At 38.9% G+C, this 62,109-nt stretch overlaps 1 protein-coding gene across 3 annotated transcripts; it reads left to right on the top strand.

The window, feature by feature from the left end:
* The first annotated feature begins 8,437 nt into the window (after window positions 1-8,437).
* Window positions 8,438-52,329, top strand: cetp (cholesteryl ester transfer protein, plasma). 3 transcript variants are annotated; one of them, XR_009063119.1, is made up of 20 exons: window positions 8,438-8,576; window positions 12,819-13,028; window positions 15,197-15,311; window positions 15,388-15,519; window positions 19,582-19,652; window positions 19,748-19,835; window positions 20,251-20,320; window positions 20,415-20,475; window positions 22,790-22,881; window positions 29,367-29,466; window positions 34,204-34,283; window positions 34,380-34,430; window positions 37,160-37,306; window positions 40,210-40,277; window positions 44,434-44,473; window positions 46,876-46,945; window positions 47,253-47,338; window positions 47,429-48,438; window positions 48,504-48,554; window positions 48,945-52,329. XR_009063119.1 is itself a non-coding variant. In XM_057835688.1 (18 exons), the coding sequence occupies exons 2-18, from the start codon at window positions 12,884-12,886 to the stop codon at window positions 47,525-47,527; spliced, it is 1,515 nt and encodes a 504-aa protein (XP_057691671.1). In that variant the 5' UTR covers window positions 8,438-8,576; window positions 12,819-12,883; the 3' UTR covers window positions 47,528-52,329. The 3 variants fall into 3 exon arrangements, 1 of the variants encoding a protein (XP_057691671.1); XR_009063120.1 differs by having other exon boundaries at window positions 8,439-8,566; XM_057835688.1 differs by having other exon boundaries at window positions 47,429-52,329.
* The last annotated feature ends 9,780 nt before the right edge of the window (window positions 52,330-62,109 follow it).

Here is a 62,109-nt window from a genome sequence, read left to right as displayed (position 1 = left end):
ACTGTTAGACGTACATTTTCCTCCAAAAGTTATTTGAGTAAATTAACGCGTCACTCCACTGAATGCATTGGCTTCTTCGGAAGTCATTGTTGTTGATTTACCTTTGTGTTTACGATTATTATCCTGTTGCAACAACTTAATTAAATGCCAGCCTCGAGTTCTGTACAATACCTTGATAAACTTTTGAAAATATTTTTCCATTGTTAATAGGCAGTGTTGTTTTCGTCAACAATGACAATAACGAAAATATTTCGTCGACGAACATAACAAGATATGACACTTTTCTCCTGACAAGAGGACCAGTGTTGTTAATCTTACTTTTAAAAAGTAAGTAGTTTCAAATTCTCCCAAAAAAGTAATTGAGTAAACTCAGTTTCCTCATTGTAAGAGTAAATAGTTACTTAGTAAAGTACCTGTTATTTTCATGTAACATTATTACATTATACATTCTATAACATCTTTCACATAAAAGATGTTTATATTGACTGAATTTAAAAATTTCAAATATTTAACAGTGTAACAGTATACAAACTTTAACTTTCAAATGCTATAACGGAGAAAAAAACAAACTTTTTGTTTTTCCAGTTGTACTGAACCCGCACCAAACCGTAACCCCCCGTACCAAGGTATGCACTGAACTGTTAATACAATATGCTGTAATTTTCGGACTATAAGCCGCGACCCACCAAAATTGACACGAAAACGGCATTTGTTCAAAGTTAAGCTGCACTGGACTATAAGCAGCAGCTGTCCTGACCGTAATATAGCATATTTACACTAGATATTAACCCATAACACTATATTTGATAGCGGCAACATAAGATTGTAATAAGTTCAAACGAACTACCAAATGAACCATCATTGCTTCAAGAAGCTTCATTTGGACATCACTGCTCCCGTTGGGGAGATATTCAATCTCTGCTGCCACCTGCTGTCAACACTTGTCGTCTAACATGCCTCCTAACATGCATTGCAGAGCTACAGATGTAAATGACAAAATGTATGTTCTTTGCTAATTATTTATTCGGTTACTGTTCCAGTTGTTTCATTAATTGCTATGGTATTGGTAACACTTGATTTGACAGTGGAACCATAAGACCATCATAATTGTGACATGACACTGCCATGAGCATTAATGAATGCTTATGACAGATATCATTTTGTGTCATCCGGCAAATTATCTCATTTTTGAATGGATGTTAAGATCCGAGCTGGACATAAATGGAGTTCGTGATATAATTCATAATGTCATTAATGCCCATCCGCTGTCAATGAAAATGTTACCTATTAACCCAAATAAATCAACTAATAAGCCCAACTGGACTATAAGCCGCAGGATTCAAAATGAGGGAATAACGTAGCGGCATATAGTCCGAAAATTACTGTAGATATATTTTTCAATATGCAGGTGGGACTCTGAGTCTCGTGACTCCTATTTTTGCTCTAGTTGTTTTGGTTGAAGCTTCATGGATATGTCATTCAAGAAAAGTTTAGGGCAAGTGATTGTTTTTGGTAATTTAAAAAATATATTGTAGGCTCGACAAGGACAACACCAACTCTGGGATGATAATGCACACTCAGCAGGAAAAGAGTAGATTATTTTCAATTAATTGTACCCACCTGGACGGTACGAACTATATGAAAAAAAAAAAAAAAAAACAGTTGCCCGAGAGTTTAAAGTGACGCTCGCCACGCTAAATACTAATGCTAATGAGAACGCGAATGCTATGCTAACGCTCCAAGCCACCAAGCCAATCTTCATCGCATATGCATTGGTGTCACTACCCCCTTCCTTCCTCCCTCCTCCCGCTATGATATCTCCCAGGCAGCTGGGATCAAATCTGACAACTTGCTCCTCAGTCAACCAAATTGTAATAAGGCCCCTCTTCACATCCTCAGTAATGGTAGGAGTTGCAAAGATGGGAAAAGTAATTCATTAGATTACTCACTTGTGAAAAAACGCCGTTATTAACAACACTAGGCACGAAATAGTTTCTGTCATATGTTCACGATGCGTAACATTTTCATATTGTACGTCAGCTTGCTTTGTCGCAGTGTTTGGGTCGTGTCACTCATGAGATGTGCTGCGCCTCTCCCTCACTCTCCTCACCAGAGTTTAGCATTTTTCTAAAACTAGGCTGCACTCCATCTTGCTTGTTTGGAAACAAGATAAGATTTGTTTTCTTATCTTAGCAAGAGAGAATATGCAATGCTGCTTTAGCTTTTAAAGGGCTGTGCTGAGTGATCATCAGACGCTCATTGTAACTCCTAGCATTAGCGTAGCATTCGCGTGAGCATTAGTTCCAGAATGGCGAGCGTCCTCTTAAAAAACTCGCCTGAGCCACTTGGCTTCTCTGGTCAGTAAGTCTACTGGAGAGCCAGTTGGCTAAATGGCATTTAGCTAATCATTATTTAGCATTTAGCTAATAATTCAGCTGTTTTGTTTGGTAAATGAGCAATAACAGGGAAATACTGATTGTTGCAACTTATGGCTAGACTTTAAGAACAGCAACAATAAAAAAATCCCAGACTTCCCAGTGTTAAACACTTGTGCAACATTTTCAATGTTTTTGTTTTTTGTTTTAATCACGTTAAGCAAATTGGTCTGTGCTCTTGCAGTCATCTTGACAACACACTGTTGGTTCTCCTTGAAGGAGAACCAACAGAGATGCTAAACTTTCTGCATTCATAGATAATTTTTCTGACATGGGTCTATTAACATAGACTACGTTCACACTGCAGGTCGAAACCGATTTTTATGCCCATATGCTGACATTTTCATGCAGTATGAACAGTCCAATCCTGAAATTTCAAATCTGATCTGGGCTTTTTCTTATGTGGATTTTGCTTTGACCCTCTGCATACATCTGAACTATACGTCATCAACAAGCATTATAGGTCACAACTGTTTGACAAAAACGGGAACGAACAATGGTGGATAAAGGTGCAAAAATTACCTTTTGCTACTTGATACCGCACGTGGAGCTAGCATCCTCAGATAGCATGAAATCTTCAAAAATTGCCACAAAGTGTGATGCCTGAAACCTCTCGAAAGTACCAGATTTACTTCTGTAAACTGAACAACATGTCACAACGTGTCACAGTGTGCATGCATGTGACGTCATTGAAGCGTTCCTTTCCAACTATACATACGTTTATGCAATATCAACGGTGAAGGAATATATTTTCATATAATTACGTACGATCATACATATTTGTTCGTCGCCGTCGTCTCCCGCTTATACTAATCCGGGTCGCGGGGGCAGCAGCCTCAGCAAAGAGGCCCAGACAGCCCTCTCCCAGGCACTTCCTGGAAGAATCCCAAGGCGTTCCCGGGCTAGCCGAGAGATATAATTTCTCCAGCGTGTCCTGGGTCGGCCCCGGGATCTCCTCCCAGCTGGATATGCCTGAAACACCTCCCGAGGGAGGCGTCCAGGGGGCATTCTAACCAGATGTCCAAACTACCTCAACTGGCTCCTCTTAACATGGAGAAGTAGCGGCTCTACCCCGAGTCCCTCCCGGATGACCATGCTCCTCACCCTATCTCTAAGGCTGAGCCTGGCCACTCTGCGAAGAAAAGTCATTTCAGCCGCTTGTGTCTGGGACCTTGTTCTTTCGGTCATGACCCAAAGTTCCTGGCCATAGGTAAGGGTAGGAACATAGATTGACCGGTTAATCGAGAGCTTCGCCTTCCGGCTCAGCTCCCTCTTCACCACGACAGACCGGTTAAGAGCCTGCAACACTGCGGACTCCGCCCCAAACCGCCTGTCGATCGCACGCTCCGACCCACCCTCACTCGTGAACAAGATCCCGAGATACTTGAACTCCACCACCTGGGGCAGGCACTCACCCTGACCTGGAGTGAACAATCCACCCATTTCTGGTTGAGAACCACGGCCTCAGACTTGGAGGTGTTGATTCTCATTCCAGCCGCTTCACACTCGGCGCGAATCATCCCAGCGAGAGTTGGAGGTCACTGTGTGATTGAGCCAGGAGGACCACATCATCTCCAAAGAGCAGAGATGGGATCCTCCCACCACTGAACTCGACCCCCTCCACCACCCGGCGGCGCCTATAAGTTCTATCCATTAAAGTCATGAATAGCACCGATGTCAAAGAGTAGCCCTGGCAGAGTCCCACCCTCACCGGGAACAGGTCCGACGTGTTGCCGGCCACACGGACCAAACTCCTGTGGTACACAGACTGGATGGCTCCTAACAAAGGGCCATCCACCTCACACTCCCAGAGTACCCCCCACGGGGTGCCTCTGGGGACACGGTTATAAACCTTCTCCAAATCCACAAAACACATGTGGACTGAATTGGCAATCTCCCATGCCCCCTCGAGCATCCTCGCGAGGGTAAGAGCTGGTCCTTGGTTCCACAGCCAGGACAAAAACCACATTGTTCCTTCGCGATCTGAGGTTTAACTATCAACCGGACCCTCCTTTCCAGTACCCTGCTGTAGACTTTCCCGGGGAGGCTGAGGAGTGTGATCCCTGATAGTTGGAACACACCCTCTCATGTCTTTCTTAAAGATAGGGACCACCACCCCGGTTTGCCATTCCAAAGGCACTGCCCTTGGTTTGTATGTTGCACAGGCGCGTCAACCAAGACAGCCCTCCAACATCCAAAGCCTTGAGATACCCAGGGCGGACTTCATCAATCCCCGGAGCTCTACCGCCGCAGATTAATTTCACTACCTCAGCGACCTCTGCCCCAGTGATTGACCTTTCCAACCCCAGGCCCCTCAGCTCTGTTTCGTCCATGGAGTGCGTGTTGGTGGGATTAAGGTCCTCAAAGTATTCCTTATATTTTTTCATTTCTGTTCAATTGATTCAGTGTCTGCTCCCTTTGAAGTAAGCCATGATAAGATGACAGGAATTTACTGTTTACTCTTCATCGCCTCTTAGTATTTTTTCAGAGAGTACAGCCCATTGCTCGGCCCAGGAGGATGTTACCTTGTTCATTTGCATAAGGACGTTGTATGCTCTGGCCTGGGACCAGCCCCCGGGAAAGCCTATTTTCCTTTTCTCCTACTACTACCACGGCCCAGCAGAGAGTTTACGATGGACTTTTCCTTGTGTTTTCTTTGTATTTCTTTTGTACGTCATTTCTCGTTTTAATTATTTTTCACATTATCATTTATGTTTTGTCATGTAGTAATTTTTTAAATAAAATGTACACCTTCATCTGTTCTGCAGAATAAAAGATACCAGCTATAGCGTGTTTGATGGGGCTCGCACGTGGCTGGATGTGATTGGGTGCTCTCGGGTGGGGGGTCCCGGTGCCGGGATTGGTGATGGGGAGGCGTAGGGTCAGATGCCGACAGGCTTACACTCACAAGGGATTCACACGATTACTGGTTTCTAGATCACAGAGCTGATTTTTGTACACTCCACCCCTCCCAATCACTTAGCTTATAGACTCCCCCCATCCCCCTCCCCTTCTTTCCCTGGTCAACAGGCCCCCCACGGTGTCAACCGGAAATACATCTAGCTGACGATAGCACCAACATATTCAGTTAGTGTGGGCGTTCAATGTATTTCTTGTTGTTGTTTGTGTTTCTTTTCTTTCTTTTCTTGTGTTTCTTTTCTTCTGTTCCCCCATAACCCCTTCCTGTTCACTGCTTTGTCACAATAAACGAGGTATGTTGAATGATCACAATGGGAGTACGAAACATTAAAACTGTTCAGACCATCCGGACACTTAGACTTCCATTCTCCGTGTCAAACAGCTGAACAGGACAGGTTTAAAAAAATACATACTGCAAAAACGTGTGACCGGAATGTGACGTGCATGCGCAATGTAAGACGTCAGGTGTCACAGTGTTTAGGAAATAAATTTGGTCCCTACGAGAGGTCTCTGCGGTCACTCTTTGTGCCGATTTTGAGGATTTTATGCTATCAGAGCCAACATTTTATTTTTTAAACCTGATAGCTTCACATGGGGTAATTATAAGGAAAAGGTTGTGGTTGGTTAGTTGTTTCGAACTTTTCTGATGTATAGAACTCATTCATATGAATGACTATGAATGCAGAGGCATCATGTACTGTAGGTATCCGATTTTTATTCACATACAAATAAGCCTTGGCAGGTTTTGAGAAAATTAGAATTGGACTATTCACGCTGCATGAAAAAAAAAAAAACCTGATACACGCCAGATTTGACCTGCCGTGTGAATGTAGCCTTGGAGAGATACTTCTCTTCCTCTCTCTTCCAAATCATTTATTATAGGTCTTCTGAGAGTTCTTTTGAACTAGACATTAAACAAATTCAACAACGCTTCTTGACAAAAGACAATTCTAAACCGGTATATTGCCACTCTCTGAAAATAAATGCTTTAGTCGTTTTTTTACAATACTTTAGCAACTGTTTGTAAATATTTTTTAAATCAACTAATAGTGCAATTCTTGTGCTTCTTTAAATTCAGAATAAAATAATTAGAATACGTATTAAATACTTATCCTTAATAACTAAATCATACAATTATTTTAAGAAGACACCAATGTTTCCAAGGTAGTGCAGACCAAGTCAATCCAGGTATTATGGTACACTGATATGAAAAAGTATCTGAATCTTTTGTAATTTCTCACATTTCTGCATAAAATCGCCGACAAATGTGATCTGATCCGTCAGAATTGGTTTTAGCTACTATGCTCCTCTTAAATGGAATGAATTGCAAACTACTCTTAAACTACAGTCAATCATTGATCTTGGTGATTTTAAATCTCTTTTGTCTGATGTTTTTACTGATTATTGTAACTGTTTCCATTAGTTTTTTGTTGTTGTTGTTTGATATTTGCGAATGTTTCTTTGTACTCAGGCCTCTCTTGTAAAAGAGATATTAATCTCAATGAGACTGCCTGATAAAATAAAGATAAAATAAAAAAATAAAAAATAAAAAAATCGAACAGATGAAAATAGTTTCTGCTTGAACTAAAACCACCATAGGTGTTCATGTTTTAATGAGGATAGCCTGCAAACAATGACAGAAGGGGGGAAAATAAGTAAGTGAACCCTCAGCCTAAGGAGACTTAAAGAGCAATTGAAATTTTTACCAAACATTTTAAGTCAGGTGTGTTCCCAACAGCGATGAGTGGATTAAAGCTGCCCTGGGCACTATAAAGCACACACCTGGTCAGAAATGTCTTGATGAGAAGCTTTGTCTGATGTGGATCATGGCTTGGTCAAAAGAGCTGTCTGAAGACCTGCGATCAAGGATTGTTGATTTGTATAAAGCCTTGCAAAGGATACAAAACAATCTCTAAAAGTCTGGATGTTCATCAAGTGACAGTCAGAGAAGTTGTCTACAAATGGAGAGAGTTTGGAGCTGTTGCTCCTCTCTCTAGGAGTGGCCGTCCACCAAAGATGATGCCAGGAGTTCAAAAGCACAGAATACTCAAAGAAGTAAACAAGAACCCTAGAGAGTCTGCTAAAGACTTACAGAAATCACTGGCACATTCAAATATCTCAGTGCACACATCAACTACTGTATATATAAAACTATGGCCAAGAATTGTGTTCATGGGAGGACTCCACAGAGGAAGCCACTGCTGTCTAAAAAAATATTGTTGCCCGTTTAATGTTCGTAAAAATGGCATTGGACATTCCACATAAGTTTTAGCGAAATATTTTGTGGACTGATGGAACCAAAGTTGAATTGTTTGGGAGTAACACACAACGTCATGTGTGGAGGAAAAATGGAACAGCTCGCCAACAATGACACCTCATACCCACCGTGAAGGATGGTGGAGGGAGCATCAAGATTTGGGGCTGTTTGGCTGCCTCAGGGGCTTGACAACTTGCAATCATTAATGGAAGAATGAATCCCAAAGTTTATCAGGATGTTTTGCAGGAAAACCTGAGGCCGTCTGTCAGACAGTTGAAGCTAAAAAGAGGATGGATGCTGCAACAAGACAATGATCCAAAACACAGAAGTAAATCAACTTCAGAACGGTTTCAGAATTACAAAAAAATAGTTCTGGAGTGGCCAAGTCAAAGTCCAGACTTGAACCCCATTGAGATGTGGTAGCATGACCCAAAGACAGCGATTAATGCCAGACATTCCAGGAATCTGACTGAACTACAGCAATTTTATAGAGAAGAATAGGCCAAGATTAGTCCTGATCGATGTGCCAGACTGATCTGCAGCAACAGGAAGCGTCTAGTTGAAGTTATTGATGCCGAAGGGGCGTCACAAAATATTAAATGCGATGGTTTACTTATTTTTTTCCACACATTTGATGGTGAGTTTATGCAGAAAGCTGAGAAATTCCTTAAGGTTTAGATACTTTTTCATACAACTGTACACCAATACTCCCACTAGGTGGTGCAATATTAATTTCACCAAATACAGCTTCGTGCTGTAAATCAGTTACCTCCAGCAAATAGAAATAAAAGTGAGTGGGTCCAAAAAAGGTTTACTGCTGGACAGTAGTTTGTTCATGTTGGAATGATCTCCAGCATTTCATTTGTTTGTTCAATGGGATATTATCATTTTTTTGACTGTGTACACAGTTTTTCACTCTCAATAGGAAAAGTGTGGGCAGAAGATATTTGAAGAGGTAAAAAAAGGTTTGTTCTCTACATATTTACACTATTAATCACTGCAAAGCATAATTACGCAAAGTGAGTTCTGTCTGATTATTTTAAACAAATAATAATAGATTTGATATAGTAGTCTGTTCTAGTTTGTGCTGATCTCCAATGCAAAAAAATTACCAACTCTGCAAAGTGACTGGAAAAGCTTGTGTTTTTACAAGTAATTCATTCAAACTTGTAAAACTGGATGATTGAATTACATTTTCTGCCTATGTACCTGTTTGTATAAAGTTCAGCGTCTCAAAGATTATCGGACATGGTACAAAGACAATATCACAAGGTGGTTGAAATCTAGTAGCTGGGCGAGCCTGATTATAAGTTATGGACTACACTTCACTATACGAACTGACCTTCCGCAAAAGCTCATAGACCTTAGTTACAGTTGCTAAGACGACAAGCCTTGTGACATTGCATTGCAGGCAGAAGTATACCGGAGAGTATTAAGTGATTTACCTGAGAGCAATACCAGTGCAACATCGTCCAGACTGAGGCAAAAGAGTTTACAGTGTTGTTCGATAACGACTTTTTAACCGATATCCCGATAATGTCCCACTCCAAAAATCTGATACTGAAATCAAACCGATGCTGATCCATGCGGTCGAGGACTTAACATATTATAGCCAACTGTATTGTGATGCCCCAGTGAATGCTTTAATAATGATAAATGTAACAACTTCAAGGTTTTCCAAATAAACATTCTGTGAAAAATAAGAGAACAACTTTGACTGAAACTATTGAAAAAGTGCCTATATGACACCACTATATTTATTGCTGAAATCAAAATAGTCTAAACATAATTTTCTTGGGGCTCAAGCACAAGTGCAAAGTCCCGGTGTGGCAGTGCCATATGCATAGTGGATGCATATTATAGCTAATTGTATTGTGATGCCCCACTGGATGCTTTAATAATGATAAATGTAACAACTTCAAGGTTTTCCAAATAAACATTGTGTGAAAAATAAGAGAAAAACCTTAACTGAAGCTATTGAAAACGTGCCTATATGGCACCACTATATTTATTGCTGAAATCAAAATAGTCTAAACATAATTTTTCGGGGGCTCAAGCATAAGTGCAAAGTTCCCATGAGGCAGTGCCATATGCATCGTGGCCCAAAACTGATAATTATAAAACGATACTGATATTATCTGATAATTTTTAAATGCTTTTATCAGCCGAAATTATCAGCTACCTGATAATATCGGACAACTCCATTTACAATATGCAAAGGAGGGGTTATATTGAATTGTATTTTTCGGACTATAAGTGGCAGTTTTTTTCATAGTTTGGCTGGGTGTGCGACTTATACTCTGGTGCAACTTATTTCTGAAATTATTAAGACATTATGATATCATTCATTCATTCATTTTCCATGCCGCTTTTCCTCACGAGGGTCGCGGAGGTGCTGGAGCCTATCCCAGCTAACTCGGGGCAGTAGGCAGGGGACACCCTGAACTGGTTGCCAGCCAATCATTTCACATGTTATTTTGGTGTTTTGGAATGACACTGATATTTTGTAAACTTGTTAGCATGTTCTTTATGCTATAGTTATCTGAATAACTCTTAATTGCTATGGCCATGTTCGCATTCTGCCTTTGGCAATGTGTTTTCAATTGTATTATTGACTTTTTATATTGAAATGCATGCTTTTAGTTTGTGGCGCTTTCACACCCAAGTGGGGGTGCACTCGCACTTGTTTACGCGAAGAATAGCACTGCCAGGAGAAGACAGACAGCTACGCAGTGTCTGAGTGAGTGGGCGAGAGAGAGAGAGAGAGAGAGAAACACGGCTGCTAACCTACGTTCATTGTTTATGCTTGTAAAATATCTCCACAGAGGCAATGCCGTGTATCATCTTTTTTGTTGTTTTGTGTGTTTTCAGTTGTGTGGTTGTTTGAACGATGTGCTAATGCTAGCGAATGCATGCTAACCGTTTGTGTCATTGCTGTAATAGCAGCTAATCATCATTTATTTACATTGATACGAAACTTTTTGGTATTGAGGACGAATTTGATTTGTATTATTTCTATTTTTAGTTTCACTCTTCAAATGATGGTGTCATAACGACAGCCAAAATAAAGTCAGTATATTATACGGACGTCCAGCATCGTCATTTGGGAGTTTAGCTCGCTTTATAGCCAGGACCAAGCCGTAGCGTCCTGGTGAGGACAGAATATTCGCATTTCGTTGTTCATGCATCATGTAACATTATCATGCTGTACACTTATTCAGTATGTTGTTCTCTCTTGTATTTTTATATTAAATTGCCTTTCAAGATGACATATCTGTTCTATGTGTTGGATTTTATCAAGTAAATTTCCCCCCAAAATGCGACTTATACTCAGGTGCGGCTTAAATATGTTTTTTTCCTCTTCGTTGGGCATTTTATGGCTGGTGCGACTTAAACTCAGGTGCGACTTATAGTCCGGAAAATATGGTATATATAAAGAAATGACCCTAACCCTAACCCATCAGACAATGATTAAATAAAAAAGAAATATGTGAATGTAAAGTAAAATCAATTAAGGGTCATTCAAGGGCCCCTATGGTCCTGAGGCCCAGGACAACATACCCAGTTGAACCCCCCTGCCGACGGGCTTGCAGATATGAAGCATATACTTCACTATCAGTTGACGGGCCGCGGATCTCGGAGCCGATCTGTTGGGGGCCTATTTTCAAAAACGTAAAATTTAAATATTTTCAAAACCAATGCCGCAAGCGACCTAAAACCAAACCAGGCACCTCCCTTAAGAGTCTTATGAGTCTCCATGAGTAGCGACATCAAACAATTCAAAGTCGTTCCCTGATAAAATCCCATTTATTTTTTTTATACAGGTATAACAAATCTTAAAATGACTGTAAAATTCTAAAAATTTATGCTAAATGCACACAAATCACCAAATCCAAAGAAAATCACCTATATTTTCAGGATCAATAGCAATATTTAACATATCATATTAGTTTTAGCCCAAAATAGCAACTTAATTATTTTTTTAATTCAGCTAATAAATCATTCAATTTTCACATCAGAAACTTAATACTTGAAGAAAGCATGCAGAATCATCTTAATTTTACTCAACAAAAGCAAAATTTACACTTTTCTATACACAACCACAACTGTAGCGATACAGTACAAAATCCAACATGGCGGCCGTCACAAATTCTAAATTCTTGTAAATAAATGCCTAAATCACGGAATTTCTATAGATATGAACGTAAAACAGTCTAGATTCTTGGTTAAAAGCAAAAAACGGGCAGTTACCTTTCATTTTACGTAAATGTTTCAAGCTAAAGTTTTGCTAATTTTCCATTCATTTCATTGTATTGACGTTTCAAAGTGCATATGTGTTTCGAAATTTAATAATTACCTTGAATCCTCAACCAAATCACTCTTGAGGCACTCCTGCCTGCTTGTACGCAGTAAAAGCTGCGTCCTATTTCCACTTAAATCCGGCGTTAGAATGCAGCGTGTTTTAGTTTATCACTGTGAAAGCCTACTGAACTTCTGCCTGGGTCCGGCCTACTATGGGAAGGCGTGGCGAGTCTGTGGGAGCTGTCTTGTCAACTGATGGTGGAGTCTTTGCATGAAGTTAAAGCAAAATTTAGCTATTGACACGTTTTCGAATTACATCCTAGTAAGATATAACATTCCATAACAGAAACTACTGCTTTGATATCAAATTTGGAATGTTCTTGCATCTGCCAGAACAATTTAGGCAATTTAGCCTATGGCGTTAAGTAATCTTACTTAAGAGAATACGTATGCTTTTTTATTTGTGAGATATTTAGCTGGGAGTCACGCTGTACATCCTTGCTGTTGAATGCTTTGGAATCCAGTTGTCTTTTTTCGGCTTCGAGAAGGAAAATAACTACATTCATACACCGTTACTTTCCTGGAGTAACCTTGTGTCTGATTTAAATATTCCGTAGACCCACCGCTTTATCATTGTGGACGTCTTCAGCTTGTTAATCCTATTCGTCTACTTCTGGAAAGCTTTATGGCATTTGGTGATCTCAAAACCACATAATGACTCAATGAGACAATGGGGCATCCGAAAAATGGTCGAATCATTCTCACTTAACAACGGTCTCTAGGACATATGATTGGTCGATGACCGTTTAGGAGGCTGAGTTTAAGAAAGGTCAATAGAGTTAAAGTTAGACTGAAACGAATTTATGTGTCCGTGTGCGTGCCTGTGTGTGTGTCTGTGGTTACAGGGTTCCAAATAAAACTCACACATCAGAGTGTTCACGAAGAGATTGGTACAGTATTGCCTCGCAAAATGACTTTTGGCGTTTCTCCACTGTTACTTGTGCTACTCCTGTTATCTGTGTATGGATCATCACATGGTTGCCTGCAGGATTCTGCCTCAGCATACAGATTCAGTGGAACAGTGTGCCGTCTCACATACCCTGCAGCAGTTGTGTGTGAGTTTGTTAACATTTTTTATCCTCTAGACTTGGTCTTTGTCACTTCACCCACTTTGATGTATAGAAACTCGCTGATACAATCACTTTATCAGAAATCAGGCCCGATCATGTCATTTTTAGAAGATAGGAATCTGGTGAAAAAGAGTGGGTTTTTAAAAGGAACCTCAGATTTAAAGACTTGTAGGGTCTAATAAGCCACAGTTGTTCTCTTTTATTACAATATATTATTAGGAACACATAAAATATTGCCTTTGATTTAAAAAGCTACAACATTTGTTTTGACCTACATAGCGCGCCATGTTTTATGCGTGCAATGGATGCTTGGGGTGATGACATAGTTTGTCACTGTCACTAGACGAACACTTCCGGTGTTCTGCAAGTCCTTCTACACGGCCAGACGTCCAAAACATGCGCACATCGGTTAAAAGTGGCGAGTATTTACTATTTGTGTTTTTATTGAGTCTTTTATTACCTTTTCATTGCCTCAAAATACTTTTTGAATGTGTTTCCCTCTCATACTTTTCAACATCGTGTTTTGTTGTGGTAGCTTTAAAGCAGATTGTTGATCTGTTGACCACATTAGTCACGTAGCGTATTTACTCAAGTTTTGATGAATGAGGTACACATTTCAGAATCTGACTCCATTATATAGCTCACGTTTAACAATCTAGTGGGCATTTACTATAATCATTCAAACCATTGGTCAACAGTTGTGGCAGTCTGTGACTTCCCCTTATTTGATTATCAAAGACTTCAGTAGACTAAGGGGGGGATCATGTTACATCTTTTGGTCTTCAAAGGACTAAGATAGCTGGGCTCACTTTTATGACACAAAATGATATGTTAAAACTAACCAAAATGTAAATGCATGATTGCTTTGACTAAGAATAAAAGGCTACATAACGCATACAAGTAAACATATATGTAAATATGAGTACATAACAAAGCGCACGGCAGTACTTTGGGTGTCAAATTCACCTCTTGTAGGACGTTTCCCCGGTGTAGCACATTTTGACAGAAATGGTTGGGTTTTGTCAGTCTGGTCTCGTCTCATCCCGTCTTTCCTTTTCATTTTGCTTTTGCTGCTCGCTTGGTGAAACATCGACAGTGCTGTCATGCTTTTTAATGTTCCTCTCGGGTTCAAATTGAAAGGGTTGAACAGATGACATGTCGTACTCTGGAAGGCCGGCAGAGTAACCCAGTGACATCACCGCCCTGTGACGTCAACAACAATGGCGACCTACTAGTTAAACTAATTTTGCAAATTGTATAAAAACGAAAACTTCAAGACGGGTTTTGATATCAAATTATTTTAACTCGTAATAACGTTTGTCTTTTAAGAACTACAAGTCTTTCTATCTGTGGATCTCTTTAAAAATGTATTTATTTATTTCTATTTTAAAGTACAGGTAGTCCCCGGGTTACGAATGAGTTCCATTCTTACGCTGGGGACGGAACCCGAATTCCCGTGTAAGTCTGAATGAACCATTTTAGTACCCCTAAATACCCCCTAAATCTCAAAATAACTATCTAAAAACATGGTATATACGTCATTGTATTGTCCTTGCCAAGACGTTGGAGCTACGTCCTCGCTAGACAGCGAGTTTAGCTGTAATCTTTTCCTTCTCTCTCTCTCACTCGGCTGCGCGACTTCTTCGTGGGAGCAAATGCGCTCATCCTCGTGTGTGTGCATGCGCTCTTCTTTGTGTGCGCAAATACGTTCTTCTTCTTGTGTACTTGCGCTCTTACTCGCGTGCGAAGTACTACCTGCTTTATGCTTCCTGCGCCAAATAAAATCATGCACCACAAAACAATAGTCAACATTATAAACAAATACACATTTCGCCAAAGGGCAGAACAGTCATAGTAATAAAATAAGTAAAACATTAGATACTGTGAGGAACAATAAGGTACTGTTTACGCAATTACAAATAAGGGCCTAACCCGGGGACTACCTGTATTAATACATTGCCTGCAATTGCGGCGATAGACGTACAATCTATTTTGACTGGGAAGGCAGACAGTGATCATTTGATCATTTTTAGTTCAATTTAACATTTATGATTGTTTTGTTTAATTGGAAAATGCAGTTCCTGTATCCTTGTAGCTATCCATGCTGATACATGTTATGTTTCAATGACTGCCCAAATCTCTCGTTAATGAAGTGAATGAAAAAACCACCAAAGTGATAGAGGCAGCATTCCAGCATGCCAGATATCCCGACGTAAAGGCAGAAAAGAACGTGCCCTTCTTTGGCAAAGTCTCATATGGCCTTGAGAAGTGAGTAAATGCATGCATAAAAACAGTTGGAAAATGAGATACCTATAAATCATGTTGTTTCCAACTCTTTCACCAGTTTGGAAATTCACAATCTGACAATTGGTCAGAGCTCCTTTGAACTTCATGCGGGTGAAGGCATCGCCATAGAGATAAGCAATGTATCTGCAGCCTTCAGTGGGACCCTCTACTATGGTTATGGCGGCTTTCTGTAAGTATGATTGGAAAATAAAAAAACTTCTCGAAATCATTATGTATGTGTAATAATTGCATTCAGTGTTGTATTATGCATTTTTAATTCTAAGAATCTGTGTAAAATATAATAAATCTTTGTTGAATGGAGATTAGCGCAAAATGTGTGACCGTAAATTAATGATCCTTTGTTCTCATACGCAATAGTGACCCCCTACTCCCGCTTATTGACACCCATGTACGGTAATTCCATTCACAGGAAGTGACCCAAATTGCCCTAAAATCAACAGAAAGTGACCCGATACACAACGGGTCGGGAACCTATGTCTCACGACTCGCGAGCCATATCCGGCTCTTTTGATGAGTGCATCCTTAATTTCAAATGTGGAACCAGCCGACTCGCTTGACATGAATGAGCGATGATGAGCTAATGGTGCATTCACACATTTTTCTTGGACTTTCAAACGTAAGTCCCAATAGTATGCTTCAATTCAGAGCCCATTGGTGGTCCTCCCGTCGTGGATTACATGGAGATGGGCGTTAGGACAGAGCTCGTCTTGCGCGCTTAGTCTCCGCTCAGCCAGCAGTGGGGCTGGCACCTCACAACTCAATGCCGAGTGAACTGGAGTGTAAAAAAATGCATAAGGGAAAATTAAACAACGAAAGTGAACGTCGTGGTACCCCAAATCACAGAGGCGTGCGATCAGTTTCACTTTCATAACTTTTTTGCCTGTCAAAATTGTCACCACCTCCAGGACAGCGGGACTCACAAAACGTCTGCCCGAGTGGCTCCACCTGTCTTGGCCACTGTTATGCACACACCCCCCTGGTTGGGGTTTCCTCTTCCAGGAAATATACGCCGCGCCACACTATATTTCTATTTGTTATTTTCCAAGCGGTGAGTGCGTAACTAAGCAACGATTGTAACATCCCAAATAACGATGTCAGGCTTTTGTTGTTGTTTTCTAAAGATTTATTTCAATTACAACTCGGGGATTGCTATAAAAGCCGAGCGTACTCTCGCTCCCGCGTGATGCGTTCAAATGCGCTCACAAAAAAACACAGTAAAATTTTCCATTGCAACTTCTCCAGAAATGGGATTTTCTAGTTAACTGAAAAATAGCACTAGGCTGGTGTGACTTGGAGAATGATAATCACTGCAGATGGTCCGACTAGGACTTATATGATATGATGATTATGTAACCAGACCAAACTTGCTCTTCACAAAAATTGCTTTATATATGTATATATGTGGTTTCTTCAATTGCAAATAAACAGGAGAACAATAAATCGCACTTTACCTATTTTGTCTAATGCTATTCAGGCTAATTGCGCTGATATGCAGAATGTTACAAATATAACTACAGGCGCTCGTATATATACATTTGAACAAATTAAATATTTCAATCAATCCACCTATTATTGTACTTACTTGCAAATGCGCGTGTAGAGAAGATTTAGAGGCAGTTTACATGGCGAAATGACTGAGTAGCGGAATGGCATCGCGAGCATATGGTGTCGGCGAAGAAGGAAGGCGAAGACGAAAAATTCTGAATCCTGCCTCCAAAGTGTAAGAATTCAAATGCGGGGGATTGAGGGGTGCTTGCTCAGAATGAATATCAAAGCCTCCGGCGGCGCGAGACCGCGCCGATAACGTCAGCACTCGTACACGTCACATTGGGCGTGCGCAGCGGTGCTACTAAACATAAAAAACAACAAATATGGTGGAATGTCGGCTTTAATTTACTGTTTTAATGATACTTTTAAATTAAATATGTTGAATGTTTCCATTTTTGTGCCTTTTTGAAAAAAAGACAAATGCCATTGCTTCGAGTGGGCTGGCATATTTTTTTCCGGGTTGAGGAGCTTGGTTGGGTCAAAGTGCATCATTCGCTGTCGCCTTGTAAATCTGCACTGCCCCTTAGGCCTTGGCATGAATACTACACCGTTTTCATGTGGAATTGCGACATTGTTTGAAGGGAGATGGGCCCATATAAATGCAAATTTGAAATCTTTCGTATTCTCAGAGAGTCACCATATAAACGGCCCCTTAGATGAGGAAAAGTTTGAACATTTTGGCTCAATGACCGTGGGTCATAGGCTAGGTTAATAGACCCTACCCACATGACGTCACAACTCCGCTCTCCTGACTGGTGCCGCCCACTTGTCCGTCAACACATCGTGTTGACCTGTTACGGCTACGTACATTCCTCCTATTTACGGCGTGTTTTTCTGCTCGTTAACATTAATAATCAAAATGGTGAAGGCGTGTGTGGCGGTCGGTTGCAATAACAGAGAAGATAGACGGAGAGACTTGAAGTTCTACCGGATTCCGAGAGACACGGAGAGGAGAGAGCGAGATGGGCTGCTGCAATTCGACGAGAAAACTGGGCTCCAAACGATTACCACAGATTGTGTAGTAGTCATTTTATATCTGGTAAGATGCATTTAATATATATTTAGAGGGTTTTGGGCTGACAACCACAATTAAGATCATTGCTAGGCTAATCGCCGACAACATACACATATGTATGTAGTGAGAGTGCTATCGCTAATCCATATAAACATTAAAAGCCCTAGCTCCATTGACAAATGACATGAAATACATTAGACTTGACAGTGGATGTTAGCAAGAACAAAAGATTTTGAATTGAAAATTTCGTAACTCACCTTCCGAGCACAAGATTCCTGCCGAATTTTCGTGTACGAGGACCTGTTTCACCCAACCAGCAACGTAGCATTTATAAGCCTCCAAGCTCTTAAAGTTTTTCAAACTTTCGTGAGAATAGGCTGATTTTGTGTGGACAAGATAGTTGTAAATATCAGCGTAGCAGATGTCAGGCAGACAGGGCGAAGACAGTGGGTCGAAAAACATCGATTTGGGCATCAAATATGGATCTGGCGACTGTATAGAACGAAGCTTTTCCACATAACGCCTTTTATGCAACACATCCAGTGAGTTTACGGCATCAGAAAGCACCAGGTCTTCCATGAAATGCATTTTAAATTCCTCGATCAATTGAAACCAATGCTAATACAGAGACAAAATGACGAACAAGTGGGCGGAACCATACAGCGAGCACGTGGTTTTGTGACGTCGGTGGGTAGGGTATATACCACAGGCCTTAATGCACGAATCTGATTTTTTCGTGTTTTTACGACTCGAGTGAGGCATTAACTTGACAGTCTGAATGGGAAAAGTTGCAAAAAATTGGACCATTTCAAATCTAGGTCGCTTTCGTATGTGGTTAAAATCTGATCTGGGCCATATCTTTCCAGAATGTGGCTGCGGTCTGAACTGTCAAGTCAAGTCCCCCAAATCGGAATTCATGCAGCAATTACGTCACAAAGAGCGCAAGCGACAGGGCACTGTGGTAGCGATGGAGCATTAGCGTTACGACCCAGCTTGAAAGCGGCTTTTAGGGAAGAGGCAGGCTTGACAACAGTCAAAAAAAAGATAAAATGGGGGGAGCAAATAAGCCTGAGAATGCTCTGTTTTCACTCTGTGCTCCAAATGAGCAATATTTCAAGATTGCTTACATGGCCGAGAGTTCGAGCAAACTGTCTGTATGTGTGTGCGTAATGCACGCAGAATGTGTGTATGCTATCAATCCATATGAACTTTGAATATAAGACTAAACAGGGATTATTAATGTCTGTTATTTGTGTCTTCTTTTTAGAAATCAAAATATAATCGCCCTTGACTGACGTTGAGTCAGCATGTGTAGTCATTTGTTTTGATACACCTGCGCATTTGGGTCGGTTTGCTCAGCGCATCTGCGAGTTAGTGCGCATGCGTGGTACTTAAACAGGCTCAATGGACTAAGGTAGTCTAAACGGGCACGCCAAAAAACAGATATGACAAAAAATCAGAATTGTGCATTCAGACCTGCAGTATGAACCTAGCCTTAGCCCACAACATGCAAACAACCTGGAATTTTTTAACATTAACACTACTGAATGCTTTTATTTGCACAAGTGAAAGACTCTTATAAACACTTTTGATATACATGATAACTGCAAATGTACTCAGTTTCTCAATATTGCAAGTATAAAGGCATTTGCTTTTTGTTTTGGCTAGAGTCAGTGTTGTTCAGTCAATCAATTTTGAGATTGAGTTCCAGATTGATCTTGGAATCAACCCCAAACTTTGTAAGTATGGTATTATTTATACTGAGTATTTACAAAAATGCAATGTCTCCAAGATGTTTTCAAGTCATATCAAAATATTACATTTTTTGTCTCAGATTGCGGCGAGGGGAAGGTAGCAGCAGACACATCATCTTGTTCCTTGAACTTTGACAAGTTGCGTTTGCACCTGCAGGGTGATAAAGAGTGAGTTAGTAATAGTTTTTGAATTAAGGTTGCATTATTGTTTTTTTGTTTTTTTGTTTTTTTTTTCCGATTACTTGAACATATCTTTAAAATCATTATTTAACAAAACTAAATAATGATAATTAAATGAGAATTTCATCAATATCACATGAATCACACATTCTCCCTTTTTATGACCTGCACATCAATTTAAATAATGCTTAAACACCAATAGTGTGTTTACATTTAAGAAATCATGTGTTCTGCTGCAAATCTCGGCTCATAATTTGCTCCTTGAGTGTAAGATTTTGATAAATTAATCCTGCAATACTTTTTTTATAATGTTCATGTAGTCAAAAAAAAATATTGTAATTACCGTCAGCTGAAGATGATTTACACTGTGTATGTGTGTTGGTGTGCCTGCCTTCATTTTTAGACCAAACTGGCTCAAGAAGCTCTTCACTGACTTCATCACATTCACTGTCAAACTGGTTGTCAAGGGACAGGTACTAAATTACCTTTCAACATCTTTTAATCCCTGTATGGTCATCAATATGATAGCTTCAGTGTTGTTCTGTTGATGCTTTTTTTCTCATGTAGGTTTGTAAGGAGATCAACAAAGTGGCAAATATATTAGCTGACTTCATACAGGAGAGAGCAGGTGGGCTCATATGTAACTATGTCATTCCGTAAATTGCCAGCTCTTTGGACTTTTTCACACCCCTAACATTTAACTAAAGAAATATTCGTTGATACTGACCTAGCAATAAGTGTCAACTAACCCTTAACAATTACAAACCAACTGATTTGGTGGTGTGAAATAATTGTAAGGCCGTTCGACAAAGTGGCCATTAAAAGTGCCTAAAAATGACTGCATTCCAGACATTACCCTCCTGTTTGTTGGCTGTTGCTAAATTCTTTCTTGAGGTTGTAAATGATCAAATGTTCCTAAAAGATCATACTAAACAACTACAGAATAGAATAGAATAGAATAGAATAGAATAGAATAGAATAGAATAGAATAGAATAGAATAGAATAGAACAGAATAGAATAACCCTTTATTTTCATTATACAGTTGTACAATGAAATTGTGGAGCATCTACCTCCACAGTGCAGGATAAATTAAAATCTCAAAAGTGACTTGCAAGTATAAAAGTATAAAATCAAAATAAATATGAAATGTCAAAATTATGTTCAGGCAGTCCAAATAATTGAAGTGAAGTAGCAGCAGTTGACAGTGAAGGCATTGAATAGTGAACGTTAAAACTGCACGTGAGTAAGTATTGCACATGGAATATTGTATTTAAATGATTATTGAACATTGAGTGATGTGGTATTACATATGGCAGTTTAGGGTGGAGATGGCAACGAAACTGTTCCACAGTCTGTTTGTTCTTGCTTTTAAACACCCATAGCGTCTCCCAGAGGGAGCAGTTCAAACAGCTGGAAACCAGGATGTGAGCTATCCTTGAGGATGTTTAGAGCTCTGATGAGGCACCGGGAAGAGTAGATGTCCATCAGGGAGGTGAGAGGACAGCCAATGATCCTCTTTGCTGCCTTGACTGTCCTCTGAAACCTCTCCCTGTCTGCGGCAGTGGAGCTCCCGTACAGTATGTTAGCAGGCTCTCAATGGATGAGTGGTAGAAGGCCAGCAGCAGCTTCCTATCAAGCTTGTTCTTCCTGAGGACTCGCAGGAAGTGCAGACGCTGCTGAGCCTGCTTTATGATAGCTGTTATGTTTGCTGTCCATGAGAGGTCATCTAAGATCTGGACTCCCAGAAACCTGAAGGTGTAGACCCTCTCCACACACTCACCATTGTTGCACAGGGGCAGCGGATCTGTTTTGTTCCCCCTGAAGTCCATGATGACCTCTTTAGTTTTGGTAGTGTTCAGGGCCAGGTTGTTGTCTGAGCACCAGGCTGAGAGTTTGAGGACTTCCTCTGTGTAGGCTGCCTCATCTCCCTGTGAGATCAGTCCAACCACTCTGGTGTCATCAGCAAACTTGACAATGGTGTTGTTCCTGTGGATTGGACTGCAGTCGTAGGTATAGAAACAGTACAGGAGGGGGCTCAGCACACAGACCTGTGGTGAGCCGGTGCTCAATGCGCTGGTGGAAGAATGGTGGTGGGCCAAGTCTCACAGTCTGGGGTCTGTTGGACAAGAAATCCTTAAGTCAGAAGCCTGTGAGGGGCGAGGGGAGGCCCAGGATGTCCAGGATGATGGTATTAAATGCATTTAATACCATCCTTGCATCCTTACATAGCTCTGCTGCTGTTCCAGGTGACTTAGCACTGTATACAGAGCTATGGTGATGGCGTCCTCTGTGAATCTGTTCAACCGATATGCAAATTGGTTAGAGTCGGGTGCGAGGGGACTGTCCTTGATGTGCCAAAGAACCAGCCTCTCGAAGCACTTCATAATTATTGGGGTGAGGGCAATCTGGCGGTAGTCATTTGGGCCAGATGCTGGTGTGTTTTTGGGAACCGGGATGATCGTAGCGGATTTCAGGCAGGTTGGGTTGGCTGCTGGGCACAGGGAGAGGTTGAATATCCTGCAGAAGATGTGGGACAGCTGGTCTACTACTATCATGTGGACTTAGAGGTGTTAAGAGTGACCCATCTGCTCAAGGAGAACAATCAATATTCACGATAACAAGTGAAGAATGTAGTCAGTGCAGAGGTCAACGGAGTCATGAACTCTGGAATTGACCCGACGCTGACAATGTAGAGAGTTGACAAGACTAGTCACAAATAGAAGTGCACTTTGTTGTGCTGGGTCTTATCATAATTTGCACTGTACCCAAAGTACTGAGTTCATCGCACGCACACACGCAAGAATACGTATGATTTTTTTTTTTATTGTTATAATGTGTAGGCTCTCTCATTTTAAAAATTGGTTACAATGTTAAAATCAGTATTTACCTGAACTGTACTTGACTTCTATCCCTTAGATCATGTCACCTCATGCATTTTCAGAGCAATTCCTCAGTGACGGAGACATCAGTGTAGATATCGGCGTGACCACTGCGCCCACCATCACTGCAAACTACATAGAATCCTACCACAAGGTGAACAATACCGTAACATGCATCATGTTTAACTAGGCAAACTAATTGAGAATGGTTCATATTGATAATATGCCAGACAGCAAAGAAATGAACACGAACATAATTAAATATATATACATTACGTTTAATCGTACATATTTGTTTATTGCTATTCCATTCCTCTGTTAAGCTTATTCACATGGGTGTCGGTCCTTTTTCAATAAATATTTGAATTCTCTGAGAAGCCATGATAAAACGGCATAGGAATTTGTTGTTTACTCTACGCCACACGCTAGTATCTTTTTAACCGTGTACAGTCCATGGCTCGGCCCAGATTAATTTTCTCTTATTGCATAAACCGATATACTGTATGCTCTGACCCGATGGTCCCTGTAGGCCGTCCCTTTGGAGAAAAATGTTTTTTTTCTTTTTCTCTACCTCTGACGTGGGACGAGGTTTGAGCTATTTTTATTTTTATTTATTTATTTATTTTTCGCAAATTGATTTTTCAAAAAGGATTCTTTTGCTATCTTTTTGTTATTATTTAATTTGATACTATGTTACATGTTTTACTTATTATACATTTTATATTATTATACATTTTATCGTTATGTTGTGGGGGGGTCGTCTTATTACAAAACGTGCACTTCTGTCCTATAGAATGTAAGATACTGTACCTGCTGTAGAGGATTTCGGCTCTGACTGTTGTTGTAGCAAATAATTAAATATTTTATCTACACTGTAAACAGTCATGTGAAAAAATTAGGACACTCTATGGAAGCCTGTGTGTTTTCTAACATATTTGGTCATATGGATATTTAATGTCAATTTTACCAATCTTGAGAGATTCAAGTAATAGAACTAAACAATTAAAACTGAAAAAAATACTTTTTATAACTTTCAGTAAAATGTAATTTTAAATTAATGCAAATTCTGTTGTGGAATAAATTAGGACACCCCCACATTCAATCCCACTTAAAATCTCTAAAATCCCACCCAGGGGTATCACATCAGGTGTACATGATTAGAACATCTTACCCAGTTTTTTGAAGGAGGCTTGCCTTATTTAAACCTCACATGCCCCTGACTGCTGAAGTGAGAGAAAACACCATGGTGAGATCAAAGGAGCTGTCTGAGGCCTTAACCCTTAGGTGCATAAGTGGGTCAAAAATGAGGTGAGGTTGTTTTCTTGAAATATCTTCGGATTGAAAATTTTTTTATCAATTCATATTCCAGGTATTCCTCGAAAACATGTTTTTGATATTATGTCATTCAAATTTTTGATGAAATTTTCGAACATTTGAGGAAATTGTCATTTTTGTATTACTACCCTAAGCTTCCACAAGTGGGTCAATAATGACCCACATCCATTTTCTATGGAATCCAATGGGAATCTTTCATTCTTATTAACTTAGGCTGTCAGGAATAAATTTACCGTGAACAACACAGACTAGGTGTGTAAAAAGTGACATCCCTTAAGAAGATTACGGTATTTTACACAGCAAGAGCTGATATGTGTACTGTAAGCAGTGTTGTCACAGATTACTTAAAAAAGTAATTTAATTACTGATTACACCCCAAAAAAGGAATCTTGTTACTTCACTGATTACTTTATTATCAAAGTAACTAAGTTACTTTAAAAGTAACTTATCAATTACTTTTTATCAATTTTTTTTCTCCTTTTGCTGCTTCAACATAAAAATAACAGAATTTTTTTTTATTTATTTCGTCGATGGAGTTGATGTAAACCACCATTGACTCGCCCTAGCTTAGCTATTCCGGAGCCCTAAAACTAACAAATAACTGACAAACTGCACGAAATTTGTTTAAATCAACTCCAACGATTAATTAAACCCCCGCTAACTCCAAGATTAAGCCAAATGTAAAAAATTCTGAACTTCCCCTTTGAAATAAAGACCTAGCCGTTAAAATGTTGTCTATAAAAGTTGTAAAGCAATAAATGTAATGTAATTGTAATTCCAAGTGCTTCCTTGTTGAATTGGATGTCGAGTTTTTAGCGGTCGACAGTCTTTCTGAGACAGCGCAGAGTTTGCAACGCACGGAGATATTTTTGTCATCTTTACTGGACAGAAATGTGAAATAATGGCTGTATCTCCAGTGAGCAAATGCAGCCGTTTGTTGTATCTCTCCGGCTCCTTTACTGTTAACATCCTGGTAGGTAGCCAGGCTATGTTGTTTACCGCTGTGGCAGACGGTGCGCACACAGCATGGTAATACACGTGACCCGTTTTTTTGCCGATGAGAAAATGTGAGATGTGATGTCACTCCCAAACTCAAGAGCAGTATTTTCTATTCAAATGTTCTTCGTACATGACTACAGTATTCTTCATTCTACATACAGTTTGAGGCAACAACAAAATAGTAACGCACAGGCACCGAGGAAACTAACTTTAATCAGATTACTGGTTTGGAAAAATGAACGCGTTAGATTGCTCGTTACTGGAAGAAAGTAATTAGATTACAGTAACGCGTTAATTTAAGTATTATGTCTATATAGTATTTTGTGTGTGTGTCTTTCATGACTCTTTTTATTATTATTTATCAACAAATTAACCTATTTCATAACTGGCTAGCTAACTAAGCCTAGGTTCATATAGCAGGTCCTAATGCACAATTCCGATTTTTTTGTCATATCTGTTTTTTTTGGCGTGCCCGTTCAGACTGCCTTTGTCCATTGAGGCTGTTCAAGTATCACACATGCGCTCTAATTCGCAGTCTGAGATGCGCTGAGCAAACTGGCCCGCATGCGCAGGAGGAGTGGAGCAGAGAGGAAACCGAGCATTCTCAGACTTATCATCAACCCATTTTATTTTTTTATGACTTGTCAAGCCCTCTCCTTCCCCAAAATCCGCGTTCAAGCTAGGCGCTAATTCACAGCTGCACCGCTACCGTAGTGCCCTGTCTCTCTCGCTCTTTGCTGACATTAATTGCTGTATGAATTCCAATCTGGGTGACTTGACAGTTCAGACTGCAGCCACATTCAGGAAATTCTGGGATTTTAACCACATACGAAAGTGACCTGGATCGAATTTGAAATGGTCCACTTTTATGCGACTTTTCCCGTTAAGTCGAGTCGGAAAAACACGAAAAAATCGGATTTGTGCATTAAGACCTGCGTTATGAATCTAGCCTAACTTAGCTAACATCACTGTATATATATATATAGTGTGTGTGTGTGTGTGTATTTATTTATACAGCTACATATTGATCTATTGAAAACACTACTTTTATGTTTCCTTATCCAAAATGTCATAGCTACGAGATTTACAGCTGAAATGGTCCTACAGATGTTGAATAATGGAGAGGCAGTGACGGGGTTGGACTCAAGTGTCCGAAATTTCTGTTGATGAGGACCCAGACTATTGTCCGAGTGGCAGTGGCAGTTGTCCACCTGGAAATCCAACTGAACAGGATCAATCTGACTCATAAGATTCCACTTTTGTGTCCTCTGAAGAAGAAAATGTCCAAATCATGGCCAACAGAATGAGTTTGTAGGGCTCTTACTAGAGAGAATTACCTCCCACCCAGGGCAAAACACAGAGCCACAATATCCTCAGAAATCGGTTAGTGCCTCCACAAGGGCTTAGCAACACTGTCTCACCAAAAAAATGCATGGGAGCTCTTCATCATTGATGATAAAATACAAGGAAGCATAAAGTCTATTGCTGTTCTGTTTTAATTGAATCATAGAGATATTTCAAGCATGAAATCATTCTTGTGTGGCCCTAAATATAATACTTATTACTATACAAGTGATTGTTCTTCACCAAAATGGCATAAAACACATTGGTTCTAATATGGGTCATTTTTGACCCACTTATGGAAGAGTGTAAGGTCCAGTAACTTGTGCATCTGAGGGTTAAGAAAAACGATTGTAGATGCTTATGACTCTGTTAAGGGATTTCAAAAGATCCCAAAAAATATAAAATCAGTCATTCCACTGTCCGGAAAATTGTCTACAAGTGGAGGACATTCAAAACAACTGCCAACATGCCCAGGTCTGGCAGTGTGGCTGTCATGAAACGAACAGGCAGGTGGTGTGTGTACCCAAACGCAGGAAAAGGGAAGTGAGGCAAAAAAGGCGGTGCAGTAATGTTTTAATTAATGCCAAGAAAAAAACAAAGTACCAACAAAATGACCGGGAATCCAAAAAGTCTTAGCAAACAAAACTCAGGTTACTAACAAAAGGCTGGGTATCAAAAACTTACTGAGGGGAACACGAAGGCTTGGAGAAAACTGACGAGAACAGGATGTGCCCATGGACACTGACATAGACTTTGACGATGACGCAACAAGGAGTGAAAAGAAACTGGAGCTTATATACACACACGCAGACAAGGGGTAACAAGACAACGAGGAACAGCTTGATTACACAGGAGGATGCAGATTGGAGGATACCCTAGGAGCAGGTACAACGGGTGAAATCAATGGGCAATCACATGAACACACTAGGAGGGAACCAACACAAAACCTAACACTGGCTCTTGCTACTGTTGATGTGAAAGTGCATGCAATCAGAAAGAGACTTCACAAGTTTAACCTTCATGGGAGGTGTGCAAGGAGGAAACCTTTGCTCTCCAAGAAGAACATGAAGGCCAGACTGAAATTTGCCACAGTGAATGTAGACAAAGACCAGGACTTCTGGAATCATGTTCTTTGGGACAGATGAATTTAAAATTGAATTATTTGGACACCAGAACAACAGCATTTCTGGAATGCTGTTTTGAATACAGCATTCCAGAAAAATAACCTCATACCAACTGTGAAGCATGGAGGTGGAAGTGTCATGGTTTGGGGATCCTTTGCTGCAGCAGGACGTGGCCAGCTCACCATCATAGAATCCACCATGAATGTTATGATGTATCAGAGGGTGCTTGAGAACCATGTGAGATCATCTGTGAAAAAATTAAAGCTGAAGCGCAACTGGACCCTAAACATGACAATGACCCAAAACATACCAGTAAATCCACCAAGCACTGGCTGAAAAGGAAGAAATAGAGTCCTGGAATTGCCGAGTCAAAGCCCAGATCTGAATCTCATTGAGATGCTGTGGGGTGACTTGAAACGTGCTGTACATGCAAGAAACCCCTCAAACATCTCACAGCTGAAAGTGTTCTGCGGTGAGGAGTGGGGCAAACTTTCTTCAGACAGATTTCAAAGACTGGTAGATGGCTACAAAAAGGGTCTCACTGAAGTTATTTCAGCCAAAGGGGGTAACACTAGCTATGAGGTGGTAGGGTGTTCTAACTTTTTCCTAGGTTAGAATATGCATTTTTGTTGATTTATTTGATTTCATGAGTAAAACAATGTTAATTAATTTTTGTTGTTTACCTGCAATTAAATCATTTTCTTTTCCAGAACTGAACTGAATATTTAATGGGGTGTCCTAAGTTTTTTCAGATGACTGTATATATGGCGGAAAACACTCAGGTGACGCTCTGAGACTCCCAATTTGGCCAAAATTCAAAATTGTCCTATATGCATGTGTGATACATCATTGGAAAACTTAAAATCGCAATTTTCTGGGGGAAGAAAAATTTTGAACAGGACGGCATTAAAAAATAATTTTTTTTTTAAACAGCAAACCTTAACTGGGGGTGAGAGCACGCGAGAGCATAATTAAAGACGCCATGATTTTAACGAGATATTATCGCGTACTTACTTTGTTTTGATCCAAAAACTCCATACAGCATGTATCATCGAGTTTCAAGACACAGATGTGAATGGCCACAGCCGGATTTTTGGGGGATTTTATGGGTGGAACATGGTCATATAACAGGGCTCGCGATGCAGAAATCGCATACATCAAGGAGTGGTCAAGATGTTATTTTTCATATATTTAGCCTTTTCAGTTTTTCTTTGTTTGGATCGATTATTTATCATCTAACATAACGGGAAAAATGCGACAGTAACTAAATAAAATAAAATTAAGCCATAGTTATGATCCATGACTTATTAATAGACACCATTTTTTTTCATTGTGACATAATTTGTTTAAAAGTTTAAAATATGCGAGTGAATAATTATTTAGTCTTTTTTTTTTTTTTTTTTAAATAAAATATTAGACATCAATTAATGATTCTAAGCTAAAAATGACAGACATTTTGAATGATAAATATAATTACTTACCGTACCTTCATTTCATGGCTGGGTTGAAATAAAAGCGGTTGCGCGACATCTGTAAACGGGGGTTTCCAGGGTTGAACGGACAAATTAACAATAGTTCGGGGGCTCAATGCGCCATGAATCTGCTATTGCAACATATAGAAATATTGTTCTTTCACACACAACAGTTCTTTTGGCTTGGAATACAGCAGTTTATTTTAAAGAATGGTGCAAAAGCAGAAACTGCTTTTTCAGTCTTGCCTGTGTTTTCCGCCATATGTGTCACGCACTAAACAAAGTTACAGAGGAGTCAAAGGGAATTTGTGTTATTAAAGTGACAACTAAAGTGAAAATGATTATGTTTTGCTCTTTTTCCCCAGGGATTAACAAATTACAAAAACACTTCTGCGGTGATTTACGAGTCAGCATTCAACCCCCAACAACTAACTGAAAATAAAATGCTCTACTTTTGGATCTCAGGTCAGCATCTTTTCCCAATACAATAACACGTTGCAGATACCTAAACGATAACCAAATATGAAAAGATATGGCATGAAGTGCTAAATTGACAGGGTTGTGAACATATGCTTCATTAATAAACAAATATGTGTGTCAGATGACAGACTCAAAGTGACAAGTTTAAGACTTGAAAATTGCTTGCTCCAGACATATTAAACACTCAACTTAGACTTGGCATGACTTGTGAGATTGTGATTGTTTGGTTAATGAGAGATGTTTGCATGAAATACATTTCTTGTTCATTTTAGTGCCTGGTACCACTAAAGGTGACTCGTTTGACTAACCATCGAATGGAATGCCCTAAACACTGTTTTAGTGGAACTTTATCATAGCTATTGTTCTAAGAACTTAAGTCATTTTGGTTATAAACAAGAAGAGCATGGACAATGGCAAAATATTAGCGTTCAGCATTGAAGCATTTATTTTTTTATTTTATTTTTTATAGAGAATACAATGAAGTTCCTTGCGCCATGTAGTATCACTATTTTCCACTTGGAGTCGCTATTCCCACATAATTGACTTAACACTGAATTTCATCCGCTGAAAATAGTTTTTCCAAGCAGAAAATATCTGACTTTGTTTGGATACATCATAGTTCCATCTCTAACTGTTAGCGTTATAAAAGGACAGCGATCACCAACGCTTGATCATAGGAACGTAATTCCGCTTTCATATTTGATGTGGCAGGAGCATCCGTGTGTAAACACTTGCAAGCGTGGGTGAAGCACCAGATTTTGGGCCTTGCACACTCCCAATGTCAGTGGGCCCCTATTAAAAATGAATAAAATAAGGGGGAATATTTAATATATAATATTATTTAATATATACAACCATAAATAGGCCAGCCGCTGTCTGTGGACGAAACAATTTTTTTCCCTTTACAAGAACCCCCCCCCCCCCCCCCCCCCCCCGTATAGGGCGGAAAACACTCAGGTGACTTGAAGTTCTGCTCTGAGACCCCCAATTTGGCCAAATTTCAAAATTGTCTGATATGCATGTGTGATACATCATTGGAAAGCTTAAAATCTCCATTTTCTGGGGGAAGAAATTTTTTGAACAGGAGGAAATCAAAAAGAAGAAAAAAAAAAAAAAAAAAAAATGAAACAGCAAAACCCTATCTGGAGGTAAGAGCATGCAAGAGCAGAATTACAGACGCCATAACTTTGACAAGATATTATCGTGTACTTACCTTGTTTCGATAAAAAAAACTCATGCATGTGTCACCGAGTGTCAAGACACAGCTGTGAATGGCCACAGCTGGATTTTTGGGGGATCTTATGGGTGAGACATGGTAATATAACAAGGGTCGCAATGCAGATATCGCACACATCAAGGAGTGGTCGAGATTTTCATTTTCATATATTTACCCTTTTAAACGTTTTTTTTTTTTTTTTTTTTTCCTTTCAATTTTTCTTTGTTTGGATCGATTATTTATCATCTAACATATCGGAGAAAATGCTACAGTAACAAAACAAAACAAAAAAAATACAATTAAGCGATAGTTATGAGGTACATATCCGTGACTTTTTTACAGAGACCATTTTTTTTTCATTGTGACGTAATTTGTTTAAAAGTTTAAAATATGCAGGTGAATAATTTTTAACGTTTTTTTTTTTTCAAATGAAATATTAGACATCAATTAATGATTCTAAGCTAAAAATGACAGACATTTTGAATAATAAATATTATTAATTATGCTTGTTTTATGGCTGGGTTGAAACAAAAGCGGTTGCTCGATGTCTGTAAACGGGGGTTTCCAGGATAAAACGGCCAAAAATAAAAATAGTCTCGGGGCTTTTTTTTTTTTTTTTTCTGCTGGTGCGACTAATACTCAGGTGCGACTTATAGTCCGAAAAATACGGTACCTTCTTTTCATGGCTGGGTTGAAACAAAAGCGGTTGCGCGACGTCTGTAAACAGGGGTTTCCAGGGTAAAACAGACAAATTAAAAATAGTTTGGGGGCTTAATGCGCCATGAATGTGCTATGGCAGCATATAGATATGTTGTTCTATCGAACACAACAGTTGTTTTGGCTTAAAATATAGCAGTTTCTTTTAAAGAGGAGTGCAAGAGCAGAAATTTTTTCAGTCTTGTCTGTGTTTTCCGCCATAGACAAGTTTCCGAGGTACTTCCGCTTTACTTCCCTATGTCTGCCTACAACTTCCTTTTTCAATTTATTTTACCTTTGACTTCAATGGCGCTGGAGTGGCATCACTCACTAAAAACCCTGAAAAACCACGATTTCGATATACCACATCCTTCTGCCATCTCGACATGGGAAGACAACATAAAGAAGTGGCTGACACAAGTAAAATTTTATTGTATTTTATTGACTCTATGGCTGTGGATGGAAACGCCATCTGGGAAGCGCTGAGGCATTGCAGTACCCGCACAGCCACAAAGTTGGATGTCTCCTTATACACGAACACGGGAATTTTGTCTTCGTGAAGGCGGATGTAGAACCTAGCCAGCCTCAATGCTCCGTACCAAAAACCATGGATGCCGGTAACACCGGAGGGAGACTGAAGGCTGTACATGTATGAAGGGTATGTGCTCTAAAAATACAAAACCTAAAATCTGGCGCATGAAACGACTTGTTGCCCTTGCTATTATATATTACCATGATGATTGTGATTGTGATCTTTGATATTATTTACTACAACTACTGCTGCTAGCCTGTAGCTTAATCAGTACGTGTTGGATGGCACTGCATAAAAGCAAGTGTTACAAGTTTTTTGTTTGTTTGTTTACAGGTGGAAAACGCTGCTAGGCAAGGGAAGACAACTTGACTTGTATGTTGATGGACATATATCGAGACTACGTCATTCTCCCTGGGGTGGGGGGTTCGAGGCTGGGGCTCGCCTTGAAGTGGACCGTAAGCTCGATCCTGAGATCCAACTACCAACTTTTTAACTGCATCAACTTTAGGATACGCTATTGGAGCTGGAATTACCAAAGACAGTGGGAGAAAGCCCGTCTGAATACCGCTGAAGGTCTTGTAGGGTCGGGTGTCGAGTGAAAGTTTGGCTCCCTTAAGCTCTGCTGTCTGATATCAAATTCCTAGTATGCTCAACCTTTGTTAATATTTTTCTTATCATTTTATAAATTGTGATTTATTCACCAATTTTGCACATGCAACAATCATTTTAAATAAAATAACGGAATCATGTTGTCCAAATGTTTTTATTGTGATCATTAGCTGCAATAAAAAAGAATGACATACTATTTTTGTTTATCTGTGGCAGAAAACACAGGCAAGGCTGAAAAAGCAGTTGCTGCTCTTGCACCCCTCTTTAAAATAAATTGCTGTATTTTCATCCAAAAGAAGTGTTGTGTTTGATAGAGCAATATGTCTATATGCTGCCATAGCAGGTTCATGGCGCATTAAGTCCCCGAACTATTTTTAATTTGCCCGCTTACCTTGAAAACCCCTGTTTACAGACGTTGCGCAACCGTTGTTTCAACCTAGCCATAAAAAGAAGGTAAGTATTATTATTCGAAATGGCTGTCATTTTTAGCTTGGAATCATTAATTGATGTCTTATATTTAGTTTTTTTTTTTTTTTTTTTTTTAAATTACAAATCACGTCACAATGAAAAAATTAGCATCTGTAAAAAAGTCATGATATCTACCGCATAACTGTCTCTTGTATTTTTTTTGTTACTGTCGCATTTTCCCCAATATTTTAGATGATAAATAATCGATCCAAACAAAGAAAAATTGAAGAAAAAGAAAAAAAACGTTTAATGAGTAAATATATGGAAATGAAAATCTCGACCACTCCTTGTTGTCTGCGATTTCTGCATCACGGTCTTCATTATATTACCATGTTTCGCCCATAAAATCCCCCAAAAATCCAGCTGTAGCCATTCACAGCTGTGTCTTGACACTCGGTGATACATGCTACATGGAGTTTTGGATCGAAAAGAGCTAAGTAATAATATCTCATTAAAATCACGGTTTCTTTAATTATGCTCTCTCATGCGCTCACCTCCAGTTAGGGTTTTTCTGTTCATTTTTTTTTTAAATGCCCTCCTGTTAAAAATTTTTCTTCCCCCAGAAAATTGAGATTTTAAGCCATCACACATGCATATAGGACAATTTTGAAATTTGGCCAAATTGGGGGTCTCAGAGCGGAACTTCAAGTCACCTGAGTGTTTTCCGCCATGTACATACCTTGCAGTATTTCCTTGTAACAACAAAATCCATGTCTGCCCTTCTGCATTCGGAAAATGTAATACAATGTGTAATTTCATCTCATTTTGGTCACTCAAGTGGCCGGCGTATCAATCTATACCACACGTCAACACAGGCTGACAGGTTGGCCCCTCATACAATCTCATTTACGTCTCATCGACGTCATGCTGAATCCAATAAAAGAGATTCCGTGAGTTCCTCTGCTTTAATTTTGCAGTTTTAACTTTGTCAAAACACTGCTTACTTCAACCGTAATTTATGTTGTTTTTTCTGAACCGGAAGTTCGAGGTAGACATTGTCCAAGACGGCGTCGCCCATATTTCGCTCAGGAAACTTGTCCATAGTTGAGATTTAAAGTTACATTTCAATATACAGACCATTTGCGAAAGAGAAAAAAAAAAAAGAATTTTAAAGAAATGGTGAAGTTAACTGTCAAAATCATAACATTTTCCATGATCAATTTTTTTTTTTTTTTTTTGCAAAACATGTTGTTTCTTCTAGATGAAGTCTTAAACCCCATGATAACAGCTGCCCACCAAGATGGTCGCTTCCGGCTCAACATCACTGGACCAGAGTTAACTGTAAAGAAACACCTCAGATTAATATGACAAATGTACAATATAAATGACCAAAACTATGTGAAATAAGCTTTAGAATTCCTGTGAATATGATTTCAGGAACTTTTCAAGACAGACCTCTCTACAAAGATGCCTGATTTTTTCAGAAAGGTAAAGTGGTCAGTGTTCTGTCCAACAGAGGTGGGTAGTATTACGTTACATTTACTCCTCTTCCTCCTCTAGTCCTAATTTATTTAATGACTTTTTCTTGAGTAGATTTGTGAAAAGGTAACGCAACTCTTACGCCGCTACTATGGGCTACTCTAGAGTTGTTGCATTTTTCCTCTTTATACTAATCACACAAGGTTTGCATAGGGACGGTAGGGACAAAACACTACCAACTTTACAGAATGCTCAAATTGTCCCCACCAACTTTTAAGCAACCTTATTTGCATTTTATAATGTGTTCAGTTATATTGGTCATTTAGATTGTCGTCCCATATCTTGCAACAAATTGACCCTACCATTATCAAATGAATTATTTTCATTATGTTCAGAATTATATTTGCCTCTTTTTCACTTGCTGAATGTGCCAGTCCAAACCCACCAAACACACGTTCCATTAGCTGATGACTTGACCCACCCCTGACACACACATACGCTTACACTCACACAGCCCCGACAGAAATACATGTCGACAACATGCTGCCTCCTTTGAAGAGGAGGGATATTAGATTTTTTTTTTTTAAACAGCAGCAGCCACTGTAAGTAATCTAAAAATATGCCAATGTTGAGTAGGTGGGAAACACACCACTAATTTCGCTACTGAAAGTACGACCTGCATTAGAGTTAGCATAATATTAAACTGTGTGAATTTGCTAAACTGCAAAACTTGGGTAGGAAGCCGCTATATTTCCTCAAACGCACGTTTGATTGGCTGATGACTTGACCACCATTTTGTTTTCTTGATTTCGGTGAAAAATGACAGACTTTTAGATGTATGGGCCTAATAAGAACAAATGGTAATATATACTAAAAGTAAGTGGAAGAATATGATGCATTTATCTCTTAACTAGCGTTTGAAACTCAAAACAAAATGAAAAAAAATATTCGACTAGATTTAAGAAAAATGATCAGATTAAGACATTATACAGTACAATTTGCAGTTTGAAAGTTAGTACAAGTCAGTATAGATTTATTTTGCATTAATCATTTAACCTATAAATTAATTAGGTTCTTATTGGTGAGAAATGTAGCCTTGACTGCCGTTCACCCAATCTGTTTGGTCTTATTAATGTCCTGTCCCCAGCAAAAAGTGTATATGAAGCTTATGCTGTTGTATCATCCCTACCATTATTGGGACCAAACCTACGCCCTTGTAATCACATGTAACAATACAGTGACATGACAACACACAAGCTTGCAATCGAAAGTCCTATGAGCACAGCGGCATGTTCAATCAAATGGCACCCTAAAGCACCGTTAAAAAAAAACCAATTTCACCTAGAGCGCTGCCATCAACATTACTCAAAGGCGCAGATTTCAACCTTCCTCCCAGGTTTTTATTTGGCACCAATAGACCATGGAAAACCAGAGATACGATCGTTTTAATTTTATAGTTGGAAATATTTTTTCTTCACTGGAGGGCACCTTGATGGGTAATTTCTCATTTCTGTCAATTTTTGTAATTGGAATGTAATGATTTTTGTGCATTTTTTGACCTAATATGGTCATGTAACAGGTTTTAGTACAGTATAAAAATGATAGCTCATAAAGCTGATATTCTACTGAAAAAAAAAAAAATATAACATTGTTTAAAAAAATAGAGACATTATAAGCAGTTACTCATTACTTTTCACCTTTCACCTTTTTCCTTGTACTTGAGAAATTTTTTGTATAACTTTTTTTTTTACTTTGATTTGAGTAATACTAGTATTATTTTGAAATAAACTTACTCTTACTTGAGTAAACTTTTGCCCACAATAGCCAACTCTACTGTCCACTCCCAAGAACAAACAACTAAATATGCTTGTTAACAGTAGCGCTGCAACAATTAACCGATTAACTCGAGAAATTCTGTTAGAAAAAACATGCTTCAAACCAAATTTTGCTGCTTCGAGGATTCATTTCATTAGAGTGGAGTTATAATGGTTTGCTGGGAGAGTGTTTGCAGTTAGTTGTATTGATTTGGGTAGGTACACTGCCCTCCAGTGGCAACAGTGAATATGCCATAACTGGTCTAAAATGGCTGAATCCAGCTGCTCCTTATTAAGACCAACATAAGATACGTTTTTTTTTTTTAGCTAATATGTTCGTTTATGCATTCGTTCTTTATTTTAGAAGTCTACCAGTTTTTTGTGGAAATATGTGTTTGAACAATTTGTTAAGAGCATTGTTTAAAAAAAATCATTTTATAGCATTTAAGCTAGCAGACTTTTGCTACACAAGTTAGCCAATTGTTCCTTTGTGCGTAGATCCTTATTTATTCATTTTTCTTTTTTTTTTATATATATCATTTGAGGTTAAGATCAGGTTTTTAAATGCATTTATTGCTCTTGTGAAATGAAAGTGCAATTCTCCATAGTTTGAAGAAACACTCAGGAATGTTATTTTGTATTCGCATATAATGCTCGTTTGAAAGTGTAATCTTAGCAAGCCAAATAAACTATTATTGCAAGCATAAACACTTGTTTATTTGTTTTACATATCCTAAAAAAATTCTGCGACGCATTAAATATTTGTAATCCGATTACTCGATTATTCGAACTAACTAAACAATAGATTAATCGATTACCTAAATAATGGATACCTGCAGCTCTAATGACCCCCCGCCCCCCTCCCAACCCCCAACCATCCTGGATGTCACTACAATTTGCCTTGTTGTGTGTTTGTGTGTCAAGTTCCTCACGGAAAGCAGTTTTCCCGAATTACATGTGTGGAGTTCTTCTGTGCCCTTTCTTAACACCTCCACTTTTGGGACAGCTGTCTGGGTTGAGGTCTCTGGTCAACTCCGGTGTGGAAGTCAAGACATCCTATTTTTTCAGACAGTAAGCTTGTCAAAAAAATCTTTTGAATAAGACTTAAAATAAAGAGTATGGACATTTTCAATAACTTACCGGTACTTTCAAATTAATCAACCCCTAAAGTTCAGGATTTTTTTTTCACTCATTTTTAAAAAAATATGTGGATAATATTTCCCAAGTGCTAAATTTAGAAGACACAGATTGGCATTTTTTGGCCTTACTGGTGTTCAAAATTAAATGTGACGTGGGGAAGTCTAAAATTGGCTCGAGGTCTACCTCCTTTTTCTGTTGCTGGCTCACTTAGAGATGTGTCATTTGCAAATTTTATAGGGTTGTCTCTTTTGCAGCACGCATGTATTCAGTATAACATAAATAATAAAGGAGTTGAAACCTTAAGATCACACTGCAAAAACACACTTTAAAAATAGTTAAATTCCCTTGTTTTCAGACTGTTTAAATCTACTAGAAATAAGTAAAATTATCTGCCAGTGCTCCAAAGACCTGTATATGTATATCTAATGTAGCAAATTTTACACAGATATGTTGAAATAAGAGAAATACGTAGCTAGAAATAAGCTTAACAGACTTGTTTTAAGCAATAAATTAGTATATTTGACCTTTAAAAAAGCTTGGTCGTCAGAAATGTTTTCATTTCAAAAATAGATATGATGAAAACATTATTTGAAAGCAATTTTTTCTTGATTTTGGGGAAAAATTACCAACTTTTAGATGTATGGGCTTAAAAAGAACAAATAGTACCGTATTGGCCCGAATATAAGACGACCCCCACTTTTTCAAGACTCAAGTTGGAAAAAAGACTTTTTGAACACCAAATTAATTTTTAGACAGAAAATAATTACAGTACATCCGAAACAAATGATAATAACAATATATTTGAGAGAAAAAGCATGTTATTTTGCCTGATTCAAATCTTAATATCTGAACATTTAAATATGTAAACTAAAGTGCAATCACATTTGTAAATGAATGGCTTCTGGTTTTTGAAATGTAAATAAACCAATCTATTGTGATAAAACAACAAAATTGCAATCACTGCATTAACCATCAAAGTGAAGTCTAACTGTAACTGTAGTAGTCTTGAAACAAATCTGAATAGGGAAAAACATTGCAATAAAATAATGCAAGCTGGTTAAACTTGAGAGTAGCTGAGATCTGTCACGACAGAACATTACTCCTTAAGTTCAGCATTCGCTTCAATGATATCTGGCTCCATCTAGCGTCGTGAATGGGTATAATGTCTAGACCGCGAATCTAAGACGACCTCGACTTTTTCAGTCTTATTTCAATGTAAAAAACACCGTCTTATATTTGGGCCAATATGGTAAGTGGAATAATCTGACGCATGAATCTGTTAACTACTCTTTAACACTTAAACAAGATGGAGAAAAGTCCTTGACTAGATTTAAGAAAAATAATCTGATTAGGACGATATAAATTTGCATTGCATAAAGACTTAATTCAGTGGCAAAAAAAGTTGTTTGCAAATTAAAAGTCCACAGGTAGAATCTTTGCAAGAGTTTTTGATTCCTCAAAGTGGCTTTGCCAAAAGTGCCTCTAGAATAGAATAGAATAGAATAGAATAGAATAGAATAGAATAGAATAGAATTGAATAGAATAGAATAGAATATCCCTTTATTGTCATTATATAGTTGTACAATAAAATATATCAAATTTGTATCACCAACTCCTTTGTGGACTTGATAAGTGAATAAGGTTTCAAATTGGTGGATTTATAACCACTATATGACCACTGATACCATACACTAGTGGCATTGTCATAGTAGTGTCAGAGGATGAGACAACTGTTTCAAGGGAAAGACAACACCTATTGTCGTACAGATTAAAAAAAATATTACTTTTGTATGCTAACCACAAATTTTATTCTTACCTCTGATAATGTATAAAAGATCATTTTTAAACACAAAAAAAGGACACCACTTATGGGTGCAGTCATTTTGTAATCTCAGTTATACCCATGCTTACAGACTGGATATTAATGATGTAACAAGGAAGGGCAGGTAATTTGGGATCCTCACACTTAATTGGTTAAAATTTTATCGGCTTCAATAAAATGCTGTATTTCCCCATTAACTCATCAAGCACCTTGTTCATACTGTACATATTTTAGAAGTCAAACATTGAATGCCAAAGATATTTGTACACATTTATCAGTTTGTTTTTTGTTTATGAACGGGCATCTGAAGCTGTGCTGCTGTTCCAATTCCAAGCTCACAGACTAGGTTAATGAGAAAAGCATTTTGAGCACAGAAATGCATCATTTTAGATTTGAGATCAGCATATGTTGCAGCTTATGAAGAGGATATGTTTGTGCATACAGACTGGAAGTCAGAAGATTGAAGATTACAACAGCATCACAAGCACTACGTTCATTCTTGTAAATTACAGCAAATAAATTATTATTTTGCGATCAAAATCCATTCTTAGATTTTTTTATTCGCAACTTTAGACAACGAAACAACTTGAAACAAGTTGCAATTCACTGTTCTGCTAGTTAGTTCCCTTGCCGGAAATGTTTTTCCCGGAGAAGCGTTTGAATTTTGTAAAAATTCCATATGTTTCACTGCCAATTACTAATGAAAAGAAAATGATATTATTTCTTATGATGGATTTAGTGTATCTGAAATAGGCAACATATTGTGGGCCTTGAAAGACCTGTCTAAAATCACTAGGACCTCCAGGTTGTTTTTCCTGAAAATGGTGGAATTGAATGAGTTAGAATAATTATAAACAGGCCCATTATACACAAATAGCTGAAATCTACAGCTGTCTGTTCGGGATTAGACATAACCAAGGAAATGGCTGATCAATCATGCACAGTGAAAATGGATTTTCTCAGATAAATGTTTTTGTCATGTTGCTGTTATTTTTTGTGTGTGTGTGCGCAGTTCAAAACTACTGATGTCACAGCTTCTTATGCCAACAAAAATGTCTTACTTCACGCCAAATCATCACAGTAAGTTGATTTTCGTTTCTCATCCATTTTCATGATTAACATATCTTTGCTCCATCCAAGTGGGTTGTAACGCATTACATTTACATTGTTACGTTCTTCTTAAGTAACCTTTTGAGAAAAATGTACTATTAAGAGTAGTTTTACCACGCCATACTCTTACTTACTTTGTGAAGAAGAAATGCTATTCTTAAGGGTCATTTATGCTTCTGTGTTGCGGTGATGGCGGACCTACGCCATTAACGCAGACCCCATTTACGACCCGACACCGTAGCCTGACGTGCACCTCCACAAAATCCTGACTACGCGTCACTTCAACGCAGGGTAACGGGACGTCCATGGACAGTGATTGGTCTGCTCAGAACGTTGTTTCCGGTTCAGCACGAAATCACCGCCATTTACAAACATTCTTGTGCTACACGCAAAAATGGACCAAGCCCACGAGAGGATCATTGAAGAGGTCTGCAAGTACGACCACCTGTACAATATTTTGTCAAGGCGTTATAAAGATTGCCAAATGGAAGTGGAAGGAGATTGCTGAAAATACGGGGCTGGAAGTCAGCGAATGCATTAAAAAAAATGCAAGAACTTCAGAGACAAGTATGTGCGAGTTCGGAAGTGAATGGCCACACGAAGCGGTGACCAGGCCGGCCAAAACCTGCTGGCAAAAAATTGTTTCCACCACCAGACATCATCAGCGCCATTGGGGAACCAGAAGGACCCATTCCTCATTGATTGAAAAAGCGACTTTAAATGGCCTCAAATTGATCCCTCTCAAAATTATATATATATATATATATATATATATATATATATATATATATATATATATATATATATATATATATATATATATATATATATATATATGTATATATAATAAAAATTTAATATAATTTATAATATAATATATATAATATAATATAATTTAATATAATAAAAACTTGTTGAGTTTCGAAGGACTATCAAAAGAGTACCTATGTGGTAAAGCAGGGTTCACCAAATCTGGATCTCGAGGTCGTGTTTTCCATGTCGCCCCCTCCTCCAACACACCTAGAGTGGTATGAAAAAGTATCTGAACCTTTTGGAATTTCTCACATTTTTGCATAAAATCACCATCAAATGTGATGTTTTTTGTCAAAATCACACAGATTAAAAAACAGTGTCTGCTTTAACTAAAACCACCCAAAAACGTATAGGTTTTCATATTTCAATTAGAATAGTGTGCAAACAATGACATCACATTTAATATTTTGTGGCCCCGCCAATGGCAGCAATAACTTCAACCAGATGCTTCCTGTAGCTGCAGATCAGTCTGGGACATTGATCACGACTAATCTTGGCCCATTCTTCTCTACAAAACTGCTGTAGTTCAGTCAGATTCCCGTGATGCCTGGCATGAATTGCTGTCTTTAGGTCATGCCAAAGCATCTCAATGGGCTTCAAGTCTGGACTTTGACTTGGCCACTCCAGAGCATGTATTTTGTTCTTATGAAACCATTCTGAAGTTGATTTACTTCTGTGTTTTGCATCATTGGCTTGTTGCAGCATCCATCCTCTTTTTAGTTTCAACTTTCTGACAGATGGCCTCAGGTTTTCCTGCACAAACATCCTGGTAAACTTTTGAATTCATTCTTCCATTAATGATTGCAAGTTGTTCAGGCCCTGAGGCAGCCAAACAAGCCCCAAATCATGATGCGTCCTCCACCATGCTTCACGGTGGGGATGAGGTGTTGATGTTGGTGAGTTGTTCCATTTTTCGTCCACACATGACGTTGTGTGTTACACCCAAACAATTCAACTTTGGTTTCCTAAGTCCACAAAATATTTTGCCAAAACTTCTGTGGCGTGTCCAAATTCCTTTTTGTGAACATTAAACAGGCAACAATTTTTTATTTTTTTAAGACAGCAGTGGCTTCCTTCATGGAGTCCTCCTATGAACACCATTCTTGGCCATAGTTTTACAAATAGTTAATGTGTGCACAGAGATATTAGACTGCGCAAGTGATTTGTGTAAGTCTTTAGCAGACACTTTAGGGTTGTTTTTTTACCTCTCTGAGTATTCTGCGCTGAACTCTTGGCCTCATCTTTGGTAGACGGCCACTCCTTGGGAGAGAAGCAACAGTGCCAAACTCTCTGTATTTGTAGACAACTTCTCTGACTCTCGATTGATGAACATCCAAACTTTTAGAGATGGTTTTGTATCCTTTCCCTGCTTTTTACAAATCAACAATCCTTGATTGCAGGTCTTCAGACAGCCCTTTTGACCGAGCCATGATGCACATAAAACAATGCGTCTCATCAAGACAATTCTTACCAGGTGTGCATTTTATAGTGGGCAGAGCAGCTTTAAACGACTCATCAGTGATTGGGCACTAGGGGTCGCGTTAACCGAATATTTTCCGTCGTTAACCGATTTTTTTAAATGGTGACGGAAAAAACTGAAGTCCACCTGTCATTTTGACTGGTTGCAATTCACACCCCAGACCACAGGGTGGCGAGTAAGCATATTAATTAGCTATTGTCTCTCTTGATGCATGACGTCGTTGGCCTTACTCTGAAAAATGTCAAGGCAACTGAGTGTCCAAAGTTTCTTCAAAAAGCCCCAAAACGACGATGGTGTTGATAAAAGAGGTGAAAAAACAGGGACTGCACAAGCGGGCACGCAATTCAAGTCCATGCGCACCAGGAGGAAGGTGTAAGACTCCGTTCAGGCCACAGCAGGTGAACCGTTAATTTCATTGTTCCATAAGGTAGCCTACCTACTGGGGCCACAGTCAGCTGTTTTTGTCACTGCGGAGAAAAAGTTACATATTCATCTGCTTGATGTGTGATGGCACAGTGTGGATTCTCTGTTAAGCTAGTTCGGACAGAATATTAATTTAAAATGAATGAAAACTAAATACTGTTGAATATGTTGAAGTGGTATGCAATGTTAAGAGTCTTGTTAGCTCGAATGGCTGTGTCCAGCCGCTGTAGCTCTGCTGCTCTCTGTGATCGCTCTATTCAAGCCGGAACACGCGCGGCTCTTAAGTGTCTCTGTCACGTGACTGTGTAGTAGCCGCTAACGCGCTCGGCCAAATGGACACACAAGTACGGAAGGTAAATTATGCCAAACAAAGGGTCACCACAATGTCATTATCATCATTTAAAAAATTTAAGTGACGGGTAAAAATAGATTATGATCGGATTTTTATGACCCTGTCAGTCAAAATGACAGACAACGAAAAAGTCTAGCTCAACCTCTGTTGGGCACACACCTGACTTATATTGTTTGTTATAAATTGGTTTCAATTCTTCTTAAAGTCTCCTTAGGGCAGAGGGTTCACTATCCTAATTTTTTCCCCCCTTCTGTCATTGTTTGCATGCTATCCTCATTAAAATATGAAAACCTATAAATGTTTGGGTGATTTTAGTTAAAGCAGACACTGTTTTTACATTTATGTGATTTTGAAAAAGATCGGCTCACTTTTGATGTTGATTTTATGCAGAAATGTTCAGGTTCAGATACTTTCTCATACCACTGTAGATCAAATAATAAGGATCATGATCAGGCTTCTGGAGAGCTTTCTGATGACATAATGATTTGATTGAGATGTGTTAGGGGAGAGAGACATGGAAAACACGACAGGATAGGTGGGCTCGAGGTCCGGATTTGGTGAACCCTGCGGTATACATTTCGCAGGGGATAGGCACCAGTCCCACTACAAATCGTCTCAGTGCTTTTCAGAAACGCGTGCCAGTCATGTTATCTAACTCACAGGAGTCTGCGCTGTCATGATTATTTGTGTATGGCCATAAAGCTGCAACCAAGGGGCGGGGCCGACCGCACAACCGAGGTTAGGTGTGTTAGTACATTGTTAATTATTTAGCATGCACTGGAATGAAAGTCATTTATACAAATTGTAATTGATGTGTCCATGCAGGCACCTCGAAAGTGCTAAGGATGGGTTACTTTTTCTATGGCGTTATATTTGTGCCTTTATCTTTCTAGCCATAAGTTCAAAGAGTTGTAGAATGTTTTAATTTAATTCTTGAACTCCGGTGATATTGAAATCGGGTGAAAGTGGCCCAGAACTTTACCAAGGTCAAACTTTTGAATCTTGCAACAAGCCTGGATGCTAGATACTAATCAGTGATAATGTATTTCTTCCTTCAGGGTTGTTACACTAAAGGCTGAATTGTACCAAAATCCTTTGGTAAGTGGATTGCAATGATCTGTTCATAACCACTAGGTTCATTGTTGTATGCTTTATTTATATATTACAACTTAAAACAGTTCCATTTGTGTGTAAATATAAGGTAACAGACATAATTTGGTGTTCAAGTAAAGAATTATGGCACATCCGTTTGTAAAACTGTCTAGTTGAACCTTAGTCAAATGAAGGCAGTGCTATGGCCTTGTGACTGGCCCAATGGTTACTTGGACTAAAGAAAGCAAAAGTATTCTGGATTGGGTTGTTCACTTGCAGAGGCAGCTCTTCATTTTTCTTCAGCTTAGTCAGAGTTTGGAGTTTGTGCCAGCTATCTTAAGCAAATGCTGATAATGCGGATAATAATTAATTGGCTAAATCTAATCAGTGCACATACTGTAGCGGTGCTTTTGGCTTTGACATATGGGTTGTTTCTCAATATGCGTTCTTCACCTACATCTGTTTTTTCGGGCTTAAACGTAATCAGTGTCAGACCAATGTTCCAATTCAAAAGTTTGCATCTGGCCAACACCGATCGAACGTATTCTTTCCCGCCCATTTCATCAAGGATGCATCGGTGCTGACTTGTGTGGACTTTTTGTTTTTGTTGTTGTTAGGAATTTTTATTAACAACAAACTTGATGCACTTGGTATTGAGAAACGGTCATGTAGAGCTCCCATGCAGTCTAACGGTTGAATTCTGGTTGTTACAAAATTTGGTTTTTTGCTCAACAGGCAGCATTTAAATACAAAATTGCCCATTTTACCATGAAATCTTCTAGGCGGTGTAATATCATATTTATATGGACGAGCAAATAATGAGTATCCAAGCAATATACTGTATGTCAATTTACCATTTTGGGTTCCCTTCAATGTATTATAGCCTTCTTGCCATCTGCGTAAGTAGGATAAATACATTGAAGGAACATAAGCATATACATTGAGAAGCAGAAGTATTTGCACCCCTTGTGATTTTGCAAGTTCACCCGCTTAGAAAATAGGTTGAGGTCTGACATTTCAATCATAGATGCATTTCCACTCATAGAGACATAATCTAAAAAAAATCACACTGTATGATTTCTAAAAATAATTTATTTGTAATTTAATGGGGTTCATAAGTATTTGTACCCCTGCAATTCAGCAATAATTATGACACTCAAAGAATTGTCAGTCTCCCTTAAAAAAAGTCCACCTTTACCCTATGAGTAACACACCTACCACCTGTTTAAGCTCATTATTGTCATCTCTGCACCTCACAGTCAGTCATAATCCGACTGCTACTACAGGCAAGACCAAAGAGGTTTTTCAATGTAAAATCTCTCCTGGTGGGGCTTCACTCATAATGAGAAGTGAGGGCTCAGCCTAGAACTACACGACAGGAGCTGGTCAAGGACCTGAAGAGAGCTGGATGCACAGTTTCAAAGGCTACTGTCGGTAGAACACTACGGTGCATTGGTTTGAAATCATGCATTGCTCAGAAGGTTCCCCTGTTGAAGCCAGCACATGTGAAGGCTTGTCTGAGGTTTACCAGGGACCATCTCAATGATGCAGAGGGGTCATGGGAGAAAGTCATGTGGTCAAATGAGACCAAAGTAGAACTTTTTGGTGCAAACTTTACTTGTCGTGTTTGGAGGAAAAAGAAGGATGAGTACAATCCCAAGAACACCATCCCTACTGTGAAGTCTGGGGTTGGAAACCTCATGCTTTTTGGCAAAGGGGACAGGACGACTGCACTGTATAAAGCAGAGGATGAATGGTGATATTTGTGATGTCAGATTTTGAGCCACAACCTCCTTCCCTCAGTCAAAGACTTGAAGATGAGTCGTGGCTGGATCTTCCAACGTGACAATGATCCAAAGGACACAGCCAAGCTGACTATGGAGTGGCTATGTAAAAAGCATATCAAGGTTCTGGAGTGGCCTAGCCAGTCTCCAGACCTTAATCCAATAGAAAATCTTTGGATGGAGCTGAAACTTTGTGTTTGTCAATGACAGCCCCAAAACCTGAAAGTTCTAGAGATTTGTGTGGAGGAATGGGCCAAAATCCCTGTTTCCATTTGTGAAAACCTGGTGAAGAACTCCAGTGGAAATGCATCTGTGATTAAAATTTCAGACTTCTACCTATTTTCTAAGTACTGTAGGTAAACTTGCAAAATCACAAGGGGTGCAAATACTGTACTTCTGCTCCTCACTGTATATATTTATTTGCAGACTTTGCTCAGTGATTCAATGATTTTTCCTTTGGGCCTCTGGGTAGTTGATGACCTCAAATATATACATAGCTGACTACTGTAATAATATTCAGGATGAGACATTTGAATCATTCACTCTTTCGGAACACATGTGTTTAAGCTTTGATTCTGAGAGACCTGACAAACTCAACTACCTTTTTGTGATTTACCTTTTTAGTCAGATCAAGGACAACTGGATTTCATCCAAGAAGCTGTGATGAAGATAGGCATCCCCAAAGTGTTGTCTGGTAAGAACGCAATATACCATTTTAATGTTCTTTAGTACTGAAGATTACGAGTTGTGCATGCTCATAGATGACCAGAGTTATCTTGCCATACATTCACCAGTTTTATATATAATGATATTTGCCCACATACTTTATGTCCAGGCTCAGAATTGTTATCTACTCATTTGCTATGTGACTGAACTCTTTACTATCCTTCCATAACAACAAAAACGCACATGGAGCGGGACAGAAAGGCAAAGAAACATGTTCATTTTCTTTACATGTTACTGTATAATGGACTGCGGCCTTCTTCTGTTTGCTGTTCCAGTGCTTGAAACACAAATCACTAGACTGTTGAACAAGCAGGGAGTACACCTCTTTGACATCTACAACCCAGAGGTGCTTCCTCGGGATGTAAGTTTCATTTGACATACATTATTTTGTCATATACCTATTCGTTGTGCAATTTTCATAATTATTACTGTATTATTATTTTCTGCTCAGGGATTTGTGATTATACAGATGGACTTTGGGTTCCCTCATCACCTCCTTGTCGACTTCCTTAAGATGACACTGCAGCAAACAGGCCAACCTCAGGAATAGGGGATCAAAAATTGAACACGAAGTTTAGGAACATTTAAAGTACCGTATTTTCCGCACTATAAGACGCATCAGAGTATAAGGCGCACCTTCAGTGAACGGCCTATTTTAAAACAGCTTTCTTATATAGGGCTCTTTGCCTTATAGAGAACAGTAGTAGTAGTAGTAGTAGTAGTGGTGGTTAGGATTGCGTTTTACATACACGAGATGTACGTATGAGGTGCTGCGCTAAAGGGAATGTCATCCCATGATTAACCAATATTGATCCATATACAAGGCGCATTGGATTATATGGTGCACTGTCTGCTTTTGAGAAAATTGAAGGCTTTTAGGTGTGCCTTATAGTGCAGAAAATACAGTACCTCAACCTAGTTTTGCAGGTAGCACTGCAATTTGTATATACATTAGTACAGTTGTATGTTTATTTGTGTGATTGCATTGGTATTAGGGTTAATATAGCAATACTTAGCTTGGTAAAAGTTTTTAATTTCCTTGTTTGATTCTTATTGACTAATCTTAAAGGGGAACTGAAGAGGTTTTCAGATTTCGCTCTTAAGTGTTTTACTCAGTTGAATTTTATTAAATGCGTCATTCGCTCTCTCAAAAAGTCACTTAAAAAAAAAATAAATAAATAATTGACCGCGTAGTTTTTGAGTTATGGCCATAGCAACACCATAGCAACGAGGGACGCGCCGTCCTGCCGACCCCTACCTCGTGACGTAACTTCCAGGAAGCCTCGCCACCACTCTGAACACGGAAATATAGCACCACGCCATCCTCGCCATATATTGCAAACATTTTCTGGGTTTTACTCGCGGGATTCGTCATGCCATCTCGATGTGTAGCGATATGAATTACTCACAGGAAGACTCGAGACTCTAGGAGTGGTCCAAAAAAAAACTTCCCCTGCAAAGGTTTGGACCGTTTTTGTTAGCATGCATACAGGTCCCCAATCGGCTCATTGTTTTCATCATTTCAGCCACGACAGCTTTGAAAACCTACAACAATGCAACCTTGGTTTTCCAAAGACGTAAGTAGAACATTAATGGCTTTTTTTTTTTTTTATAAACGAGGGAGACTCCTACTGCCAGTTTGTTGAAGTGCGACATTTTTTTTTTTTGCTGTTGGCCTGTCGTAAGTAGATAGGTTGGCTGACATGTCGTCTACTCATGTGATTTTATTACTATATCAATAGGTGTTATGTAAATTCAAATGTCCCCAGCACCAAATAGGTCCTTGGCTCGTTGTTTTTTTTATATTTCAACATCAAGGTCTGCCTATTTGAAGAGGGAACAATAGCATCAAATAGATGCTGGTATGACTGGGGCATTATTATTTGATCACCAAGAAATTATTATTAAATTAAAATTAGGATTCATCCAATATTTTCATGCTGCTGTGATTTTTTTTTTTCCTCCAGGAAGCCAAACATATAAAATTAAGTGGCGGAAACCCTCAACACGATGAAAAAAGCGTTGCAAGTCAGTTGCCACCCAGTTTCCCAAAATCAAGAGAGAGTGGGTCGAGTCATATGATGACCGAAGTGATGCGGTGTCCAGCGATGACGACTGAAGAGATCCTATGAGGCCTGCCAGATGCTGAATTTCTTCCGTCTGCGACATCAGATGACGATGATTTAGGAGAAATAAATGTAGCAAATTTTGATGACATGAAATCATAAACTAGTCATATATACAGTACACATTTTTTAAAAGAAAAATCAAGTTACCTTCGTATTTTAATGATAATGCATTATCTTTGTATAGAGAACACTTCATGCTACAGAAAAGAGTAAATTCATATTTCCCACTGCCATTATCATTTTTCAATGTTGCGCTAGTCCGTTGCTATCCTAACTTTGTGTTGCTTACTAAAATTATGCTCTTTGATGTGTGCCGTTGTGTGCTTGGTATAACATGTTGTGTCACAATCTGACAACGAAAGCTAATGCTGATTCAACATAAACCTGGTATCATTATTGCGGCCTATTGAATATTTTTTCAGAATGTAATATAATTACAATATTTTATATAACAATAGAATACATTAAACAGTCAACAAAATGTGTCAATGTTGTTAACAATTTATGGTTTTATTTTTTTTAATGAAATTCATGCCCCTGTCAGTGCTTCAGCCTCTGCAAGTTTGGCTCTCACGTCTGGGATCTCCTGATGACACAGGCATACTCTTGGAAGGGTAATTACTTGATGGTTTACAGCAACACCTGGAAAATAAAATGGTTTTGTCATTTATTTTGAAATATCAATAACATTTCATTCATTTACCCACATTTGGGCTAGCTTTACCATATTTAGATCGGTAGGAGCTGTCCCATTACCTAATATCCAGTTTTAGCTATGTGTAGAGCATGGAAAAATATACAACCATGTAATCGCATTCTAATAAAAAAAATCACGATGCTGGACTTACCACTCACTCTCCCGTTCGTGAAGTGTCGAGCTGTCAATTGGCGTCATGACGCCATCTGCTGTGTCAAGTAAATCGCTGTCATCTGACGCCTCAGGTTCAAACATGTAGGGATTAATTGTAGTTCATCTTTCCTGGGAGCCTTTGCCATCGGTAGCGTCACGAAAGAGCGATCCTGAATGGTTACCTTTGGTGGAAATATCACTGACATCGTTGTTGCTGCTATGTTAGCTGTGGGTAGTCTTCTGTTGCCTACGTCACACTTCCGGGTTTGCGAAGGGACCATTAACGGAGTGCAAAAAAAATAAAAAAACGCAAATTATCCTTACAATTACGTGTTGATAATGTCATGGTTGTTTTGAGGAACTTGTCCCAAGTTTATATTCATAAAATTACACCAAAATCCGGAAAGGTCTTCAGTTCCTCTTTAATAGAGATTTGTGTACATCATCCTCTAGTGGTTGGCCGCCATTACTGGGGTGTTTGCACACCTATAGCAGCCCAGCGTCAGTCAATGTAAACTGTTTGCTGTGTGCTGTGGGTGGCACACCTCAGCAACGGCAGACGGGGTACTTTTGGTAGTTTTGCTCATATTAGTCAATATGTTGTAATGTGTCTTGTGTTAACTTGTTGGAATTATTCATCTGGAAAAAAAAACACCATATAGACATCTTCAATGAATTCAGTGTTACATTTGATCATAAATTTCCCACATTGTTCATGTGTGATTTGGAGCCCATTTGATTGGCTTTATTCTATGTGCCCGTATGTACAAACATGTTTGGGCATTGGTTAATTAAGCACAATCAAATCGAAATAGATCAAAACACCTATGAACATTGACATTATTTAAGTATGCTATTTTGCTAAAAAAAAAAAAAAAAAAATGTTTTTTCTTTTAAATGTCTGCACCATTTCACCAACACAACTGTCAAAAACTTCATTTATTATTATTTTTTTGCTTCAGGATAAATGTTTTTAATATCGTATTAAACTGATCAAGGACCCTTATAAATAATAAGAATAAAATCATGGTAAACACCGTAATATAGGCAAATATCGCATCGCTGTCCGGAGAACAGATATTGGATCGTCATGAAATTGGTGTGTGTTCGTTGAATGGCTCCCCCTTGACCCTTATAAGTCCAAGTGCTGTAAAATGGATGAATGGACTTGACTGTAGGCTTAGTAGTGCTCTCTGTGGGAGTCATTTCCCATGAATGTGTCCTTCTGACATCCTGCTCCTCCCTTACCTCTCCATCCAGGGCCACAGAGCCTTGAGACCCTTCAAATGAGCAACTGTTTTTCCTCAGTCTTCTTTTGTCAGTGATAAAATTCCTCGCAGCAACATTCTTGACACTGTCAGGTAATGATCTAAACCAAACAAACTACAAGGTCAAGATGGACAAAAGGCCAGTTGGTACAGAGTTATAGGAGCAATATGTAAAATTTGGACTTCAATTAATTATTAAAAGGCCCTAATATTTTAATAGACATAAAAAAATAAAAACTTTTTGGGGAAATACCTCTAACACGGTTCACAATGGTTAAACCAAAATTTTCCCATTAAAAGTCTAGATTAAAAGATTGTCAACCCCTAAATGTAGTTTTGATTCGTTCAGGTTGCCAAAGCTCTATAGGTGTCATAAACTACATATTAGATTTTCCTTTTTTTTCTCTCCAGCGATGCCAACAGTAGCACTACCAGTTTCACCAATGAGATGTCACAACAATAATCACATGACTCAATTATAACTACACTCGAGATTGCCATTATATGATCATGCTGGCCTGTTCAATCACGTGGAGTCGTTAAAGCACCGTTAAAAAATGAAATATTTGACATGGAGCACTGCCCTCAACATGACTCGAAAGCAGGGATTTTAACCTTTCTTTGAGACGTGGCTGGGGCTTTCAGCATGACAATGATCCCAAACACACAGCCAGGGCAACAAAGGAGTGGCTTCGTAAGAAGCATTTCAAGGTCCTGGAGTGGCCTAGCCAGTCTCCAGATCTCAACCCCATAGAAAATTTGTGGAGGGAGTTGAAAGTCCGTGTTGCCCAACGACAGCCCCAAAACATCACTGCTCTGCATGGAGGAATTGGCCAAAATACCAGCAACAGTGTGTGAAAAGCTTGTGAAGAGTTACAGAAAACGTTTGGCCTCTGTTATTGCCAACAAAGGGTACATAACAAAGTATAGAGATGCACTACTTTTGGTATTGACCAAATATTTTCACCATTGATTTGCAAACAATTAAAACAAAAATTAAAAACAAAACAATGTGATTTTCTGTATTTTTTTTTTCTCCACATGTTGTCTCTCATGGTTGAGGTTTAACCATGTTGACAATTACAGGCTCTCTAATATTTTTAAGTGGGAGAACTTGCACAATTAGTGGTTGACTAAATACTTATTTGCCCCACTGTAAGTTATATTAATATACGCAATAAATACAAGCATCTCTGAACTATCCGGGAATTTAAAAAAAAAAAAAAAAAAAAAAACATTTGTCCAAAGACCACTCAACATTGTCTAAATAATGAAATTAAATATAAGTGAAAAAACTTTGTCAGGTAATAACAAAAATTAAAAATGGAGCCGTCATTCAAGTAAAACACTACTGCTTTTGTCAACAAGCACAACCAAACTCAACAAAAAAATGAAAGCTCCTGTGGGCTGCTTTAAGACCACATAAATAAAATAAACAGTAAAATTGGGGAGAAGGTGTAAACCTCGGTTCGTTACATTTCTCACAGTTTAATTAATGTTAACAGTAGAAAAAACATACAGGAGGACACTTTTCTCTAAGCAGCTTCCTACTCGAGTTTTGCAGGTTAGCAAGTTCACACATTTAATTGGCAACATTTAATGTTACACTAACTCTGATGCAGGTCGGACTTTCAGTAGCAAAATGGTGTGTTCCCCACTTCTACAACATTGAAGTCTTTTTACATTTCTTACAGTGGCTGCTCTTGGCTAAAAAAAAAAAAAAAACTTCCAATATCCCCAATACCTAAAGTGTGTGTGTGTGTGGGAGGAGGGCGTGACGGGGGTTGAGGTAATTAGCCAATCAAATGTGCGTTTAGGATGGGAAAAAAAAGAACCGGCACATTCAGCAAGTGAAAAGAGGTTGACTGGCACGGCCAGACTGTTCTCACTGTATTTTTCAAACACTGTGAGAATAGTCTGGGACCCAGCCCATTAATGGCCTCTCGAGCAAGAAAAAAATCAGCCATCCAATCAGATTCGTTTATTTGCGTGACGTGTTCTTAACGAGCAACGTCACTCTTCCGCGTCGGAAGTCGTCTCCACAACAACACAGATGGCGAACAGGAGAGCTGAGAATATGATCCAATCCACTGTAAAATCAGTTTTAAATTACCAAAAACACATCGACGCAAGTCATTGACAACAGTCTGTCTCGTGCTAGCCATGTTGAATAAACTCCCCTCTCCTCGTATGATTACTTCCGCGCGCAAGTCCCTCGTCGCTTTACTAACGTCACGTCCACCCATCGCTGATTGGTCCACTCCGCTGTCTGTTTGCTCTGGCTTGTTCCGCCCTGGAAATGTTATCTGCTGAATGGTGGCCAGACTCAATAGCTGGAACAGCGGTGAGTCTGGTGTACCAGGCTAGAAAAGAGGTACATTTAAGTCTAAACTTAATGAAAATAATTCACTCAATAATGGTGGGGTCAATTATGACCATTAAAATATAAGGGAAGACAAGCTAAATAGCCTATATAACTGAAGTCATTATATAACGCAAATAAGGAGGTTTCTTTTAAAAAGTTGGGGGGACAATTTGAGCATCCTGAAAAGTTGGTAGTGTTTTGTCCATACTGTCCCTATGCAAACCTATGCCTATGCATTGACTACAAGTACGTGTACGTGTACTACAAGTAGGCGTGTGTGTACTTCAAGTGCATGTAGTTGTTTTTCAACATTGGTATGATAACGCAGCTTGATTTTCCATTGCGAAGTGCAAAGAGAAAGGGAAGCTGTGCATGTCAAAGTTTTGATCCTGGTTGCTGTACCTACTGTATTTTGGCCACCAATCTTACATGTTGCTCCTTTAAATTCTGCTCTCTAGTTTCAAAGGGTCATTGTGTGTGCGACAAGTGATGTAAGTATTAATGCACGCAAGCATGTTTTGAGTAAGATTTTTTAAAATCATAATTGGTTCACCTATTGGCAGTTCAGAATCTTACTTTTAACCAGTTGACACGTTCTACACACAAATGAAATACCAGTCTTTTAATTGTCAAAGCTAAGTAAATAAAAACCCCGATAAAATTAACTTTTTTTTTTTGGACGCAAACAAGTAACATGTCTGGGCAAAGGACCCAGCTGATCATTTCAACTATTTGACCTTACAGACTTCTTTGTCTGTGATAACATTCTCCTATGCTGCATTCTTGCCCCCCTTCTGATTGTGTGTCAGCAGATGCTACATTCTAAACCATTCCTTCATTTCATGTCAAGATGACAAAGACAGGATAATCGATATTTCAAACCACAGATTTTTTTTAATGATAAAGATAAAAACCACCGAGTAACCATCTACTTTTCGTCTTCTTCTTTGGCTTTCCTACAAGACATTAAAAAAAAAATAAGAATTGAGCTGCAAGTGTGTAAAAGCTGGTCAGTGGTATTCATCCCTTCCCCCCAGGCCCGGAGTGACTAATCGGGAGCTTCTGGACGACGAAAAAAAAAATTACACTGTTATCATTTTTTTTGTTTGGTATTTATTTATGACAGTGTCACTGAGTATAACTTACATTCTGTTACCGCTGTCCCTGTGGGCAGTCTTAAAAAAAAAAAAAAAAAAAAAAAAAAAAACTATTATTTTTTTCCCCCAGACTCATCCTCACGTGTGCAGACGAAAAATACAGCATGCAGCTCCGCCCCCTAATTGTAGTCTGTATTGAGCCAAATTAGCTGCTATCTCGGTGCTTGGATGGATAAAAAGAGCAAGGGTGGCGCTGAAAATTAAGAATTAAAAAGAGAAAAGCACTCGTGAAAGAATCGGTAAAATGCGCGAAAATAGCTAATTTTTTTCATGCAACGACCTTGCGGCCTCAAACTACAGAGGATTACAACGAAAGTGGTAAGGCCGGATGGCGAATAAAATGCAACTTGCACCGTGTGATACGACAATATGTAATTGTGGAAACTTTGGCTTCTTGTAGCACCTCACAAGGGATATGTAGCAGCAAGCATTAGCCATAATGAACACACCACAGGTGCAGAGCTGGAAGGTAGGATTGCCATGTCGTTCAGCGAGTGAACATTAGAATGAATATATTCAATTACGTGGCGTTTTTAAAGTGGAAATGGAAAATGGATAATAGTATCATTAGAAGTTGTTACAATGTGCAATACGTATTCTTTATTTTTCATATTGTTATGTTGCTATGTTTGTTTTATCTGTAAACACTCATTTTCTTAATATTTGATGTTGCAGAAAAGGTCTTATTTATTCATTTATTTTAGGGCTGTCAAAATTAATGCGTTAACGGGCGGTAATTAATTTTTTAAATGAATCACGTTAAAATATTTGACGCAATTAACGCACATGCCCTGCTCAGACAGATTTAAATGACATTACAATGACATGCCCACTTGTTAATTGTGTTTTATGGAGTTTTGCCGCCCTCCGCTGGCGCTTGGGTGCGACTGATTTTATAGGCTTCAGCACCCATGAGCATTGTGTAAGTAATTATTGACATCAACAATGGCGGGCTACTAGTTTATTTTTTGATTGAAAATTTTACAAATTTTAATAAAACGAAAACATTAAGAGGGGTTTTAATATAAAATTTCTATAACTTGTACTAACATTTATCTTTTAAGAACTACAAGTCTTTCTATCCATGGATCGCTTTAACAGAATGTTAATAATGTTAATGCCATCTTGTTGATTTATTGTTATAATAAACAAATACAGTCCTTATGTACCTTATGTTGAATGTATATATCCATCTTGTGTCTTATCTTTCCATACCAACAATAATTTACAGAAAACAATGGCATATTTTATAAATGGTTTGAATTGCGATTAATTACGATTAATTTTCAAGCTGTAATTAACTCGATCAAAAATTTTAATCGTTTGACAGGCCTAATTTATTTTCCAAATGTATCATTTAATATAGTTTTTTTTTTAATCCATTTTTAAATTTGTTCAAAATATGTTGTGTTGCACTTGTTAAAATAAAGCCACCTTGTTAAACAACCATTACCTGCACTGAATTGGAATACACAGAATTACAGTACACGGCTTTAGAGAACACTGAACTTAACACGTCTATGCATAATGACATAATTTTAAATGAGTGGGCCGGTCTGAGGCATGAAATTCCAGGGCCGAAAATGAGTTCCACTCCGGCCCTGCTTCCCCCACTTTGTTTTTGGTGGCTTTGCATTCCTTTCAAATTAAAACACTATCACTCAGGAAGGTCAGAGCATTTTAAAGCACCCACCTACATTTACAATCAAAACTAATTTTTCTTCAACCTATAAAATTTGCTTTCATATATATATACGTATATAGTATACAGTAAAGGCCAAATGTTTGGACACACCTCATTTGTGTATTATTTTCATGACTATTTACATCGTAAATTCTCACTGAACTAATAAAACTATGAATTAACATGTGTGAAATAATGTACTTAGCAAAAAAAAGGGTGAAATAACATGTACAATTTTCAAGCATATTCAAAGTAGCCACCCTTTGCTCCGATTACATTTTGCACACTTTTGCCGTTTTCTTGATAAGCTTCAGGAGGAAGTCGCCTAAAATGTTTTTTGACTTCAGAGGTATGTCTTTTCAGGGTTAATTAGTGGAATTTATTGCTCCATCAATTGGATTGGGACCTTCATTTGTGTTGCATTAAGTCTATTTCTACACTAGGACTAATAATGGCCTTAAAGGTATAATCAGGTTGACTATACGGCAGTGGTCTCAAACTGGTCCTCAAAGGGCCGCAGGGGGTACTGGATTTCATTCCAACCAAACGAGACAAATACCTTTTCACCAATCTGGTTTCTTACAAGTGTAATCAGTTGATTGCAATCAGGTGCTGCTTATGTTAGTAGAAACCTCATTGGTTGAACTGTTTGTGCTGGATCTGTTGGAACAAAAACCAGGACCCACCGCGGCCCTTTGTGGAGTCGGTTTGAGACCGCTGCTATACGGCATGTCGGCGACACTAATATACCTCTTGTCCGGATTAGTTGTTACATGGATAATGTAGGCGCGTAATATTACCCACCACCTGATACAGACTGCTGTCTCCGTACAACAATACTAAGGCAGTGACGTCATGGAGCATCTGCCATTGCCACTTTTAGTGCGGCACGCCGGCTTTGTAAACAAATTACCTGTCAAGTTGTACGGTTTCGCCGTAATTTGTACAAGTGAGCACTGATTTTTAAATGTGTATGCCGTACGTTCAAAATCTGTACGTTTTTCGTGCATTACTTTTTTTTCCCTCCGTCTGGATTTTGCCACCGTTTCGGCAACGAGACAATGTGTGTTACTACGTTGGTTGAATGACGTGAGAAAAGTCAGAGACACTGAGAGAGAAGAGTGTTTGTTGTGACGCTGTAGCAAACGCAATGCTAGGCGACTCCAATATTTCCTGACTGTAGTCGACAGCCTACAATCTACACCTAGATATCACATGCTTATAGAACTACATGCAAAATGACGGACGGCGGCGTTAATAAACAGCCGCCATTTTGAAGCAGTAGACGTCTCAGAAAGGCTCTGTTGCAGTGAACCTTCCCAGCGAATTTGGTAACTTTTTATCTAAAATACTCCTAAATCGGCAAACTCTTGGCTTGAATCTATCTTTAAATGATATAACAGTTTAAAAACTTTAACATGTCGAAAGTAGACAGAAGGGAACTAATGCAAAAACGGTAGCAATTTTAACAACTTTCACAGTTAATTCACAACATTAAACGATTTCCAAACATAGCAAAGGTTACTATGTTTTTTTTTTTTTTTTTTTTTGAATAAAAAAAAACATGAAAGGTAACACCAGTTACTTTGCCAAGTAACTAATTACTCTTCCATTCAGGTAAATGAGTTATGAGTTACTCACTTTTTGGGAGAAGTAATTTGTAACTGTAATTAATTACTTTTTAAAAGTAAGATTAACAGCATTGGTCATAAAGATGAAGTCTGCAGAATGAAAAGTGACGAAAGCGGAGATTTTATTCTGCCAATTTGTTGCCGAACACAATTTGCCCGCAACTATTGCTGATCGCTTCTCAGAATTAGCAAAAGAAATGTTCCCTGACTCAAAGATTGCATCAGTATGTTCATTTTATCAATAGACCTTTTTAATTTCTAATTTGACACATGAACGAACTACCTTCAAGTCAAACTGGATTGCGAGCTGTGCCATGAAGTGCAGCCATAAAGACATGATAGAAATTGTCAAAAGTGCTACATACAATTATAACATACGTCACTGTTAAATTTTAGTAATCATGATGTAGCTGAAGATATTGATTGTTCTTTGATTGTGCCAGGTTAAATGTTACAAAATTACCAATAAATTCATATTATTTAAAAAATAAGTTTTATTTTTGTTTAATTTTGCTCGCTCTATAGAACGTTGTAAGATTAGTCACCAATTTTTTAAGGGCATACGTCACTATTTGTAAGATTGCCAACGGCCTTGGGCTGACAGGTATGAAACAATGAGGTGGACGATCAAGATGTGGCATTCCTGCACCTCTTTTCCACAGTCTATGTTTACAGTTTATCATCTAGAGCAGTGTTTTTCAACCTTTTCTGAGTCACGGCATGTTTTTACATTGGAAAAAATCTCGCGGCACACCACAAACCAAAAATGTTCCAAAATTAATTTCTGTACAGTATATCGAATTTTAAAATAATTTCTCAATATTTATACTTACTCAGTGTGAAACTTGAGCCTGTTTAGATGAACACAAAGCCGATATCCTGGCAGTAATCTTCGTCAACAGCTCAGAATTACTAGATGGGGATTTTAGCAAGGTCTTTAACCGCATCAGGGCCAAGCATCTCGCTGACAATGGCTTTGCAGGCAGGTAGAATTAATGTCTCTGTCACAGCGTGGGACTTTTTGGATTTAGCAACAAGTTCAGCAACAAGGTAACTGGCTTTGAGGGCTTTCTCATTTACATTTGTAATTTTTCTCAAAAAAGTTGCCCGTTTCTCTAAGGCGAACAAATAGTCCATCGAATTGTTTTGAAGCGACGGGTGTTTCATTTGGAAATGATGTTTAAGCTTGCTTGGCACCAAAGCTGCTCATGTTGCGTGAAAGGACTTCTAGCCATCAGCCACCTTGCTGTATTTGACAGTGTGTGGGAATAAAACACAGGGGGGAGATTGACAGTCGTCACATACGGATAAAATGGAAAGGACACTTTCGTGTGTATATTGACACTTGACGGGTCTAATCAAATGTTGTACTGTAGATGTGCTCGGGTCCACATTGTCACTGAGAGCAAGGTGGCTGATGGTGAGAAATTCAAGTAGTTGTTGAAAGCGACTCTAACAATACCTTGCTAATCTGCACACAACCAAAACCTTCTACCTACTCCTTCCTTCCGACTGCAACTCCGCCCGAAGACGTAAAAAAGTGCGACACACCCACACACTGGCGGAACACCTGATGATATCTCACTCTGCACATCTTTTGAAAATACTGATCTACAGCGTAGAACAGGTGTCAGGAACCTATGTCTTCACAAGTCATTTCTGGCTCTTTTGATTAGTGCATCTGTATCCCCGCCAACCCGTAATGTTAAATGTGGTACCAGCTGGCTCGCTCGACGTGAAGAGCTGATAAAGTATTCAAACAGTTTTCTTTAACCTTCAAATGTGCGTCACAATAATATGCTTCAATTAAGTGCCCATTGGTGGTCCCCCGATCGTGGATTACACGGAGATGAGCGTCTCCGATCAGCCAGCTGCGTAGCTGGCCCCTCCCAAATCAATGCCGACCAAACTGGGATATATAAAAATGCGTAAGGGGAAATTAATCCACAAAAAGGAAACTGCATGGTACCCCCACTCACAGAGGCGCGCGATCATTTTTTTTCATGACATTTACGCCTGTCAAAACTGTTGCCACTGTTACGCACAAGCACTCCAGGTTGCGGCTTCCAGGAAATATACGCAGCGGCACACCATTTGTTTTTGTTATTTTCCGACTGGTGAGTGCGCAGCTCGGCATCGATTGTAACATCCCAAGTAACGATGTCAGGCTGTTGTTGGTTTCTAAAGATTCATTTCAATCACAACTAGGCGACTGCTCATAAAAGCCGAGTGTGCCCCCAGTCCCTTCACTTTAGCTTCATAAGCAGAGTTCCCGGCCACTGGTCTAGAAGGTGTAATAATTTCGAAATTTCCCATCGGCGAGTAACGAATTTCGGATCAGAAGTAAACCACGTGGGCAATGATGTAAAACATGAGGCTGCTCCTTTCTACGCATGCGTAGTTTGCGCAAATGCAGGCATACTTGCAGAAGCGGGAGGGCCTTAAAGGGTACTGTACAACAGGTACTATACAAAAATTAGCCGGAAAAATAGCCTGGAGAAAATTATCCGTCCTAGTGTAGACGTAGCTTGAATGAGGTGCATCCAAACTTTTGGCCTGTACTCAAGGGCGGAGGAAGTCACTCACAGCAGGGGGTGCCGAGGATCTTATTTTGTTTATTCAGTCCAAAAACAGCAGTTTCGATCCAAATTTGATCCATACAAGGCATGTACAATGGGAGTACACACGCATGCTGGATAGTTTACGTACAATTACTAGGCTAGTACAAAGACAGCATTCTATTTCACCTACAGTGTTTATTGTAGTTTTTGCATTGGAAATATAGGCGCTCTTGAATTTTAATGCAAATCCCCATAGCAAGACAGCGCAATGACACAAAAAGACATTTGAAAACTGAAGGGTCCAATAAGCCTCGGTTCAAGACCTACTTTTCACAACACAAACAAATTGCACACTAATACTCAACAGCAACAACAAACAATGGCTACAATTCAAGCTATTTGAAGTTCTCCACAGCCAATCTCCAGCTAACTGGGCACTCTCATAAACTATCATAACTATCTTCATTTTCTACCTCGCATTGAAGTTTAGAAAATTTGTTCTCGTAAAGACAATAATTGCCAATTTGTTTTTGTGCCATGTTAACGCCTCCTCTGTCAACAGTTAACTTTTCTGTTCCTTATTCAACGTGACCCATTAGCAAGCAAGGTGTCACCTGGTGATCATGTTATTAACAAAAAAACTTTTTCAACATATATATTTAATCCCCAAAGTTAAATACGCTATCGTCTCAATATGTATTATTTATTTTTAACACCCACACACCCACAAAATCTACTGTTTAGCCAGAGGCGGTTAGTAAAAATTAGTCATCAAAAAATTTAATCAAGTACAAGTTAAAAAAGTATTCTGTGAAAAGAATACTCAAGAAATGAGGCCTGGATTTACGCTTCTGCGTTCTGTTGACGGTGGAGCGGCGGCTTAGACCCTACGACCTACATAGACATTGAGCATTTGAAGCTATGCGTCAAAGGAACATGTTGCTCTGTAATTCACCGCCAAGCCACTAGAGGGGTGTGGCTTTGTACGGTTTTGGGGGACTCTTATTGAATCCCTTTAGTTTTCCTCCAGTCATAGACAGCAATGGCAATTGAGATGGAACACATGTATTTGGAGCTGCAGCTAATCCATTTTGAACAACAAATGTTAAATACAAATGTTGAGGTGTAGGCGACACAGAAGACATTTGCGGAGGTGTTTGATAGTTTAAAAATGGCGGTGTTGCTGTGGTGAACCGGAAACAACGTTCTGAGGGGAGTCAGGGGACCAATCACTGTCCTTTGATGTTAACGCCACTACGTGTTGACGTGACGCGGTCAGGTTTTTTTTTTTTGGAGCCGCACATTAGGCTACGGCGTAGGGTAAATATCGGGTCTGCGTTGCGGCATAGGTCCGCCATCACTGCAACTCAGAAGTGTAAATCCGCCTTGACTACGTGAGTTTTTATTTTTTTATAAACAATGGTGTATTTTCTTTCAGAATGTCATCTATATGAACTTTTTTTTCAATATATTGTACTATAGCCTAT

Source organism: Corythoichthys intestinalis, chromosome 5 (assembly GCF_030265065.1).
Source record: "Corythoichthys intestinalis isolate RoL2023-P3 chromosome 5, ASM3026506v1, whole genome shotgun sequence".
Lineage (NCBI taxonomy): Eukaryota > Metazoa > Chordata > Actinopteri > Syngnathiformes > Syngnathidae > Corythoichthys > Corythoichthys intestinalis.
Note: the sequence above shows the minus strand (reverse complement) of the source record. Positions and strands in the feature narration are given on the sequence as shown.

Bases quoted from the DNA above. Each gene is read 5' to 3' on its own strand.
- cetp (XM_057835688.1), top strand. From the start codon at position 12,884: ATGACTTTTGGCGTTTCTCCACTGTTACTTGTGCTACTCCTGTTATCT. The intron at 15,312-15,387 runs GTGAGTAAATGC...CTCTTTCACCAG, and splicing joins GTCTCATATGGCCTTGAGAA to TTTGGAAATTCACAATCTGA. The intron at 22,882-29,366 runs GTGAACAATACC...CTTTTTCCCCAG, and splicing joins ACATAGAATCCTACCACAAG to GGATTAACAAATTACAAAAA.